Source organism: Eptesicus fuscus, chromosome 4, assembly GCF_027574615.1.
Source record: "Eptesicus fuscus isolate TK198812 chromosome 4, DD_ASM_mEF_20220401, whole genome shotgun sequence".
NCBI lineage: Eukaryota > Metazoa > Chordata > Mammalia > Chiroptera > Vespertilionidae > Eptesicus > Eptesicus fuscus.
The window spans coordinates 8,357,355-8,428,817 of NC_072476.1; the positions used below are offsets into that span (position 1 = coordinate 8,357,355).

At 46.1% G+C, this 71,463-nt stretch overlaps 1 protein-coding gene across 1 annotated transcript; it reads left to right on the forward strand.

Annotated features, from left to right (window-relative positions):
- The first annotated feature begins 1,338 nt into the window (after window positions 1–1,338).
- On the forward strand, window positions 1,339–54,181 carry LOC129148787 (acyl-coenzyme A synthetase ACSM1, mitochondrial-like). The gene is made up of 13 exons (XM_054714521.1): window positions 1,339–1,532; window positions 8,641–8,851; window positions 11,600–11,807; window positions 14,236–14,376; window positions 17,249–17,408; window positions 18,437–18,516; window positions 29,505–29,628; window positions 31,759–31,839; window positions 32,331–32,432; window positions 44,912–45,039; window positions 46,027–46,126; window positions 47,176–47,295; window positions 53,838–54,181. Exons 1-13 carry the CDS (start codon window positions 1,341–1,343, stop codon window positions 53,931–53,933), a joined length of 1,743 nt encoding a protein of 580 aa, XP_054570496.1. The 5' UTR covers window positions 1,339–1,340; the 3' UTR covers window positions 53,934–54,181.
- The last annotated feature ends 17,282 nt before the right edge of the window (window positions 54,182–71,463 follow it).

Genomic DNA, 71,463 nt, shown 5'->3' on the forward strand with positions numbered 1-71,463 from the left:
AGTATAGATATCCCCATGTTTAGCCTTCTTAACATACTAATGCAGGTGATGGACACTGTGGTGTCTGCTCAGCAACGTATCCCTATTCCTTCTCATTAGACGCTAATTCTGTGCTGAGTCTATACTCACATGCTTCACACAGGATGTTATCCACTCACTACTCCAGGGGTTTTAATATTTCCATATTTTAGAGGAAGGTTCAGAAAATTGCCCAAAGCTGTGTAGGTGAGGAGTTCAGGGACTGGGATTTGAACCTGTGCCACTTGGCTCCTAAGGGCACGCTCTCAGCTCCCACAGTCCTCCCAGCTGGGTGCTTGCGGTGCTTGGCCCTCTCCCATGATGAAGATTAAATCAGAATTTCAAACACATTTACAGGATAAGATAATGCCTACGTCAGTTCTTTGTTGTTTGATTAAGAGAGGTGTATTGGATAGCTAGGTCTGCTGTTACAAAGAACCACAGTCTGGGGGGCGTAAACCTCAGGAATTTACTTCTCACAGCTCAGGAGGCAAGAAGTCTGAGATCAAGGTGTCAACAGGGGGGTCTCTTCTTGGGCTTAGCTCTGGGCTTGAAGTTGTCCGTCTTCATGTTCACACCACATTCTCCCTCTATGTGTCTGAGTCCCGATCTCTTCTTATAAGGACGTCAGTTATATTGGATTAGGGTCCACCTAGTGACCTCATTTTAACTTAATTACCTCTTTAAAGATTCTTCCTCCAGCCCTGGCTGGTGTGCTCAGTGGTTCCAGTGTTAGAGTGCCTGTACACCCTTCGGTAACAAGCACACTAACACACATTTGAGAAAGGCATTGTGGGCAGCTCAATCTGGATTAAAAAATCATAAGGAATGATTGCTCAACCCTGGCCCAATGAACTTTGCACAGGGGTTGGGATCATCTTTAAATATAACAGCTCCCATGAGAACGGCACAGTTGGGCTCGGCAGGAAGAGAGGTGTCAGAGCCAGGCTAGCATGGAGAACAGGACTTTCAAATGGTGAGTTTCCCACAAAGGCGCTGGTCCCATGGCTGCCAACCTGAGCTGAACTCCCAGGGGGTGAGAGAGAAGGAGAAGACCCTCAGGAAGGTGTACCGATCTCATCCAGTAGCTATAGTCCCTCTTTGCCTGTGGTTCCTGAGCTGGGAAAAGAAATCCTAAATCCTAAGTCACTAAGTTGTGCCTGCAAATACTGGTCAGCTGAAACCAAACTCCAGCCATGAACCAGAAATGTGCCTCATCTTGTGGAGAAAAGTCCTGCTCCATGACTGACCTATTAGCCATCCCTTCCCAAAGCAGGTGGTGATTGAGAAGTCCATGCCTGCTTCCTGAGGACTGCTCCGCCATGCAGTGGCTGATGAGGCTCCGGGTCCTTTGGGGCACCCACAAATCCTGCCACGCCTTCCAGCCTGCCCCTTGGCACTTGCGCTCCCAGTCTGTATCAGCAACTGGCGCCCCGCGATGGAATGACCATGATACACCTGAGAAATTTAACTTTGCAAGTGATGTCCTGGACTACTGGACTCAAATGGAGAAGGTGAGGAGGCGCCTGTGATGGGGGTGAGGGTAGGCGTGATCTCTCTGGTTTGTCTTGTTCCTCGGAGGCTGAAGGGCACAGACCCAATACAGTGTCTGCCTCAACTTATCAGTGTCATGGGAAAAGCTTAAGTTTTGCAGTTCAATTCTCAGTTCTCATCCTGGCCTCTTCCGCACTTCTCTGAGCCTCGGTGGTTTTATCTGTGAAATGGGGACAATCTCCCTTAAGAAACATGACAGCAGGTAAAAGTATCTGGTACATTCAAATAATTGTGACCAAATGCAAAGTTCTAACTACAAGGTCAGAAACTTGATGTTCATCTGAATTCTGACCTTCCACTAAGGGGACTGTGAGCCTCACTGGAATTCATCTCATCAAACTTGGGCTCAACTTCAGGCTGCACAGAGGGAAGGGACAGGCCCCCTGCTGGTGCCCCTGCGCACCTGACAGGTAGAGCTCAGTCAGCTGTCCTCCTGTGAGGAGAGGAAGGCCAGCTGCAGGCCTCGCTACCAAAGACGACTGGGGTGTGGCATTGGGGTCTGTCCAGAGAAACCAGTCCCTCAGCCTCTAGAGTTTACAGGTCTCTTCAGAAGACACCAAGTGCTTGAAACCGAAAGGGGAGCAGTGATGTGTACCCCAGGGAATGGGGTGGACAATGGGTGGTGTTCCAGCTACTAAGTCCCAGCTGATGATGATCACAGTGTGAAAAGTTACCCAACATTATCTTTGTAGAAAGAGAGAATTCACCAGCAATGCAGTCAGAGAGTTAATGGAATTTTTAAGTTTCCCATGGATTTAACATATGCATTCACTGTTAGTGTTCAAGGCCTATATGCCTTTCATGGGGCTTCTTCCTTCTTTCTTTTTCCTTTCTCTGAGTTTTCATAATAATTCCCAGGAAAATAGAGCCTTGGTTATGAAGAGCATTTTTTATATGCCATGTCAAGAACTTTGCCTTTAATGTTCAAATTAGATGGACACTTTTATGATCTTCATTTCCCAGATGAGAAAACTGAGGTTCCAAGAGTTTTAAATAACCTACGGAAATTAGTTACCTAAGTAGAGGAGCAGAATTTGGGTCCAGGCTTTCTAATTGTAAAATCCATTTTTTAACCTGGTCTCTTGATTAGATGACACCAAAACAGCTCTTGACTTCATGAAGACCTTTTGGACCGTGAGATGGGCTGGAGAGGGAGGAGGTAGAGAGAAGGAATTTAGCCCGGCACTTTATTCTCGCATTTATCTTCATAGAATTCTTATTTATTAGTACATGCAGCCACCCAGGGAGATAACCACCAAGTAAATAGGGTTCCTCCATGAAATACCTGTTCTTGTTGGTTTTTATATCATTTTTATCAGTCACTGCCAAGTCATCCATATCTCCCAATGTCCCCCCAGGACACTCATTGCATTAATTTTCATCCTTACAACACTTCTGATCTGTCTGTCTCCACTTTTCCAATTGCTGTAACCAGGGTTACAGTGTCATTGTAACCAGTGATGTGTGGTGTCTGACACCTAGAAGTTTCTCAACAAACATTTGTGGAGTAAATTAATTTTGAAACCTGCCTTACAATTGTTGTGGAGCAAACGCGAGTGAACGACCACTGGAGTCCAGACCAAATTAAAATTTAGGGAGCCTTTATTAGCCAGCCGGGTGACTGCTCTGCCATTTTCAATGCAGGAAGTCCGGAGAGCAGCCCTGACCCTTTGTGTAGGACCACTTTTAGGCACATTAACAACATCCTGTTTTTGTAGAACAAGTAATCCAAGACAAAACAGTTTTTCCCAAGTAATGTCAGAGTCATGCCATTGATGACCATGTTATTCACAGGGTCATCCTGTTCTTCAGAAAGCTGACAGTGATCTATGAAAGAAGGCCTACGTTTTGGGAAGGGGCCATGAGACCGTATCTCAAGGCCTGGCCTGGTGTCAGCACTGACAACTCTATCTGGGGCGTAGTCCACGGTCTCTCTGGAAGCATGCTCAAAAATTCCCACTCTTCAACACAATCTACAGATCTAGGTGCTGCTCCTATTAAACACTCTACAGAAGCCATGCCACTGGGGTCCACTCTACTCCCTGAACCTCCCTTAAAACAAACCTCGCTTAAGTTAGAAATCCAACACGTTTCTGTGCCCTCTTCTTTTTATTTTAAACTAGAGGCTCAATGCATGAAATTCCTGCAAGAGTAGGCCTTCCTTCTCCTGGCTGCTGGCACCGGCTTTCCTCTGGCACTGGGGACCGGGCTGGCTTCCCTCCAGCCCTAGCTTTGTCTGGAAGCATGTCTGGAAGGAAGTCCAGTCTAATTAGCATATTATCATTTTATTATTATAGATATGTTTTCATGATTTCAGAGAGGAAGGGAGAGATAGAAACATCAATGATGAGGGAGAATCACTGATTATCTGCCTCCTGCACACCCCAGATTGGGGATGAAGCCTGCAACCAGGACATGTGCCCTGACCCGAAATTGAACTGTGACCTCCTGGTTCATAAGTTGATGCTCAATCACTGAGCCACGCCAGCTGAGCAATGTGTGTGTGTGTGTGTGTGTGTGTGTGTGTGTGTGTGTGTGTGTATGTGTGTTTGATTTCTAGGAATCAAATCCAATGAGTGCATACATAAGGGGAACAGCAAAATTGATGTTTCTCTAAACCAATCAATATATAAAAAATTTAAAAATACTGAAGCTAACCTTTTCTACAAGCAATAAACTCACCTGTGTGGAAGTTATGTTTGTTTTATTGGGACTTGGATGCCTTTATTTATTTTTTTATCTTTTATTTTTTGATCTTCACCCAAGGATATTTTTTCCATTGAATTTTTAGAGAAAGGGAGGGGAAGGGTGGAAGAGGTAGGGGAGAGAGAAACATGGATGTGAGAGAGACACTTTGGTTGATGGCCTCCTGCAGGTGCCCTGACAGGGGCCAGCAATAAACCTGCAACCAAGCTACGTGCCCTTGTCTGGGAATCAAACTTGTGACCCTTTGTTCCAAGAGCCAATGCTCTAATCACTGAGCCAAACCAGCCAGATCTTTATTTTTTCAATAATTTTTAAAATTTTCCAATTACAATTGACATACAATGTTATATTCATAAGTTAAATAAATGTCTAAGCATTAGGTTGTACACCTGAAACTGAGCTCTAGACTATTCCTAACACCCCAAAAGCTTTCTTTTGTCCTTTCTCAGCCAATCCCCTCCCACCCCCACCCTGGGCCTCAGGCAACCACTGACCTGCTCTTGCACCCTTTTGTGTCTGGTTTCTTTTACTGAGCTAATGTTTTTGTGGATTAGTTTTTTGTATCTTTTTTTCTTTTTCTTTTTTTGTTAGTCCTCACCAGAGTACATTTTTTCATTGGTATTTTTTTTAAGAGAGAGAGGGGGAGGGGGATGGGAGTGATTTTTTTTAAAGCTATAGAGACATACATGTATATGCATATATATTAATCTTATCTCAGATGAGATACATTCTTTGGTTCCAATTATCTGAGTCAAAGGATCATGTTTGTGCATCTATGGGGGGGGGAAATTGCTGGAAAAATATACACTAAACCATTTTCAGTGCTAACATTCAGGGAGTAAGAATGTGATGAGAAATTTGAAGAAATCCTTTTGTGTATAAGAACCTTTCTGCTCATAAGTTTCTGTATTGCCTGAGTTTCTACTCTGAACATGTTTTCTTTGAGTAAAAAAATATTTTTTAGAAAACCATGTTCATGATAAAACACTTAGGGCAAAGAAGATAGTTGAGTTAAACAAAAAAAATTAAAACATTTATATATGGGCAAATATGTGTGCCTTGTTTACCATGGTATCCTTGTGGTCTAAGAACAGTGCCTAAGAAATAGTAAGATCTAACTAATATTGAATGAATAAGTGAATAATTATTATTAAATTTAAATTAAAATGTAAATATGGTTTTGCTTATAGAAATTGATGTTATATTGTTGGCATTTTATTGTAAAAAAATATGAATTTTTAAATTCATTTTATTATTTCTAGTAGAGACCCAGTGCACGAGATTCATGCACTGGCAGGGGAGAGAGGGGGTTCTCAGCCCAGCCTGCACCCTCTCACAGTCCAGGGCTCTCGCAGTCCTTGACACCTTGCTCCTTACTGCCCACCTGCAGGGGAAGTGGGAGAGGCTCCCGCCACCGCCACTGTGCTGGCCAGCCGTGAGCCCAGCTTATGGCTGAGCAGCGCTCCCTCTGTGGGAGTGCACTGACCACCAGGGATCAGCACTTGCATTAAGCATCTGCCCCCTGGTGGTCAGTGCATGTCATAGCGACCAGCTGTTCCGCCGTGCAGTCAATTTCTGTATTAGCCTTTTATTATATAGGACTGGAGGCCCAGTGCACAAAATCTGTGCATGGGGGGGGATTTCCCTCAGCCCAGACTGCACCCTCTCCTATTGGAGACCCCTTGGGGGGAATGTATGACTGCTGCTTTAGGCCCAACCCCACAGGGATGGGACCTAAAGCAGCAGTTAGACATCCCTCTCACAATTTGGGACCGCTGGCTCCTAACCACTCACCTGCCTGCCTGCCTGCCTGCCTGCCTGCCTGCCTGATCACCCCTAACCTCTCTGCCTGCCTGCCTGCCTGATTTCCCCTAAGTGCCTCTGCCTGCCTGCCTGATTGTCCCTAATCACCTTGGCCTGCCTGCCTGATCACTCCTAACTGCTCTTCCCTGCGGCCTGATCACCCCTAACTGCCTCTGCCTAAGCTCCCACCACCATGACTTTGTCCAGAAGGAAGTTGGATGTCCAGAAGGTGGCTGGTCCACCCAGTCTAATTAGCATATTACCCTTTTATTAGTATAGATAGACTATATAGGATAGGATTGCTTAAAAGGGGGGAGCCTTTTTCAGCAGGAGGAAATGCTCTTGGCAGACCAAAATACATAATTCCTATATCTGGACTGATGGCCAGCCATATGCACTATACTGCCAAACAGTTATTAAAAAATTGAACCACTTTCTTACACCTTATGCCAAACAGCTGTTGCCCTTAAAACCCCTCCTCAGCCCCCACCTTAGGTTCTGCCTTTGCAGGTCATCCAGATTAAGTTCTGATTGGTCAGTTTCTATGCCAGTCACTGTCAAAAGCTCCACCTCCTAGGCAGCCTTTGGCTCCTCGCAGTTCACCCAGATTTGTTGGTTGGTTTCTATGCCAGTCAGTGTCTCCAGGCCTATCTCCAGGCCTCTTGCTAGGCCTGAACCACATCCTCCACGACAGCTGCTGATCAGGCCTTCCTTTCTCTCTCTCTGGGCCTCACCAGCAGCCTCAGTAGCTGCTGATCAGGCCCCACCTCTTTCTCTCCAGGCCTTGCCAGCAGCCGTGGCAGCTGCTGATCAGGCCCTGCCTCTCTATCTGGGCCTCTCTCCAGGCCTGATCTGCAGCGACCATGGCAACGGTGAGGTCGTTAGCCTCTGGTCCAGTGCTGGGCCACAGGCTAATAACCTCGTTGTGCCCACCTCGTCCTACCCCCCCACCCACACTGCCCTGCCTACCTGCTGGCGACCAGCCTTGCTGTGATAGGAGCTTGTGGGCCACAGGGGAAGGAACTAGAGGTGCTCTATGCACTTCCTGTTGACCAGTCACCCATCTTGTCATTTAGGTCATGAAGGCCCCTGGCCTTTTATAATGTAGATAATTTTGTAGACAGCATATAGTTAGATCCTGCCAATCTTTGTCTTTGGGAAATGTAGTTTGATTACATTTAAAGTAATTACTGATAGGGAAGGACTTATTACTGCCATTTTGTTAATTGTTTTCTTGATATCATAGCTTTTATTTTTGTCCTTCATTTCCTCTTTTACAGATTTCTTTTGTGTTTGGTTGGTGTTTGTTATTCTGTGTTTTGTTTTGTTTTTGTATTGATATGTTTTGATTCTCATCTCATTTCCTTCTGTATAGATACTGTGAATTGCATGTATTACAAATATTGTCTTAAAGTTATAATAATCTATTTTAAACTAGTAACAACTTATCTTTAATTGCTTATTAAAAAACCCTATTCCTAGATAAATTTAAGAAATAATAAAGATATATAAAGAAAAGTAAAAAAGAAAAAAAAGGCTTACATCCAAAACATACAAAGGTCTCAAACTCAATAAAAAGGAAACAACCCACTTAGATAATTAGGAAGAGATCTGAACAGTTTACTTGAGAGTCATACAGATAGCAAATAAGTATACAAAAAGATACTCAACATTACTTTTTATTAGGGAATGTATAAATAAATGAATAAATAAATAAATTCCTTTCCAGCTACATCTCACCCCCCACTGAATGTTGCCAACAAGTTTCACTCTTTTCCTTCTGTCCCAGAGAGGGGCTGGGGACCCAGCGACACCTCCTCCCAACCCTGGGACACCACATCAGAGAAGGGGGGTGCAAAAGTGAGCAGAGCATCACACCATGCCCCACCGTTCTGAGTGTGGCGTTAGCTGTGTGGCCATTTGCTGGTTGCTGCAGATCCTTGACTGTTTCAAGAGCCCCAACAAAGCCATTTTAGTCTGCTTATTGATATTTCTCTGAAGGAATAGGGGCCTGGACCTTTGCAGTCTGCTTCTTACAAATTTCACTGTTAGAGGTAACTTAATTTAAAAAATTAATTTCCCCAAATATTCAGAACCTAAATTAGCCTCTTTTAATATGTAGCAATTATGTAAATAGTCATATTTATTGGGCACTTACTGTGCCAGGCATTGTTATGTACACTTTACTCATTAAATAACTCGTTAGGATTTTATGACATGCTAGGTAATATTATTGTCCCCACTTTGTAGATGAGAATGCTGGGGCACAAAGAGGAACCCACTGTCTACATGGAACTAAGACACATGGGGGTGGAGCTTTAAGTCTTCACTTGGAGACATGAAGCTATTCATGGTTTTATGTGACTTGGGAGGAGGTGGCTATAGTAGACCAAAAGAAGTTGGCTGGATCACATTTTCTTGACTCTTTAAATGATTTAAAATAGGACTCGGTTCCTGAGCTATGCTCACACTGGAATGTGCCTATGACAGTGGATTGGGGAAATAAGTGCCCTTTTCCTCTGAAGCAGGAAGTAACACATGGTGTATGATCTTGACCAGGAAGGCAAAAGAGGCCCCAACCCAGCCCTGTGGTGGGTGAACAGCCAAGGAGACGAAGTGAAGTGGAGTTTCAGAGAGCTGACAGACTTCACCTGCCGCGCAGCCAACGTCTTCACGCAGACCTGTGGCCTGCAGCAGGGAGACCGTCTCGCCTTGATTCTGCCTCGAGTGCCTGAGTGGTGGCTGGTGACCATGGGCTGCATCCGAACAGGTCAGTGACTCAGAGAGACCCGTGGAGACCTTAGGGATGTCCTAGAGCCAACTGGTCCAGGAACACCAGGTGCTTTCTCCTCCCCCACATTCTGTCTTCTTCACAGTCTTTCCCTTTCTCAGACTCCCTCACATATTTGTACCCCTTATCCCTCACTCTGTCCCTCACCCTCACATGCACTCAAACGCAATGTCACACACACACACACACACACACACACACTCACACACACACACACACACACACACACACACACACACACACACACACTCACTCACACACACACACACACACACACACACTTTCTCTCTCTTTTTTTTCTTTATTGATTAAGGTATTACATATGTGTCCTTATCCCCTTCTTGCCCCCACCCCAATCATGCACTCACCCCGTGGTGTCTGTGTTTATTTGTTAGGCTTATATGAATGCATACAAGTCCTTTGGTTGATCTCTCCCCCTTACCCGCACCCTCCCCTACCTTCCCTCTGAGGTTTGACGGTCTGATTGATGCTTCTCTGTCTCTAGATCTATTTTTGTTCATCAGTTTATGTTGTTCATTGTATTACACAAATGAGTGAGATCATGTGATATTTATCTTTCTCTGACTGACTCATTTTGCTTAGCATAATGCTCTCCGGGTCCATCCATGCTGTTGCAAATGGTAGGAGTTCCCTCCTTTTTACAGCAGCATAGTATTCCATGGTGTAGATGTACCATCATTTTTAATCCACTCATCAGCTGATGGGCACTTAGGCTGTTTCCAAATCTTAGCCATTATAAATTGTGCTGCTATGAAAATAGGGGTGCATATATCCTTTCTGATGGGTGTTTCTAGTTTCTTAGAATATATTCAAAGAGGAGGGATCACTGGGTCAAATTGCACTTCCATTTTTAATTTTTTGAGGAAACCCAATATCGTTCTCCACAGTGGCTGCACCCGTGTGCATTACCACCAGCAGTGTATGAGGGTTCCTTTTTCTCCACATCCTCCAAAGCACTTGTCCATTGTTGATTTGTTGATGATAGCCATTCTGACAGGTGTGTGATGATACCTTATTGTCATTTTGATTTGCATCTTTCGGATAATTAATGACTTTGAGCATGTTTTCATATGTCTCTTGGCCTTCTGTATGTCCTCTTTCCAAAAGTATCTATTTAGGTCATTTGCCCATTTTTAATTGGATTGTTTATCTTCTTTTTGTTAAGTTGAATGAGTTCCCTCTAAATGTTGGAGATTAAACTCTTATCAGATACAACATTGAGCCCTCTGGGAATAGCATAACGAAAGAGGAGTAGAAGCAGAGAAAGGGAATTCTAAGAACAAGCTTAGCACATGCAATGGCTTAGAGTCAGGAGTTGCCTATGTGAACGGCCATTTTGAAATAGAGAATAGAGGTGTGGGAGAGAAAGGTGGAGCGTGGGCAGCGTCTTCAGTGTCAGAATGGGGAGCACGGTGTTTTTCTGGAGAGAGGACACAGGTGTCAGTGAAGAGAAGTGAAGGTGAACATGGTAGGCAGGCAGGCTAAATGGCCATCTCAGGAGTGATTAAAGACAATTGAGTTTATTTAAGAAAAAGGAGGTGAGGCTGGGATACCCAAAGGGAAGGGCTGCACAGCGCAGAGCCAAGGGGATGATGGTGCGCCCAGGAGCAGGAGTTTCATCCTTCTATGCTGTCACGGTGGGAATCTATTGTCGTCAGTGGGTTTGGGCGCTGAGCTGGTGGGCCTGGAATGGGGATGGAATGCAGGTGTGCCATCGGGTGTCTTCAGGACAGTTTCACTTCCTTATATGGTCTGATTCCTGGTGTCCAGCAAGCATTTCCTGGTCTTTGTTCTCCTGTGGTAGGAAGCTTACAAATGGCTGTCAAGGGTTGCATTGCCTTCTAGTACTAACAACAGGAAATGGGGGAGGGGAGGAGTCGGTGCTCTGTGGAATTTACAGATTATAATATGGAAGTTTCACGGCAAGGCATCTGGTGGAGAGGTTAGAATCCAATAGGTGCACACAAATATTTGAACTAATTGTTGGTGACAGCAGATGGAAGGGAAGGTAGGAAAGTTCAAGGGACAATGTGGTTAATTTGGACGTGAGGAATGAAGGAAAGAAGGGATTCCCAATGACACAGGGATGAGAGAAGGGGGTGTGAGGAGAAAAGTGGGGGCTGGGATGCAGCTATTCCTGATGTCAGAGACTCTGTCCTCCTTGCATCTGTGCTCCCAGGTCCCATGTAAACTCTTGCAAAGTAGGATCCACCTGTCTACTGGCTGCACCCACCTAGAGTAGAAAGGTTTAGGGCAAGCGTTTCAAATGTTAATGTGCGAGAGAATCACTTGGAGGTCCTGTTAAAAGGTGGGTTCTGGCCCTGCTGCCTTGTGTCAGTGGTTGTGCATTGACCTATGAACCAGGAGGTCGTGGTTCAATCCCCAGTTGGGCACATGCCTGGGTTGCAGACTAGGTCTCCAGCGTGGAGGTGTGCAGGAGGCAGCCAATCAATGATTCTCTCTCATCACTGATGTTTCTATCTCTCTCTCCCTCTCCCTTCCTGTCTGAAATCAATAAAAATGTATTTTAGACAAAATTTTAAAATGCAGGCTCTGATTCAGTAGGTTTGGGTGAGGCTTGGTGGTGCTGGCACTGCGGGTCTTTGTGTAGCAAGAGGTTAGAGGATTTCTAGGCAGATTAGCCAGGCCTGAAGGCCATGGTTGTGAAAGAGGAAGTGAAACAAATAATTTCTTTCCCATCCCCAGGGATTATCTTCATGCCAGGGACAACCCAGATGAAGGCCAAAGACATTCTCTACCGACTGAAGGAGTCTAACGCCAAGAGCATCGTGACCACAGATGCCCTTGCCCCGGAGGTGGACTCTGTGGCTTCTAAGTGTCCCGCTCTGAAAACCAAGCTCCTGGTGTCTGACCACAGCCGTGAGGGGTGGCTGGACTTCCGATCTCTGATTAAGTGAGTTTCGGGTGTGATGGAGGTGCTCTCTGAGGAACGGTGGGAGAAGGCCATGCACACCCAAGCGCTGTAGACAGACAGCCGGTGGTAGGAAGCTCACCAGGCCTGGCTCCAGAAACCTCTTCCCAGCTATGTCCCTGACCTGCTGTGTGACCCTGGGCTACTTCCTTCCCCTCTCTCAGCCAAGGTTACTTCATCTGCAATATCAGGACATTGCACTTCTATGCTTCTCTCCCTGAAGTTTGATCACCCCTGAGATGTGAAAGCAGGTGTACCATCAGAGGATGACTGTGTTTCAAGCTTCTTGTAGGTGGGAATCTAAAAGACTATTCACATATAAATATAAATACATATATGGGAATAAGTTGAATGAGAGGTTAAAATGGATCCTTAAGGTGAAAGTTGAGACTAGAAGAAAAAATGAGGCTGTGACTGGCAGAGGGTTTTGGGGGCAAACATCTCCCAGAGTGTGGGTGCCCTTCGAAAGTTAGGGAAATGCCAGGAGGTCAGAGAGACCCTCCACCTCCAATCCTTTAATTCTCTGAGCCTTCAGGTGTTTTTTATACTCTCGACGTAAGAAAATTGGACTCCTGTAGAAAATTTTTATGAGTTTATTTGAGCCAAACTGACAACATGTGCTGGGGAGTAAGACCTCAAATGCTCCGGAGGAAAAGAGTTTTGTAGCTTCTCTCATGCATTTGAAACTCAGGAGGGGACACAAGAAAGACTAAGGTGGGAGAAAGCCAGGTGGGGATGGGATCACAGGATAGTTAAGATTCTCTGCTCTCTTGAGGGGTCACACCCCCTTCAAGGGATATTACTTTCCGTATTTCAAGGGCGTGTTAACCTAGATGCACAAGAGCAATGGACAGGCTTGCTTAAGGCAAAGATAAACCTTTCACCAGAGAAGCTCTGTGTCAGGGGCCTGACTCCCGCCATGCCCTGCCCGGGCAGGGATTTATGATCAGATCATCTGGGAGCTTAGTTCACAGATCCCCTGTTCCACCCGCAGCTCAAACCTTGCTGGGTGTCTTTTCTTTGTCTCTTTTATTTTTCTGAGGTAACACTGGTTTATAAGGTATAAGTTGCACTGGGATTGTTTTCTTGAAGCAACCCTTCTGTTCTTAAAGTAAAATGTTATTCAACCCCAAAAGGCAAACACAGTGACGTCACACCTTGTGGTGGACTCCAAGGTGGAGAGTGGGGGCTCTCGCTCCAGGAAGCACGCCCTCGCCTTCCCCTTGTACTACCTTAGCCTCTCTCTCCTCACGCTAATGGCCCTTCTTCTGCCCGAACTTGTTTCCTGAGCCAATGCAGCCCCTCTGGCTCACCTCTACTACCTCTGTGGCTTCTAGATAAACTTCCTTTTATATTTTGAATAAGCAAATAAAGTTAGAGAGTTGGTAAAAACCTAAATAAATAATACTGTTTAAAGATTGCCCAGGTCACGATGGTAGCATATCTCCACAAGAGCCAGTGTTCCCTCCAGCGTTTGGATGATCTGCAGTTTATCTGAACAACACAGGAAGCTCATATGTCACGTCCAATCATGGCAGGCATCCAATCATGGCAGGCCCAAGAGACTAAGTGTAGAAACTTCCAGGAGTCAAGGCCTTCTGAGGGGACTGCAGTTTTCCTCTGCAGGCTCAAGCTTACACCAGACTACTCATATATTTCTTTCACTCTCCCTCTCCCTCACTTCTCTTCCCCACCCCTTATCACCAAGGTTATGGAGTGAAATTCCTGTAAAGTTAGTTTGTATGAAAGCAAGCTTAGCAGTGTGAGTAAGAGGACAGTCTATGCACCACACAGGGTTTGAACACTGGCTCTGCCAATTGCTGGCTGTATGTCTTCAGGCAAGTTACCTAACCTCTCTGAGCCTCAGTTTCCTCATCCACAAAGGGAGCATGACAAGTTGGGCATAGTCACCTCTTGGGATTGCTCTGAAGATTGAATGAGTTCTTATTTGTAAGTCATTTACTAATAGAGAATTTTCAAAAACAGTAAGTTCTATTTCAATGTTTGTTAAATTATAAAATATTCGGCTGTGTTTTCCCCATTTTTTAAATGAAGAAATGTCAGTGCTCTTACCCAAGTCACCCATAAACTCTGTTTGATGCTTCAGACCTGGAGACCAGCTTTTCCTCCAGTGTTACAAAACCCCAGTTTTCTGCACTGGCTAGGTAGCTCAGTTGGATAGAGTGCCAAGGTTGTGGGTTTGATCCCTGGTCAGGGCACATACAAGAATCAACCAATGAATTCATAAATAAGCAGAACAGCAAATCCACATTTCTCTCTCTCTCTCAAATCTATGCCAGCAAAGAAATCAGGTTTCTGCCTTTGAGCCTCATGTTGTTTCTTTGGCTTACCCTGAGGGTGGGAGCCAGGAGACTTGACTTCTCTCCTTTTCTGTTCAATCCCTTTGTAGATCAGCATCCCCAGATCACACCTGCATTAAGTCAAAGACCACGGACCCAATGGTCATCTTCTTCACCAGTGGCACCACCGGCTTCCCCAAGATGGCAAAACACAGCCATGGACTTGCCTTGCGACACTCCTTCCCTTCATGGTAGGAAAGAGGGCAACAACTGAGAGGCTGGGTCACACTCTGGGGCAAGGGGTGTGTGTGTGTGTGTGTGTGTGTGTGTGTGTGTGTGTGTGTGTGTGTGTTGGGAAATGTGTTCTAAGTAGAACCAAGTCCATCCTGCTTCTCCCTTCTGCTCTCTTTGGTTCAGACCACTGAGGGTCTCAGAGGCGAAGGTCTGGACTTCTAAGTGTGTGTTGACAGAAGCCTCCCAATGACAAGGGGGTCCTGCCTGAGCACCTTCACAGGTGTGGAGGGGACATGGGTGAAGGCAGCAGGCATTCTGCAAGCTGCACAAATGACAAGCCATGTGTCTTTGTCACTGGTTCCAGGTTTGGTGGGAGGAGGACAGAAAGTTCTAGCTATGTGGTCTGTACAGATACGGAGGTTGAGTTTCCCAATCATGAGCCATTAGGGGGAAGTAATACCTGGAACCAAGCAACTGCCTTTAATCTAAAATAAATAACTGTAGAGGCTTAAGACATAGCCTTGGGTTAACCATGTAATCAATTTTAAACCAAACATCTTTTCCCTCCTACTTCCTCCTCCCCAACTAGTAATATTCAGACCAGACCAGACCAAGTTCTGTGGGGAAGTATGGGACTTGGTTGGAAAGTCTTTAAGGAGGATTTTCCAAAAGGTCGGGGGCCTCTGGGGGACCTTGCCAAAGGCAGCAGACCCTACTTTGACTTTTCCAAATAAGTCCGACCCCCTGGATGTTTTGCTGGAATCTATATGTTTAGTCTTTAAGACCTGACCTTGAAGAAGCCTGTGCTTTCTCAAGGATATTTACCCTGCTGACTATATTTAGAGATGAAATTTAGTTCAAGCTGTTGTTACAATAAAACTGAAAGATGAAACAGAGGGCCGGAGAACCTGGATACCAGGACACAGGCTTTATTGGAGGAGATGACCCTGCCGGCTGCCTTCTAGAGGAGAAAGAGAGGGCGTGCCAGGGTGAAAGCGCCTTTTGAGGGGAGGGAAGGAGGGGACGGGGCTTAGGGCACTCAGCACACGCTGATTGGTGGTTTCATGTAAGGCACATGATTAGGGACCTAGGGACTTAGGAATTGGGGGCTTAGGGTATTTGGCAGGTGCTGATTGGTGGTTCAATGTACAGTCCATATAAGGTGTTCAGGAATGTTCGGGCTACAGGTGGAGTTTATGTTATACTCCATCCATCAGTTGGGGGAAGGGAGGATCGATCAAAAACAGGGCAGGCAATCGGAGCAGTTTTGGTTCCTAAAGCCAAACAGGCCCCTTAGCCTTCTTTTTCACAGAAACATGTGTCAAAGTAATCTGTTCATCCCGCTCTCAGGGTCTGCTGTTCAGTTCTGGGAAAGTTCTATGTGTTTTGTACCTTATTAAGCAGACCAAAGGGCAGAGAAGATGTCTTGTGGACACTGGGCATCTGTGCTAATGATATCCCTTGATCAACCAAAACTGGAGGAATGGGGGTGGAAATAAGGGGAGAGTTTATGTGTAGACAGAATAACATAAGCAAAGGCACAAAGATATAAAAGGTAGCATTCATAGCTCAGCTGGCGTGGCTCAGTGATTGAGCATCGACCTATGAACCAGGAGGTCATGACTCAATGTCAGGTCAGGGCACATGCCCAGGTTTTAGGCTCCATCCCTGGTGTGGGGCATGCAGGAGGCAGTCAATCAATGATTCTCTTCACCATTGATGTTTCTGTCTCTCTTTCCCTGTCCCTTCCTCTCTGAAATAAATAAAAATATATTTTAAAAAGTAGCACTCATAGAACTACAGAGATCTGAGAGGAGCTGCTGCTCAGGGTGTCAGGCAGGCACAGATGGGAGGAGCTGAGAAAGTGAATGGGGCCCAGAGCACACAGGGTCATGGGAACTTTGGTGTAGAGATTGAGCTTACTGGGAAAACAGTGGGCGGTAATTGAAAGGTTGTTAACAAGGAGGAGACCTAATCAAATGTGTATTTTGAAAAGATCACTGTGGCTGCAGCATGGAGAATGGCTGGGAAAAAGAATAGATTTAGAAAGACCTGTTAGGGGGTCTTAGAATAATTTAGGTGCAAGATTGTGGTGGTTTGGACAAGGTGCTGGGGACATGAAAGAAGTTAAGGAGTCTGAGATTTTAGGAGATAGAATGGGAAGGTGTGCTGGCAAGATTTGGGAGGTGGGAGGGGCTGGAGAGTCAAGGTGGACTCCCAGGTTTTGAGCTTGGACAGTAATGACATTCACTGGAACACAGAGAGCACTGGAGAAGAATTAGTCCAGGGAGGCAGGAGAGATTAGGATGTTCTGGGTTTGAGATGCCTGAGAGACAACCCAGAAGAGATGCTCAGTGGGAAGTTGGGTCTGAAGCTCAGAACAGAGGTCCCTAGCTTGTGATTTCCTGTGGGTGTGCCACAGCCCTAAGAGATGGGAAGAGGGAGTGTGAATGGCTCTCCAGGCCCCACCCTAATAATAGAAGAGCTCTTCAAAGCCATTTCTCCTCATGGGTGAGTTGAGTATTTTTCCAGGAGTTCTGCACAGAGAGGTCCCTCAGAAACAGTAAGAGGATGTGGAGAAATGCTTCAGACTTGGCTGAGTAGCCACTGGATTCAATTTTTTATCAACCAGATGTTTATGTTATTTTTTTATTTATTTTTGTTAATCCGCACCAGAGGATATTTTCCCCATGGATTTTTTTTTAAGACAGTGCAGGAATCAAAACTGCACTTTTTAAAATTATACTTAATTGCTTTCAGAGAGGAAGGGAGAGGGGGGAAAAGATAGAAACATCAATGATTAGAGATTGTGCCCACAACCCAGGCATGTACCTTGACCGAAAATGCAACTGTGCTTACAAAGCTGAGGCCACTGTATTTTGGAGTCAGCAGGAAATTACTGCAGCTGAAGGCCGCTGATGTCTTCTGGTGCCTGTCAGATCCAGGCTGGATTATGGCTGCCGTGGGGACCCTGTTTGAACCATGGACAGCAGGGTCTACAGTCTTCATCCATCATCTGCCCCAGTTTGACCCTAAGGTCATTGTAGAGGTAAGAGGACTAATGTGTCAGTGTCAACAAACTCCAGGAGAAACACATGTTTCAGGCTCAAAAGCTGGCCCCTGCGGAGAATAGTGTATAGAACAAAGCAGCCCATTAGGGTGATGTAACCTGGGCTCTGGGTGTCTGAAAATGTGAGGCGCTGAATCAGTCAGTGAACCACCCAGAATACACATTTTGAGAAATTAAAGCAACCAGCACAATCTCAGGTCTCCTGGCTCCTCCAGCGCCAGGTGGCTGGTGTGTGTGTGTGTGAACTGATTGAAGTGTTTAAAAACAGAGCCCTTGGAATATGTTGGTTCCAGTTCCTTTTCACACCTTTAACATTTGTTAGTGGTAACCTTGCCTCTCTAAGCTCAGTCTCCTCACCTGTAAGACCGGAGTTTTAATAATTATGACCTCATCAGATTGTTGGGAATATTGAGATGATACAGGCAAAGTGTGTGAAGTGCTTAGCCCTCAGGCCTGCACCTGAAAACACTCAGGAACTGGCAGCAGTTGCTGTTATGGTTACGCGTACATCATGGTGATGATTGAAGTTGCCTCCATAAACCCTTTCAAGTGACTTCCCTGCACCTGAACATGCTGTTTGTGTCTGCACTCACTGCACCCTGGCTTTCCTTCGCAGACCTGCCTCTCCACCTCTCAAGCCCAGGCCCCTCCCTCACCACTGTGGGGCCTGTTCTTCTCCAGGCCCTCCCATTGGAGCCCCTCACTACTCATCTTTAATCCATTTACCCTTTCTTCTATATTATCAGTCTCTCACTTTTCATCACCTCTACTCCCTCAGTCCATAAGGGACTGTTCAATATACAGCTACTGGAAGAATTAAATACAGCTACTGGAAGAATTCATGTTCAATATACAGCTACTGGAAGAATTAAAAAATGAATAAACGGGCTCTTTTAGAAGGGAGATCAGAAAAAAAATGGTAATAATGGCCAGTATTTTGTTGTTGTTTTGGGCCAGTATTTTTCATCTTAATATAAATATGAAATTTTTCTCTGTTCACCTTGTAGACACTCTTTAAATACCCCATCACCCAGTACCTTACTGCAACCTCTGTATTTCGAATGATTCTGCAGGAGAATTTTAGCAGGTATGTAGAAGTGGCTTGTTGTAATCACAATCTTTGGGTAGGATTTTAAAGAGTTTGTTTCACTGTGGTCTTCTTGTTGGTGGGAAACAGGCTGGTCCAGGGGGTTGGGAGGAAAGGATTCACGCACAGGAGATTGCGATGTGGCAATGTGGTTTATTTGTTACGTAACATCAATAGATCTCCTCTGGGCTTCCCAATGCCCATCTCTCGGCCCTGCCCTGGAAAAAGTCCAATCTCGTCTTCAACAGGCCAACGCAGAGGCCAATGCCCGGAGTTTCTGCTTCATGATCCTTCGGGCCTGGAAGTCCCCCCACCCCCAGGCCCAGGTGGCTGTAGACCTGCATGGTCCTTTGCTCCTGGGAGGCAGGTACAGGAAAATATTGGGCCAGTGGGGTCCCAGGCAAGAAAGAGAGCCAGCATTAACCCCTGGGTCTCAACCAGGAGCTTTTTCAAAACAACCAGTTACCTTCCCAAGATTCCAGGGGCATGCATGGGTCCACCCCTAGTCAACGATCTTGTCCCAGGTTAGAGTGACAGCCTCTGTCGTCCATCAACTCCCCCTGTGCCATTTTGACTTTACTGGGCAGTTCCTGATCTCCCCTATGTCCACTCCCACACACAATCCTGAACCAAAAGGGGGAGAGAGGGGTGTTAATTCCCTTGGGGAGACTATGCTGCCATTCCTTGGGTGTGAAACTGGAGCTTCCTGGTGAAGCAAACAGGCCTCTGCTTCCCAGCTGACTGTGCTCAACATTGTCAGCCTCTCCCCTGGCTGTTTCTTTCAATAACCAGCCAAGGATGGTAATGGTCTGTTTTAAATCTGGTTCTCTGAGGGCAGTGAGAGCTAGTGTGTGTGTGTGTGTGTGTGTGTGTGTGTGTGTGTGTGTGTGTGTGTGAAATGTTGGTAACAATAATTATCAGCCAGTCGAATTCGTTTATTAAGCAGGACTCAGATCCAAATGAAACAGTGAGCCTTCTGTCATTGTGAGGTGCGGGGGCCTGATGTGGCGGGGGCCAGACATGGCGGGGATCTCCCTTTTCCGCGTCCCGCGCGGAAAGAGAGATGAACGAACCGGTTCTAAATGGAGGCGGTCAGGGATTGAGAAATATTAGAAATAAAGAAAACAAGATGCAGAAATAGATTCATGAAGCTTGGAGCCTGGGTGGATCTTTCTGTGCCTGGCTGAGGCCACAGAACCGATCCAGACTGCAAAGCTGAAGCTTTATTTATAATCAGGGACAAAGAAGGTAATTGACAATGTTCTTGTAAGTTTCACTTGTTTTGGCATCACTTGCTGCCCCTTCCACAGCCCACTAGCTACCCAGGAAAGATCTAGGGATCAGTTACAGGATCAAGCTTAATTATGCTTAGAGGACTGTGCCCTTCCAAGCTTGGGACTTGTTTGTGACTTTGCCAGCAGGTCAGTCCGAGGCTTAACCCTATAACCACTTCCTACATCTCACCCTTTCTTTTAAATTTAAGCTACTAATAATGGAAATAAAATTTAAACATCAAGAACAAATTTCTGATGTTTCTATTAAAATATTAACAAAGCAATGCTAATGCAAAATCCAGACATGGCTATTAATAAAACAATGCCAATGCAACACAGCAATAAAGAAATCAAATTACAGTAACATTTTCCTACTAAATGAAAGTTTCTTTTGCTGATTTACTCAAGAGTCCTCAGACTTGGCTGTGCAAGAGTTTGCAGAAGACTGTTAGCTAACCAATGCTAGCATGGCCAGAAACATGATTGAAGAAGTAGCTTCAACTTCTTGCTTTTCCACAATCTGCTTTGCTTCAGTCATTTTCTTTAGATGACTCCATGTTGGCACCTCAGTCCCCTGTGTAGCTTAGCTTTCAGTTTTCTTCTTCTGCTTTGCTGTCATGGGGCAGCTCTCAGTCCTTTTGAGTGAAGGGACACAGGAGCTTCTCTGGGTCCATTGTGGTGACGGATATAACGCTCTGGCATCCAAATTGGCTGCATTGCTCCTTCTGGAAAGATATAAAACACAACCTCTTCCCCACATTATTACTGAATCTGATAAAACTCTTATCTGGTTTATGCTTCCACCTACCTGACTCGGTGGAAGCTATTGTACAGGAGGCCTGATGCCTTTCACCTGCTGTACGATCCTTTGCATTATACTTCAAAATTTTTAAAGTATAAAAAGCATGACTGAGCCTCTTTTGAGGTGACACATAACAACTGTCTCCCCCTTTTTGTTTTAATAAATGATTTTAAGAGTACGATTGGCTCTTTCCACTATTGAGTGACATCCATTTTGTCAGATTTGATTAGGTATAAGTCCTTGGGGATTTACCCCTAAAGTTGGCACAGAAAGGTGGATAACAGACTGAGGACATTGCTTCCAATAAAACATGGAAATTGTCTTTCTTTAATAACATTTTAAAGGCTGAAAATTAAATGAAGAGTTCCTCTGAATTGTGTGTCCTATAGTAGCTGTATCAATAATTTTGGCCATACTTACCACAGAAGCACTATTACTATAGGTTGAATGGGCTCCATAGCAAGATCTATTAAGGCATAAATAGGAGCTTGTATTTCTACTGAAATATAAGGGTTTGAAGGACCTTTGCTCTCCTGCTGTAGTAGATCCAGCCTTTCCAGAACTGGATCCATCTGTAAAAATGGTTAATACCTGAGGTATAACATTTCTTTTAATGTGGCAGTTAATACTATTCCCTGTGTTAGAAATAAAGCAAGACCCTCAAGTCAGAGGTCCTGGTAGAACACAAAACATCAAACATTTTGACTTCTATGCAGAAGGGTGTGCACACATGGTCTGGAAGTGCATGCACACCGACCTTCCTTGCTCTTGGTCCTGAGCAACCTGCAGTAATGCACAGGTGCTGAATGCTAGCATGGCAAGGCATCTTCACTATTTTTATTTCTGGATTATTTCTTCTCTGTTCTCGGGGGCCACTACTTATTCTGTGGTTGGAAACAGTCCTATTAGGTCCTCTCTGGGATCCGTTGTTGTTGCAGGAATCCATATGGGCTTTGGAGTTTGCTGGAAATATAAACATATTATTGACCAGAGGTTAATAAAGAACTCTTTTCTATAAATTAGACTTGGGATCCTTTTGATTTTTGTCCAAATGATTTTCCTTTGGCTTATTTTGACACCGTAAGATTTTTCATGGGTGCCTTATCAGCATTATAAATGAAAAATAATTTTTAAAGTAAAATTTTAAAGTAATTAAGGTTTGATGTAATTTACTTACAGGACATTTCTTACAGGATATTATTCTACTATCCTTTTTTTATTATTATGAGGCTATTGTAAAAAAATTTTAATGCAGTCTTGATGACTTTTATTTTTAACTTTTGCAGAAGAATATGACTGCTTTGGATTCATTTGGTGTTAAGCAATTTTACCATAAAATGAACTACCAATAGAAATTTTGGTTAATACTTTAGTAACAGCTTTTTGTACAATTAGATTTTCTTGAATATTCACTTATTTCATTTAGCCAATTTAAATTAATCTGAAAACTTGACTATTTTACTGTCAAAATTTAGTACTCTAACAACAATCTTAGTTTATCCTGTAAATATTAATGGAAAGGGTTATTTTGCATCCTTGAGAAAGCCCTGAGCATTCCTGGATTTAGGCTGGATTTAGACATAGGGCAGCTGCCATCGGCCAACTCTCTGTTGCCTGGGTCCCAATCCAAGCTGGGCCAAATCTCTTTCTGTTATCTGCATCCAGATCTGATCTGGGCCAAGTCTCTGTATGTTGCCTGGGTCCCGATCTGAGCTGGCATGGGAAGCGCGAAGCAGCCATGGAGCAGGAGACCTCCCTCAGAAGGGGCGAGTGTTCAAGCCCCTGTAATGTTGGGGGGGGGTGAGGATCTGTGCCCCACCTCTGTTGATCCCCAAATTCTCTCCTGATGGCCCCTCTGCGACTGTGCCTGTCTTAGGTTGTTCCTCCCCTGAGGAATCTTACCCGTCTTTGACTAACCAGCCATCCTCCGGGGCCAAGCAGGATGATGTGAGGTTCAGTTCTGTCTCCTTGGTAGCCTATGCCCCTATGGCCTCCATGCCCAACACCTGCCTTGGGATCCCCTTGCCTGCTGGTGGGGCCCTGGCATTAATCACATATCTTGAGGAGCCCAGGTTTCTTCTCCAGGGAGGGCCCAGCTCACGCCATTGTGCGAGAGATAGATCCATGGTACCAGCCACCATGAGGCTTCAACCTCAGCAGGAACAGAAAGCTCAGGCAACAGCTGTGGGCAATTGGATTGTGAGAAGAGGGTCCCTCTTGGCAAAAAGGGCAAGAGGGACCAATATAGAATGTTCAAGTGCCTCCCCAAGGGGCCTTCCACACCATGGAAAGGGTTGAATCCTTTCATGTCCTTTTTAAATTGCTGCCAAATATTCAAAGAATTAGTTTGTAAGTTTGTTTGGGATAAATGTACAATATGCTGTTGTAAAATATCAAATACTAGAGGCCCAGTGCATGAATGAATCATGCACGTGTAGGGTGCCCTACACGCTTTCGCTTTCTATCACAGGGGAGCTGGGTGCCTGTCCGCTGGTGCACCAGGTGCCGGAGGCTTCTGAAAGGCCTGGTGCCTGAGCAGAAAGGCATCCAGCTCCAGCTTTTGTTTTTGACCGCGGGGAGCTGAGTGCCTGTCCGCTGGTGCACCAGGCCTTTCAGAAGCCTCTGGCGCAGCGGAGGCTTCTGAAAGGCCTGGTGCCTGAGTGGACAGGCACCCAGCTCCCATGCTTTCGCTTTCGATCGCTGGTGCACCAGGCCTTTCAGAAGCCTCCGGCGTGGCGGAGGCTTCTGAAAGGCCTGGAGCCTGAGTAGACAGGCACCCAGCTCCCACGTTTTTGCTTTTGATCGCTGGTGCACCAGGCCTTTCAGAAGCCTCCAGTGTGGCGGAGGCTTCTGAAAGGCCTGCTGCCTGAGCGGACAGGCACTCAGCTCCCCTGCTTTTGATGGTCCGCGCGGCAGGACATCAGCTCGCTGCCCCAGAGGCCCCTTCTGTGCTGCAGCACAGACATGGCGCAGATGCTGAGCTCGTGCCGCTGCTGGCGATGCAGCTCAGCGTCCCGCTGGCCCAATCAGCTACCCCGGCTACCCCGAGTCCCGCCCCCCCGTGCCTCCTGGCCAATCGTGGGCATAGCGAAGGTACGGTCAATTTGCATATTTGTCTATTATTAGGTAGGATTATAATGAAATTGTAGAATAATATCATGTAAGGATATTCTTTGCTCTAGGCCATGGCAATTCAATTTCAAACTGGCTATCAATTTCTTTTTGTATAGACAAGGTTTTAACCAGTTAATGTCCCCTAATAATTTCTGAAAGTTATTTAATCTTTTCTTATCTCCACCTTCAGAGGCCTAATGCATTGGTTATCAATACAATTTCTACGATATTTGAAGGAAACTTCTCTTTATATCCTTCCAAAATCATTTTCAGGCTATAGAGAGTTTCATTTAAAAATCTTTGCCACATGAAACAATTTCTCTTAAGGTTATGGTGACCACTAGTATGGATTAGATTTAATATTTTAATAACAATCCTCAGTTTATCCTGTAATACCAGTGAAAGAGATTTCAAAATTTTCAAATTTCTCCTTTTTATTAAGCAAGAAATTTATTTTTTAAGAGTATTCCCATTAGCTAATTTGCATATACAGAGGGATCATGGGAAGCCTTCAGTAACTTTCTTAGAAGACTTATTTAAATTGCTTACAAAGACATTGGATTATTTAAAGGAAGGGGGTTGGCCTTTGTTATTTCAAGATGGTGGCCCCAAAGCCATGTGAGTGGTAAGACATGTGGCCATCATGGTGGCTGCTCAATCTGTTCTTTTAAAAGAAAGTAAAAAATCACATTTCAGACAATCACTAGCTGTTTTTGGTCTTTATTAGAATTGTTTATAAAATTATTGGCTTTTCATTAAGCTGAAAACCTTGATTATAATTTAATAAGCTAATTTATTTAAGTAATTAAAGTAGGTATCTTAATTTTTTTTAAAAAAGGCAAAGAAACTTATTCAGTAAACTTGTAGGTTTGCAACTTTATTGGTCTGATCTAAAAGCATAAACAGTGTCCCACCTCCAGCCAATTCAAAAATGCAGGCTGCTTGAGGCTTTTGTCTTTCTTGAAATTCTACTGCTGTTGAAAATTTTGGCTATATTTAAGAAATATATTGTTTTTGCCCTTCTTACAGGCAAAAACTTTCATAACATTTAATATATATGTATATAAGTAAAATATATTAATTAATTTTTATTTGATAAAGCTTTCCATGTGATTCCAGGTATCAATCAGTTTAATTAAAAAATATATATTTGTTTTAAGAGAGAACAGACTTTTGAAACATTTCGGGGCCCGTGAAATGTCTAAAAGCTTCTCTCAAAACCTTGAAATACACTTGGAAAGATCAAATATATATACTTATATATTTATATATATGATTTAAAGATTATATACTTAAATTATCTCAAAGAATATCAATTACATTTAAACTGGATCATAGAATTAATCCTCTTTTTTAAATCAGACCAAGAAGTAACATATTTTGAATTCCTAATTATTTAAGAGAAAACACATTTTGTTTTCTCAAAAACACGTTTTTATATTTTAGGTATTATTACCACATTTATATAATTTCTCCCAATTCAATTTGAACCTTAAACTTTCAGAGCTTGCAAGTCAAATATTAGCAGTTCTTAGATTAACAACACTTTTATATTCTTAAGAATAAATTTTAAAATCTAATAATTAACTTTAAACCATGTTTTTTCTGCCCGGGGAAACTGAGAAGCAAACTTGTAGGTTAAAGGAGCTTTAAAACCTCTTTATGGCAAGAAAAGAGACCTTAAACTTTCAGAGCTTAAAATTTTAGGTAGCAAAATTAAATACTTAGCATTTCTCAAATCAATAACACTTTTACATTTTTAAGGATACATTTCAAATAAAATATATGGCATATTTAATTAATAGATTAACTTCTATCCTCTAGACTTCATGCAATGCATACTCAGATCAACATTTCAGTATTATAACAATTCAATACATTTAGATCATTTAAATTTATCATTTGATTTAGTAAGCTTCCAAATTCTTTTAAATTTCCAGCCAATAGGCCTGGCCCAGCCTCTAAATTTCAAAATGGTCACAATTTTCCTGCTGGGGAAGTCAAGAAGCAAACCCTCAGCCATTCATATGTAAACTTGACTATTTCCTTCCTGCTATTTACTTGCCTCTGGCAGGAAATTTCAAGAGAGCTACTTTAGATGTCTTGGGAAACTAGCCTGTATTTCTTTCTCTGGTTCATCTTCACCATTTTTAAGGCCAAAACAGTCTCGGGTTTTATTCTGTACACAGCAAAGAGTCACGTTCAGCTCAAAACTATGCACACTCGTTGTTAAACTGGCATTTTCCCTTTACATGTGCTCAGAAATCCCGGATGCATTTATGAATTTGTGAAAGCTTTAAGTCATTAGCTGGAAAAAAAAAAGGTAAAGATGGCGAAGATGGGGCGAAGAAGTGGCTTTCTTGGGGAGTGACGTCCATATTGGATCACCACGTGTCTCCCTTCCCCCACCTCCTTGTTTCTTAGGGGGAAGATTCAGTAATGGTCTGACATCTACTGTTTTTATTTTATTTATTTTTTCAAAAATTTTTTTAAGGAAAGAAAAAGATTTTTTTAAGATAAAGAATTATTGGCAGTTGCTGAGAAGTTCCTTTTATTCTTTTCTACTTGGTTACAAGTAGTTTACACGTGGAGGCAGAAGAGGTGCAGATGGTATTCTTAGAGACTTGCACCTTTCCACCGCAGGCTATAAGGCCATGGCTGTATCCCACTTAGACATTCTTAAACTCTCCTGTGCTGAATCAAGGCCATCACCAATTAAAATAGGAATTTTCCTGGACTTTAGCTGAGTATTGGTCACACAACTGCTTTCTAACCTTTTCCCAGGTTTCATCAACAAAACTTAAGAAAGAAATCAAGAATCTGACTACACTTAAAAGAGCATAGTTTAAAGCATTTTTGAGGATTACCCACGTTTTACACCCGGCTATTTCAATTCAGTTCAATACAATACACTCCCCATTACCGTACATTTCTTAAATCTGTGGAGCGCGCAATTCTTGGGAGCAATCCCTTGCCTCTTACCTCTTGTTGCCTCTTTCATGCCACATGTTGGGCGCCAGAATGCGGGGGCCTGATGTGGCGGAGGCCAGACATGGCAGGGATCTCCCTTTTCCACGTCCCACGCGGAAAGAGAGATGAACGAACCGGTTCTAAATGGAGGCGGTCAGGGATTGAGAAATATTAGAAATAAAGAAAACAAGGCGCAGAAATAGATTCATGAAGCTGGGAGCCTGGGTGGATCTTTCTGTGCCTGGCTGAGGCCACAGAACCGATCCAGACTGCAAAGCTGGAGCTTTATTTATAATCAGGGACAAACAAGGCAATGGACAATGTTCTTGTAAGTTTCACTTGTTTTGGCAGCACTTGCTGCCCCTCCCACTGCCCACTAGCTACCCAGGAAAGATCTAGGGAGCAATCACAGATCAAGCTTAATTATGCTTAGAGGACTGTGCCCTCCAAGCTTGGGACTTGTTTGTGACTTTGCCAGCAGGTCAGTCCGAGGCTTAACCCTATAACCGCTTCCTACAGTGGGGATTTTTCCCTTTTTATACTTTTTTATTTTGAAATATCAAACCCACAGAAAAATATATAAGACATAAATTTGTAGATTAAGAAATTGTTGAACATTAAACCAGTATGTAACCACTCATTCAAGTCATAATAAGAGAACATTGCCAGCCCCAGTGACCTACTCAGACCTCTCCAACTCCCCTAAAGGAACTCACTATCTTGACTTTTATGGTGTTCACTCATTTGTGTTTTTCTTCTTTTTTCCCCCTTGTAGTTTCCCTCCTAAGGAATATTCTGAAACCAATCAGTCTATTTTACTTGCTTGTGAACTTTGTAATCATATTATTCTGTAATGTCTGGCTTCTTTTTATAAAATCATATTACTGAGATGTGGCCATGTTGCATTATATTGCTTGTAGCTAACTTTTATTGCCGTATAATATCCCATTTTATGAAAAGTCCATATTTTTCCATCCGTTCTACCACGAATGGACATTTAGGTGGTGTAATTTGAGGGCTATTGATGACTAGCACTGTTCTTGCACATTCACCCTGTGCACATTAGCACTCACTATGTAGGGTCTTTCAGGAGAAATTGCCGAGTCCTACACACATCCTAACCCCTATTTTCCAAAGTATCTAATCGCTGTGTGTGCCTACTAGCAGGGAGGCAGGGTTCCCTTATTCCACATCTTTGGCAACATTTGTTGTCAGAGTCTTTAATTTTTACCAATCTGATGGATTTAATGTTATTTTGCTATAACTTTGTTTTTGTATTTCCCCATGTTTGTAGATTAATTTTGAGCTACTCTTATCTTTGAACCTAATGGGCCCTTATATATATATTAGAGACTCTAAAATGGAAATGGCTGCTTCAAAAATCAGACCTAATAACTTTTAGACACATAGTTAAAATGTAAAGGAGTTGAACAACAACCCTTCCGAAGCTAACTCTGAAATACAACTTGCTTTTATTCATGAAGCCTCCATCCCAGCATGCCCTTGGAGTCTGCCTCTATCTGTATTTCAAAGCTCATATGACAGCCACTTTTTGCAACATTCCTCAGATGATGAACTTGGTCCAAACCCAGTAAAAATCCAATCAGGGCAACACTAATGACTCCACTGGAGACTACTAATTTTATCTACTTTGGGGAAAACTCCAGACAAATGAGGAAGACACCCCTAATGAAACCAGCCCCCTTGTCCACCACTCCTGACTCTGTGTAACAGGAGAGGTGACGGTTGGGGTGCGTGGGAATGGGAGCCAGAGATCTGCCACTACCCTCATCTACAAGAATTGGTTCAGCTCAGGCTGCTGATGATGCTCAGACCTCAGTCACTTCTCATTTCTATTAGGGAGTCCATTATGATTATGTGATTGTTTTTGTATTATTTCTGGGAATTTTCCTGGGGGGAATGGAGGAGAAATAATGTACTGCAAATGGAGTGCCTAGTACAGGATATACCTGCTGCAGGCTCACAGCAGATTATCTGTTCTCTCCAAAATTCCTTCTTTTTTTTTTAATATATTTTATTGATTTATTATAGTGAGGAAGAGAGAGGGATAGAAAGTTAGAAACATCAATGAGAGAGAAACATCGACCAGCTGCCTCTTGCACACCCCCTACTGGGGATGTGCCCGCAACCAAGGTACATGCCCTTGACTGGAATCGAACCTGGGACCTTTCAGTCCGCAGGCCAATGCTCTATCCACTGAGCCAAACCGGTTTTGGCCCAAAATTCCTTCTTAAAGGGCTGCTACCTGTGACCCCTGTCCTGTTTTCCAACACCCAGCCCAATCTTCCTTGATGACCAGAGCAATTCACTGACAACCCCTAACTTGCATTCTCCACTCGGGAACACAAAGCCCTTCAGTTCACATAAACCGTCTCCCCCGAGGCAGGAAGTGCAGTCCGATAACCCCCAGCGTGTCCCCGGAGTCCTAGCCTTCACGCCCTCACGGTTTATAAAACATCGCTCTTTCCACACAGAAGCTTCCCTCAGACGAGGTTCCAATGTCCAAATTTAGTTGGATCCCTAACTGAACCCCTTAGTCTCATCACCACCACCACCCGCCCCAGCCAGAAGGATCCCTAACTGAACCCCTTAGCCTCATCACCACCACCCCATCCCCCCAATGAAGAACAATTTATAGGGAGTGAACCCGGAAGTGAATGAGGTCCAACCGGAAGTGAGTGACCTCCAACCGGAAAACAGGTAAGCAAGTGAGGAAGCAGAAAGGTGGATGGGCTCCTCAATCCTGGGCCTGAGTAGGAGGTCGAGGGCCTGCTCTGAAGCTCTGTGGACACCTTGTCTCCCCCAAGCCTCAGGTTCCCCACTCTGGAGCATTGCACTACCGGCGGGGAGGCCCTGCTGCCCGAGGAGCAAGAGAAGTGGAGAGAACAGACAGGCCTTCTGCTCCACCAAATCTACGGGCAGTCGGAAACGGTAGGTGGACGGGCCCCGCAGGGCCACCCAGCCCAGCAGAGGAGCTGAATCTGCCAGAGCGTGCGCACAGGCCCCACTGTGTGCATAGACCCCACTGTGTGCACAGCCAGCAGAGGGCGGCTCTGGAGTTCCATGCTGATTGGCCCCAAATCAGTTTGCAGAGAGAGAATTCACACACAGTCATCGACTTGTCAAGACCCCAGTGTGCTGACGGCTATTGGACAAAACCTTCCATGGGGGTCTGAGGACAGGGCTACGTCCCTGGGACCAGGGAGCTGGGAGGAGCGATGGCAATGGAGGTGCCTCGGGCCTCACAGAGGCCCTGCCTGCGAATGCTGCCCACATCACCCTCCCTCCCTAGAACAGCAACCACAGGGCCAGGCAGGAGCTGGCCCCGAAGCTCATCTCTGGGTGTGTATGAGGGCAGCACACACGTGTGATTGTGGGGCACAAGCAGGAGGGAGGGACGGAGCAGAAGCATCACACACACACATACACACACACACACACACACACACACACACACAGTGTGACCCCCAAGGGTGTCAGTGAGTACGCAGTGGGCAGGAAGTGCAGCCTGCTGTGCTGTCTGGACCCTCAAGGGCTTCAGTGGTAGGAGGAGGGGTAGACTCTCTCCCGAAGCATCCTCAACCCCCTGATGCTGACACAGCCACTCGCCTGCCTTCCACCATCCCGTCAGCTCACAGAGTCACCCCTCTCAGGACCTGTAGGGCAGGCTCTCTTGGTCCTAATTCACATGTTTGTCTGACCGTGTGTTGTTTTTGAGAAAAAAGTTTTATTTTGGTCAGTGAAGTGGTCTGCTTCCAGGCCTGAGAAGTGTGAGGGCTCTAGGCCTGACGTTGCTTGGCTCACAGTTCACTATTGGATCAGGAGAAGCACCTGCTACACCCATAATCCCGCCCCTTGGCTTCCATTGCTTGAGCCACAGATACTCCTCCTGGCCACACGGAGCCTCAATGCTCAAAGCTCTTGCAACCCGCTCCCTCCCCTGTGGGCGTTGCCGCGTCCTGAAGAGTGAGCAGCAGCTTGGAGAGGCAGACCTTCCTCTGCCAGGAGCTCCGGTCTCAGTTCCTCTCAGCATCGCCAATGGCAGCGTCAAGCCCATAGGCAGACCATGGAACCTGCCAGAAGCTCGACCTCCCTGTCTCCAAAATGGGAATAGAATGCCGACCCTGTGGGAGGCTGTGAGGGGAGTGGAGGGAGTGTGCAAGCCCTGGCAATACCCAGCCTTCATATCCCCCAGGGCAGGCTCGCTGTCCTCACTGATGTGGGGGGTCATATGCCAGGTGTCAGGGGTGCAGAGCCAAAGGGGCCGTTTCTAAGCTCAGACACTTGTTATCTATGGAGGGAAACACCCCCAAAAGTGAATATAATGCCCTGTTGGCAACAACAGAAATGTGGCGGAAATGCCACCTGAGGACCATCGCCCAGGACTTCTCATGGGGCCTGAGTCTGGGCTGGTTACCATAAGGAGCCAGGTGAACTCACTGGTGGGAGCCTGAGCAGCTTCCCGCCCCGCAGGCCCTGAGAGGGGGTGCCCACCCGACCCTTTGACAAAGGAGACCCAGGGCATTAACTCATCTGTGTGACTGTGCAGGCTGAGCTTTAGGACAGATGTGAGCTTCAGAGAACCAGGAAGGAGGCGTAGTTCACCAGGAGGGCAAATGGGGGTGGGAGTGGTGGCAGAGGCACAGCCTAAGTGATTCCAGCGCAGCCCCGAGGGCAGATGAGGCAGGGTTCCTGTCAGGATCAGTGTTGAGTAAGTGTTGGTCAAATGGACACATGCCTGGCATGCAGTGGGCACTCCCCACCCACCACACCCCCACAGCCCGAGCTCAGCCCTGTGCTCCTTTCTTGGCCTCCCCCACGGGACCCTGTGGCCCCAGCAGGTAGCACTGGACCAGTACATGTCCCATGTCGGGCGCAGTGAATGTCTACTGAAGACCTGTCCCATGCCCTGAGCCCAGGACGCAGAGCTTCCAGCTCCCCCACAGGCTCTATGAGCAGCGCCCCATGGCCCTGTGAGCAGGGGTGCCGTGAACCATTCTTGCTGCTCTGTGACCCGCCTGGAGCCTTTGACAACTGGTCTTCTCTTCCTTTTGTGCACAGGGATTGACTTGCGGCACTGCCCGGGGGTCACAGGTCAAGCCTGGTTCCATGGGGAAAGCCATCCCACCCTTCGACATGCAGGTTTGGTCTTAAAGGCGTGGCCAGGGAGCACTGAGGGCTCAGCTGGGATCAACCCGTGTGACACCAGGTGGCAGAAGAGCCGCGCCCCCTGCCCGAGTTGGCCCTCCTCCTCTCCTAGGTCCCCTCTGGTTTCCTGGGAGGGTCAGTATTGTGGGCATCAGTGCAGCTCACCGTGCCCGCCGAGGCCACGCACACAGCCGTGGCACACAGGACCTGGAGGCGTGCCGGCAGCTCTGTCCACCCTCCGGGCTCTTAGCTTGTCCTGACCCTGTTTTCTAGCTTGAAGACACATGCGGTGTCCACACCAGGAAACAAACACGCCCATGACTAGCTGATTTCAAAGACTTGACAGCTTCATTCTGTTTTCTGACAGGGATCTCCCCATGGTCCCCACTGGTGTCACACGCATAAGCCAGGCAGAGCTTGGGGGGGGGGTGGGGGGCAGGAGGGCTGGGAGCCCTGCAGGGGGCCTCACAGACCTCTTGCTCCAGATCATCGACGACAAGGGCAACATCCTGCCGCCCAACACTGAAGGCAACCTTGGCATCAGGATCAAGCCCACCAAGCCCATCGGCCTCTTCATGTTGTATGAGGTGAGGGCACCCCTCCTGCAGCTCCTGGCCTGAGCACCCCTACAGCAATAAGTGAGGGGACTCAACTCTGCATCCTGAGACTCCTCCCATCTCCCGTTAAGTGCTCCAGTTCAGTGAAGCCAGGTCTAGTTCACGCAAAGCTCACAGCCTTTCCTCTCCTGACCCATGTGGCACTGGTGCGGTAGAGAAGCCGGGCTTCGGAATCATCAGACTTGGGGCTGATGATTAAGAATGCAGGCTTCGGCCGAAACCAGTTTGGCTCAGTGGATAGAGCGTCGGTCTTCGGACTGGAAGGTCCCAGGTTCAATTCCAGTCAAGGGCATGTACATTGGTTGCGGGCACATCCCCCATGGGGGGTGTGCAGGAGGCAGCTGGTCGATGTCTCTCTCTCATCCATGTTTCTAGCTCTCTATCCCTCTCCCTTCCTCTCTGTGAAAAGTCAATAAAATATATTAAAAAAAAAAAAAAAAGAATGCAGGCTTCGGCTGGGTTCACATCCTACCTCCAATTTACCAACGCAGTGTGCACAAACCTGGTAACTGTCCTGAGCCTCCTGAGGCCTCCCTACCCCACTCCTCAGAGAAAACCACCTGCAGACCGTAGGGGTCATGTGTTTCCCCGTGTCAAATACATGGCAGAGCTACAGTTCAAACCCATGTCTTTCAGCCCCAGAGCCTAATGGGAAATCCAGGGATCACAGAAACCTGTGATGGGTTCTAAGGAAACCTGCTGAGACTCCCGACCAGATAAAGCCTAGCCCTCCCAGGGTAGTAGAGGCCACTAAGAGGAAATCCTCAGCTTCCAAGGTGGGCCATGGAAGGCTGGGCACACCTGAAATGGATCTCAGATTCCATCTCCTTTCTCCAAAAGAACAGCCATCAGAGGCTCTTTAGGTGTCCCTGTTGTCATCATTGTGGCCTCCAGGGGGCGCTTCTCCTCATGTGATACTATCTACCCACAGTAAAATCTGCTGGCTAAACCATTCATCAATTTTGTTTGTCTTTTCAAAGATCCAGCTCTTGGTTTCATTGATTTTTTTTTTGTATTTTTTTTTAGTCTTTATGTCATTTATTTCTGCTCTAATCTTTATTATTGCCTTCCTTCTACTTACTCTGGGCTTTTCTTCTTGTCCTCTTTCTAGTTCTTTCAGTTGAAGGGTTAAATAGTTTATTGTAAATTTTTCTTTTTTTTTTATTTTATTATTTTTTATTTTAATTTTATTTTATTGCTTAAAGTATTACAAAGAGTAGTATATATGTCTCCTTTTTTCCCCCAATTGACCTTTCCCCGGTCTCCTCTACCCCACTGTTTCTTATGTCCATTGGTTATGCTTATATGCATGCATACAAGTCCTTTATTTGATCTCTTACCTCCCCCCAAACCTTCCTAGTCTTCCTCTGTATTTTGACAGTCTGTTCCATGCTGCTCTGCCTCTGTATCTATTTTTGTTCATCAGTTTATAATGTTCTTTATTACCCATAAATGAGTGAGATCATGTGCTATTTTTCTTTCATTGACTGGCCTATTTCACTTAGCATAATGCTCTCCAGTTCCATCCATGCTGTTGCAAATGGTAAGAATTCCTTCTTTTTTACAGCAGTGTAGTATTCCATTGTGTAGATGTACCACAGTTTTCTAATCCACTCATCTGCTGATGGGCACTTAGGCTGTTTCCAAATCTTTTTTTTTTTTTTTTTTTTTTTTTAATATTTTTTATTGAGGTATTATATGTGTACATATCTTATCATTACCCCCCCACCCCACACCCACACATGCCCTCCCCCCCAGAGTTTTGCGTCCATTGTTTATGCTTATATGCATGCATACAAGTCCTTCGTTTGATTTCATAACTCCCCCACCTCTCCCTAACTTTCCCCCTGTAATTTGAAAGTCTGTTTGATGCTTTACTGTCTCTGTATCTATCTTTTGTTCATCACTTTATACTGATCTTTACTATCCCTAAATGAGTGGGATCATGTGGTATTTTTCTTTCATTGACTGGCTTATTTCACTTAGCATAATGTTCTCCAATTCCATCCAGGTTGCTGCAAATGATGAGAATTCCTTCTTTTTTATGGCAGCATAGTATTCCATTGTGTAGATGTACCACAGTTTTCTGATCCAGTCATCTGCTGACGGGCATCTAGGCTGTTTCCAAATCTTAGCTATGGTGAATTGTGCTGCTATGAACATAGGGGTGCATATATCCTTTCTGATTGGTGTTTCTAGTTTCTTCGGATATATTCCCAGGAGTGGGATTACTGGGTCAAATGGGAGCTCCATTTTCAGTTTTTTGAGGAAGCTCCATACTGTTCTCCACAGTGGCTGCACCAGTCTGCATTCCCACCAGCAGTGCACGAGGGTTCCTTTTTCTCCGCATCCTCGCCAACACTTGTCGTTTGTTGATTTGTTGATGATAGCCATTCTGACAGGTGTGAGATGGTACCGCATTGTTGTTTTGATTTGCATCTCTCGGATAATTAGTGACGTTGAGCATGTTTTCATGTGTCTCTTGGCCTTCCTTCTGTCTTCTTTTGAAAAGCTTCTATTTAGGTCTGTTGCCCATTTCTTTATTGGATCATTTATCTTCCTTTTATTAAGTTGTATAAGCTGCATGTAGATGTTGGAGATCAAACCTTTATCAGTGATGCCATTTGCAAATATGTTCTCCCATGCAGTAGGCCTTCTTGTTGTTTTGTTAATGGTTTCTTTTGCTGTGAAAAAGCTTTTTATTTTGATGTAGTCCCATTTGTTAATTTTCTCTTTAGCTTCCATTGCCCTAGGGGCAGTGTCAGTGAAGAATTTCTTTTGGCATATGTCTGAGATTTTGCTACCTGTGGATTGCTCTAGTATTTTTATGGTTTCCCGTCTTATGTTTAAGTCCTGTATCCATTTTGAGTTTATTTTTGTGTATGGCGTAAGTTGGTGATCAAGCTTCATTTTTTTGCATGTATCTGTCCAATTTTCCCAACACCATTTATTGAAGAGACTGTCTTGACTCCATTGTATGTTCATGCCTCCTTTGTCAAATATTAATTGAGCATAGTGGTTTGGGTCAATATCTGGATTCTCTATTCTGTTCCACTGATCTATATGTCTGTTCTTGTGCCAGTACCAGGCTGTTTTGAGAACAGTGGCTTTGTAATACAGCTTGAAATCTGGTATTGAGATCCCTCCTACTTTATTCTTCTTTCGCAGGATTGCTGTGGCTATTCGGGGTCTTTTTTTATTCCAGATGAATTTTTGGAGAGTTCTTTCAAGGTCGGTGAAATATGCCATTGGTATTTTAATGGGGAGTGCATTGAATCTATAGATTGCTTTGGGTAGTATGGACATTTTAATGATGTTGATTCTACCAATCCATGAACATGGTATGTTCTTCCATCTGTTTACGTCTTCCTCTATCTCTTTTTTCAGTGTCCTGTAGTTTTCCGTGTATAGGTCTTTTACCTCCTTAGTTAAGTTTATTCCTAGGTATCTTAATTTTTTTGGTGCGATGGTAAATGGAATTGCCTTTTTAGTCTCTCTGTCTGTAAGTTCACTATTGGTGTATAGAAAGGCCATAGATTTCTTGGCGTTAATTTTGTATCCTGCTACATTGCCAAATTCATTTATTAAGTCTATTAGTTTTTTGACGGAGTCTTTCGGATTTTTTATGTACAATATCATGTCGTCTGCAAATAAAGACAGCTTTACTTGTTCTTTTCCAATTTGGATGCCTTTTATTTCTTCTTCTTGTCTAATTGCAATGGCTAATACTTCCAGTACTATGTCAAACAGGAGTGGTGAGAGTGGGCATCCCTGTCTTGTTCCTGTTCTTAGGGGAAATGTTTTTAGTTTTTGTCCATTGAGTATGATGTTTGCTGTGGGTTTATCATATATAGCTTTTATTATGTTGAGGTATGAGCCTTCTATTCCCACCTTGTTGAGAGTTTTTATCAAGAAAGGGTGTTGGATTTTGTCAAATGCTTTTTCTGCATCAATTGATATGACTATGTGATTTTTATCTCTCAATTTGTTTATGTGATGTATCACGTTTATTGATTTGCGGATATTATACCATCCTTGCATTCCTGGGATAAATCCTACTTGGTCATGGTGTATGATCTTTCTGATGTACTGCTGGAGCCGATTTGCTAGAATTTTGTTGAGGATTTTGGCATCTATGTTCATGAGGGATATTGGCCTGTAATTCTCTTTCATTGTGTTGTCTTTATCTGGTTTTGGTATTAGGATGATGCTGGCTTCATAGAAGGAGCTTGGAAGTGTTCCTTCCTCTTGAATTTTTTGAAATAGTCTGAGGAGGATAGGTTTTAGTTCTTCCTTGAATGTTTGGTAAAACTCTCCTGTGAAGCCATCAGGCCCCGGGCTTTTGTTTGCCGGAAGCTTCTTGATGACTGCTTCAATTTCGTCCATAGTTATTGGCCTATTGAGCTCTTTAGATTCTTCTTGATTGATTTTAGGAAGGTTATATTTTTCTAGGAATATGTCCATTTCCTCCAGGTTGTCCAGTTTGTTGGAATAGAGTTGTTCGTAGTATTTTGTAACAATCCTTTGTATCTCAGCGGGGTCTGTTGTTATTTCACCTCTTTCATTTCTGATTTTGTTTATTTGGGTCCTCTCTCTTTGCTTCTTGGTGAGCCTGGCTAGAGGTCCATCAATCTTGTTTATCTTTTCAAAGAACCAGCTCTTGGTTTTGTTGATCTTTCGTATTGTTTCTTTGGTCTCTATGTCATTTATCTCCGCTCTGATCTTTGTTATTTCCTTCCTTCTGGTTACAGTGGGCTTTTCTTGCTGCTCTTTTTCTAGCTCTTTGAGTTGTAGGTTTAAGTAATTTATTACCATTGATTCTTGTTTTTTGCAATAGGCTTGTAGAGCTATGAACTTCCCTCTCAAGACTGCTTTCGCTGTGTCCCAAAGATTTTGGATTGTTGTGTTTTCATTGTCATTTGTTGCCATGATGTTTTTTATTTCTTCCTTGATCTCTCTGGTGACCCAGTCATGGTTTAATAGCATGCTGTTTAGTCTCCAAGTGTTTGATTTCTTTGGATTGTATTTATTGTAGTTGATTTCCAGTTTTATGCCACTGTGATCTGAGAAGACGCTTGATATAATTTCTATCTTCTTGAATTTGAAGAGACTTTGCCTGTGACCCAGCATATGGTCTATCTTTGAAAATGACCCATGTGCACTTGAGAAGAATGTATATTCTGTGGCTTTGGGGTGAAATGTTCTAAAGATGTCAATTAATTCCATCTGGTCTAGTGATTCATTTAGGATTGCTGTTTCTTTGCTGATTTTTTGTTTAGAGGATTTGTCCAGTGGTGATAGTGGGGTATTAAAGTCTCCTACTATGATTGTATTACTATTAATCTCTCCCTTGAAATCTTCCAGGAGTTTTTTTATGTATTTGGGTGCTCCTATATTGGGAGCATATATGTTTACCAGAATTATTTCTTCTTGTTGGATTTCTCCCTTTAGTATTATGAAGTGGCCTTCTTTATCTCTTGTTATGGCATTTACTTTGAGGTCTATTTTGTCAGATATAAGTATTGCTACCCCAGCTTTTTTTTCATTTCCATTTGCCTGAAAGATATTTTTCCATCCCTTCACTTTCAATCTGTGTGAGTCTCTTGTTCTGAGGTGGGTCTCTTGTAGACAGCATATATATGGGTCGTGTTTTTTTATCCATTCAGCTACTCGATATCTTTTGATTGGAGCATTTAGTCCATTTACATTTAAAGATATTACTGAAAGGTATTTGTTTGTGGTCATATCTATTTTTGTGTCTATATTCCTTCTTACCTGTTTATTTCTTCTTTTTACAGTATTCCCTTTAGCAATTCTTGCATTGCTGGTTTGGTGGTAATAAACTCCTTAAGCCTTTTTTTATCTGCAAAGCTCCTGATTTCCCCTTCAATTTTGATTGATAGTCTTGCTGGATATAGTATTCTTGGATTCAGTCCTTTGCTTTGCAACACTTTGTATACCTCCGTCCATTCACTTCTAGCTTGTTGTGTTTCTGTTGAGTAATCATTTGACAATCTGATGGGTGTTCCTTTGTAGGTAACTCTCTGTCTCTCTCTTGCCGCCTTTAAGATTCTCTCTTTATCATTTATATTTGCCATTGAAATTATGACATGTCTTGGTGTGTGTCTTTTGGGGTTGATCCTGCTTGGGACTCTCTGTACTTGCGTAACTTTTATCTTTCCCATATCCGGGAAGTTTTCTGTCATTATTTCTTCAAATAGATTTTCTAATCCCTGCTGCTCTTCTTGTCCTTCTGGCAGCCCTATTATACGCATGTTACTTCGTTTCATGTTGTCCCGAAGCTCCCTTAGGCTTTCCTCTTGCTTTTTAATTTTTTTCTCCAATTGCTGTTGAGATTGAGCTTGTTTCTGTACCTGATCTTCTAACTCACTAATTCGGTCCTCTGCTTCTTGTAGTCTACTGTTGAAACTTTCCATGGTGTTTTTGATTGTAGCTATATCACTTTTCATTTCTTCCTGATTCTTGCATAAGTTGTTGATTTTCTCATCCATCCGATGTATAAATTCCACGACCATTACTCTAAACTCCTTTTCGGTCATGTTGCAAGCTTCAGCTTCACTGATTTCCTTTCTTGGCGACTCCACATTTTCTTTCCTCTGTGAGTTATTTCGTTTCCCCATTCTGGCTATCACCAGAAAGCTCAAGCTTCCGTTTGCGTGGACCTGGGCCGTGTGCTGTGGGGACTTCGCTCCACCCGAGTTTCACTGAAGTGCTCTGACACTAGGATGTGTGGCTGCCTTTGGTTGGTGGGAACCAGACTTGCCCAGGGTCAGTGTCCCCAGTGTTCCGTGTGGTCTCGTGTGCACACTTAGATTCAGGGGCCCTGTCTGCACCACACTGTTGGTATGTGCCGAAAATGAGATCCTTAGCAAGTGCCAGGAGTCAGAGTTTCCCTGTGTCTGCACCAAGACTAGAGTGTCAGAGTCTCTGTTGCCTTGTGCGGTTTCTCGTTGAGACTCAGGGTCCCTATGTGTGCATGCACCAACAATTGGGGTCGCTGGCTCTTAGTGTGAATGCGCTGTGAGTCAGGGATCCCAGGCAGCTGTGTCCGGCGTGCCAAATTCCCTGAAGTGGAGCTGCGACCTGTGTGTGCTCTCTCTACTGAGCCAAACCGGCTAGGGCGCACACTCTTAATTTCCTGAAGGTGAGCTGGCTCCGTGCACTCTACAGGAGTCCCGGAAGGGGGGCGGAGTCTGTCCTGCGGCCAAATTCCCCAAAAGGGAAGCCCCTCTGTGCAAGCACCAAGATTCCCCGAAGGGGGAGCTGCGACCCGCAAGCCAAATTCCCCCAAATTCTCCGAAGGGGAGCCCTCTGTGCGCACTGACAGATTTCCCCAACAGGGAGCTGATTCTCTCCTGTGCGCTCGCGCGAGCGCCAAATTCCCTGAGGGGGAGCGAGTCCCTGCGCAAAGCTCTGTGGCTTGGGCGAGAGGCGGATCTATCAGTTAAAATGGCGCTGTCTGCGTGCCTGCGGGGAGGGGGTAGGCTCTTTGACTCACGGAATTCTGCCGGGACGTCTGGATTCTTGTTGTTTGTTGGTCTGAAGCTGTGATAGCAGTTCTCTGTCCCCAGTGGCTGCAGGGTCCTGGTTTGTGTCAGAAGCCAGGATCCGAGTCTCAGGCAGCTCTGTTTCTCAAGATGGCGTGGTCTCCGCGTCCGCAACAGCCGCGGAGATGTGTCCGCTTTGTGCGCGGGGCTCCGCTGTCTAGGACTGCCCGGTTAGGCAGCCCCTTGGAAGACGTGCAGAATCTAACTGACCCTAGCTCTTACACACACACACCACACACGTCTACACTCTTCTCTATGGGTTCCTCACTCACACTCTCTCTCTCCCTACCTTCCTGCCGGTCGCCATCCCAAACCTGTTTCCAAATCTTGACTATGATAAATTGTGGTTCTATGAACATAGGGATACATATATCCTTTCTGAATGGTGTTTCTGGTTTCTTGGGATATAGTCCTAGAAGTGGGATTACTGGTTCAAATGGGAGTTCCATTTTTAATTTTTTGAGGAAACTCCATACTGTCTTCCACAGCGGCTGCACCACTCTGCATTCCCACCAGCACTGAAGGAGGCTTCCTTTTTCTCCACATCCTCTCCAGCACTTGTCATTTGTTGATTTGTTGATGATAGCCGTTCTGACAGGTGTGAGGTGGTACCTCATTGTTGTTTTGATTTGCATCTCTCAGATGATTAGTGACTTTGAGCATGTTTTCATATGCCTCTTGGCTTTCTGAATGTCCTCTTTCAAAAAGTGTCTATTTAGGTCCTCTGCCAATTTTTTGATTGAATTGTTTATCTTCCTTTTGTTAAGCTGTATGAATTCCCTGTAAATGTTGGAGATTAAACCTTTATCAGAGAAAACATTGGCAAATATGTCCTCCCATGTAGTGGGCTTTCTTGTTGTTTTGTTGATGGTTTCTTTTGCTGTGCAGAAGCTTTTTATTTTGATGTAGTCCCATTTGTTTATTTTCTCTTTAGTTTCCATTGCCCTAGGAGCTCTATTGGTAAAGATATTGCTATGACATGTCTGCTATTTTGCTGCCTATGGCTTCTTCTAAGATTTTTATGGTTTCCCGGCTTACATTTAAGTCCTTTATCCATTTTGAGTTTATTTCTGTGTATGGTGTAAGTTGGTGGTCTAGTTTCATTTTTTTTGCAAGCATCTGTCCAGTTTTTCCAACACCATTTATTGAAGAGACTATCTTGACTCCATTGATGCTCATGCCTCTTTTGTCAAATATTAATTGTGCATACTGGCTTGTATTGATTTCTGGGTTCTCTGTTCTGTTCCATTGGTCTATGTGTCTGTTCTGGTGCCAGTATGAGGCAGTTTTGAGAACAGTGGCTTTGTAGTATAGCTTGATATCTGATATTGTGATCCCTCCAACATTGTTCTTCTTTCTCAAGATTGCTGCAGCTATTCTAGTCTTTTTTTATTCCAGATGAATTTTTGGAGAGTTTGTTCTAGGTCTTTGAAATATGCCATTGGTTTTTAAATGAGGATTGCGTTGAATTCATAGATTGCTTTGGGTAGTATGGACATTTTAATGATTTTGATTCTACCAATCTGTGAACATGGTATATTCTTCCATTTGTTCATGTCTTCCTCTATCTCTTTTATAATGTCCTATAGTTTTCAGAGTACAGGTCTTTTATGTCCTTAGTTATGTTTATTCTTAGGTATCTCAATTTTTTTGGTGCAATGGTAAATGGGGTTGTTTTTTTCGCTTCTCTTTCTGTGAGTTCATTACTAGTGTATAAAAAGGCCATAGATTTTTGGGTGTTAATTTTGTATCCTGCTACTTTGCCAAATTCACTTATTAGGTCCAGTAGTTTTTGATGGGGTCCTGGGAGTTTTCTACGGATTGTATCATGTCATCTGCGAATAAGGACAGTTTTACTTCTTCTTTTCCAAGTTGGATGTCTTTATTTCTTCTTCTTGTCTGATCGATATGGCTAGCACTTCCAGTACTATATTGAACAGGAGTGGTGAAAGTGGGCATCCCTGTCTTGTTCCCGTTCTTAGGGGAAATAAGTTCAGTTTTTGCCCATTGAGTATGATGTTTGCTGTAGGTTTGTCATATAAGGCTTTTATTATGTTGCAGTATGATCCCTCGATTCCCACTTTGCTGAGAGTTTTTATCAAGAAAAGGTGTTGGATTTTGTCAGATGCTTTTTCAGCATTGATTGATATGATTATGTGATTTTTGTCTCTCAGTTTGTTTATTTGATGTATCACATTTATTGATTTGCGGATATTGTACCATCCTTGTATCCCCAGAATAAATCCCACTTGGTTGTGGTGTATGATCTTTCTAATGTAATGCTGAATTATATTTACAGAATTTTGTTGAGGATTTTGGCATCTATGTGTATTAAGGATATTGGCCTGTAGTTCTCTTTTTTAGTTGTGTCTTTATCTGATTTTGGAATTAGGGGAATGCTGGCTTCATAGAAAGAGCTTAGAAGTGTGCCTTCCTCTTGAATTCTTTGATAGTCTGAGGAGAACAGGTTTTAGTTCTTCTTTGAGTGCTTGGTAGAACTCCCCTGTAAAGCCATCTGGACCAGAGCTTTTGTTTGCTGGAAGATTTTTTTTATTGCTCCTTCAATTTCTTCATTAGTTATAGGCCTATTCAGGGTTTTTTTATTCTTCTTGATTGAGTTTTGGTAGCTTGTATTTTCTAAGAATATGTTCATTTTATCTAGGTTGTCCATTTTGTTGGAATAGAGTTGTTCATAGTATTTTTTATAACCATTTGTATTTCTGTGGAATCAGTTGTTACATGGCCTTTTTCATGTCTGATTTTGTTTATTTAGGTCCTCTCTCTTTGCTTCTTGGTGAGCCTGGCTAGAGGTTCATCAATCTTGTTTATCCTTTCAAAGAACCAGCTCTTGCTTTTGTTGATCTTTTGTATTGGTTTTTTGGTCTCTATGTCATTTGTCTCCACATTGATCTTTATTATTTCCTTCCTTCTGCTTATCCTGGGCTTTTCTTGTTGCTCTCTTTCTAACTCTTGAGTTGTAGGGTTAGATAATTTATTACCATCTTTTTTTGTTTTTTGAGATAGGTCTGCAGAGCTATGAACTTCCCTCTCAAGACTGCTTTCTCTGTATCCCTTAGATTTTGGATTGTTGTGTTTTCATTTGTTGCCATGATGTTTTTTGTTTCTTCTTTGATCTCTTTGGTAGACCAATCATTGTTTAATAACATGCTACTTAGCGTCCATGTGTTTGAATGTTTGGGGGTGTTTTTACTGTAGTTAATTTCTAATTTAATTCCACTGTGATGTGAGAAATTGCTTGATATGATTTTGATCTTTGTGAACTTGTAGAGATTTGTTTTGTGTCCTAACATGTGGTCTATCTTTGTGCATGATCCATGGGCACTTGAGAAAAATGTACTATATTCTTCTACTTTAGGGTGAAATGTTCTATAAATGTCAATTACATCCATCTGACCCAGTGTGTCCTTTAGAGTCACTGTCTCTTTGACATGTTTTTGTCTGGAATATCTATCCAGTGAAATCAGCAGGGTGATAAAGTGCCCTACTATGACTGTGTTCTTGTCAATCTCTCCCCTAGAAGTTAAAGTCTACCAGTTTTTTAAATATATTTAGGTGCTCCTATATTGGGTGTATATATGTTTACCAAGGTTCTATCCTATTGTTGGATACAACCCCTTTTGTATGATGTACTAAAGTGATCGTTATTATCTTTTGTGATGGCCTTCACTGTGAAGTCTATTTTGTCGGATATGAGTATTGCTACTCCAGCTTTTCTTTTTCCTTTCCATTTGCATGGAAAACTTTTTTTCCATTCCTTCACTCTCATCATGTGCATGTCTTTTGTTCTGAGGTGGGTCTCTTACAGAGAGCATATAGTTGGCTAATGTTTTTGTATCCATTCAGCTATCCTGTGCCTTTTGATTGGACCATTAATTTCATTTACACTTAGGGTTATTATTGATAGGTACTTATTTATTACCATTTTAATTCTGTATGTGTAGGTTTCTCTCTCTGTTTCTCCTTCTCATTACAGCAGTCCCTATAGCATTTCTTGTAATGCTGGCTTGGTGGTGATGTACTCCTTTGGCCTTTTTTTCTTGTCTGGGAAGCTCCTTATTTGACTGTCTATTTTGAATGATAGCCTTGCTGGATACAGTGATCTTGGTCTTAGATCCTTGCTTTCCATTACCTTGAGTACTTCATGCTTTTCCATTCTGGCCTATAGAGTTTCTGATGAGAAATCAGGTGTCAGCCTTATGGGAGCTCTTTTGTAGGTAACAATTTGCTTTCCTCTTGTTGCCTTTAAGATTCTCTCTTAATCTTTAATTTTTGGCATTTTAATGATGATGTGTTGGGGCATGGACCTGTTTGGGTTCTTCTTGCTTGGAGCTCTCTGTGCCTTCTTAACTTGTGTGACTTTTTCCTCCACCAGGTTAGAGAAGTTTTCTGCCATTATTTTGTCAAACATTGACCAGCTGGCTCCTGCACTCCCCCGACTGGGGATTGAGCCCGCAACCTGGGCATGTGCCCTGACCAGGAAGTGAACTGGCCACCTTTTGATACATGGGATGACACTCAACCAAATGAGCCACACTTGCCAGGGCCATAAGCTTTCTATGAGGATGAGATGAGATGGTACTTGGGGAGGAAAATTCATTTAGCAAATGTTTATTGACACCTTCCAACTGTTCAGCCACTGTGTTATATTAATATCAATTGTCAGTGTATTTTGTACATTAATTGACCGGTAGCATGCATTGAGTGTTTGCATGTAAAGCAAATAGACTCAGAGAGATTAAAAAAGTTGCACAGGTGCCTGGTGGAGTGAGAAGCAGGATTCAAACCCAGATCTGAGCCCCAGGTTGCAGGTCACCATCTCTAATCTCACTGCCTTCAACAAGAGTGCTGTTCTCTCTGCAGAATGACCCAGTGAAGACAGCCAAAGTGGAGTGCGGGGACTTTTACAACACTGGGGACAAAGCAACTATTGACGAAGAGGGCTACATCTGGTTCCTGGGGAGGGACGATGACATCATCAAAGCCTCTGGGTAGGTGTGGCTGACCTGGGCCTGGCAGGCTCTAGCTTGCTGCACCATTCCTCCGTGCATTGGAGATGGGACCCGCAGCCTGTTCCTGAATGCAGCCATGTTACAGGGCCCTGGACTGGGGTATCTGTGCATCTCCCCCAACATCAAAATAAAGTTCAAGAAGGCCTGGAAGTGCAAACACAGTAGACATCACGCAATTTAAAGAGGGGATATAGGATTGGGAAGGGAGACCTTGTTTGCGCCCCCATTTGTCCCCATTGGTTGGGGGAAATTATTCTCTGTGTTCCTCTAATGGGACACATGTCACAGAACAACAGCAATAGCAGCTAAGCTCATGGATACTTGCTGTGTGAAAGGACACTCCTCTGTGCTTTGCTTCACCCAGTAGATGCCATTATTGTGCCCATTTACAGATGGGAACACTGAGTCGCTGACCAGTGAACTAAGTTGCTGAAAGTTTCCAAGATAGTGCAGGGAGAGGCCCAGATTTGAACCGAGGCAGTGTGGCTCCCGATCTGCTGTTCCTACCACTTAGGTGATGTAGGGAGAAAAAGTGACACAAGTAACAACTTCCCTTGGATGCATCAGGGAAATTAGGTTTGTTTTACTTTTTAAATTTCTACATGAGATGCTGATGTAGTGAGACAGAATTTCCCTAAAGGTTTAAGACAAAGTTTGAGGCTCCCAAGACTACAGTAAGAGTCCTGCTGGGAAGATCCTTGTGCCACGCCCACAGCCCTGGAGGACAGCCTCCCACCCCCACCGCCTACCAGAGGCAGTGAGGGGAGGCCCTGGGAGCATCTGAGCTTGCAATGCCCAGGTCTCCACATCCTGGTCCACACAGAGCCTTTTCACAGTCCTCTGGCTCCCGTGAAGGTTGCCCTCTGTGCCCAGGGAAGTGTGACTCCCAAACATAGATTGGAGGGCCTGGGTCACTCCAGCCCTGGCACCTGCTCAGAAGCAGAGCAGGAACCATTGGTCCCGCAGGTACCGCATTGGGCCGGCAGAGGTGGAGAACGCCCTGGCGGAGCATCCTGCGGTGGCTGAGTCAGCTGTGGTGAGCAGCCCGGACCCGATCCGAGGGCAGGTGAGGAGAAGGACAGGAGGTCATTGGGTCTGCCTGTGGGCACTGGAAATCTGATGCAGGGGAAACTTCCAGAGCAGTGGGTATGTTCGACGCACTTACACTGTGTGGGCAGCAGGAGGCACTGTGACAATCCTGACTAGATACTGGGTGTGCTGGCTCATTTAACCCTCACAACAACCTAATGAGTTAGAGACTCTTACTTATTATACCCTTTTAATAGACAGAGAAACAGCATAAAGAAGTTAAATAATTTGCCCAGATTACACTGTGGTGGAGCCAGGATGGAAATCTGAGCACTCCGTTTCCAATGCATTTACTGGATTTATTGAGCACCTACTAGGTACAAGGCCTGTTCAATTAAACGGGGACATAAATAACAATATAAAAACAATATGTTCAGCCCAGCCAATCTGACTCATTGGTTGAGTGTCGACCCAAAAACCAGGGTTGATTCCCAGTCAGGGCACATGCCAGGTTGTGGGCTAAATCCCCAGTAGGGGGCCTGCAGGAGGCAGCAGAGTGATGATTCTGTCTCATCATTGATGTTTCTATCTCTCCCACTCCTTTCCTCTCTGAAATCAATAAAAACATATTCAAAGAAAAAAATCAACAACTATTTAAAATATAAAAACAATAAGGTCAGTAAGTTACCAACAATTATTAAATGGCCACAGATTCCAGGCACAGAACTGTACATATATTAGTGGTAAAAATGGTGATGAAAATAATGATGCTGGGGATAATAATAAAGTTAAACTAGGTGCACGTTTTATGTGTACTAGCTCATGGGATCTGAACATAAGGCCACCATTTTCTGCTCCATGGGATGAACCTGTACTCTGCACATGTCACAGAGAAGGAATTTGAGTTTAAGTGATTTTGCAAGGGAAAGAGTAAAAATTAAAGTATTTGGATTTGAACCTGGTCTTGTCCGTTTCCAACGGCTCGGTGTCAGCTTGGTTTGCCATTCATTGCATAAACACTTACTTTTTAAACCAGGCAACTGGGTGGCACTGACCCTGCGCCCCCGCTCTGGTTCTGCGTTGCAGGTGGTGAAGGCCTTCATTGTCCTGACCCCACAGTTTCTGTCCCATGACCAGGACCAGCTCACCCAGGAGCTGCAGGAGCACGTGAAGTCGGTGACCGCCCCGTACAAGTACCCGAGGAAGGTGAGTGGGGCCCATGCTCGTGCCCTTCTGAGCTCCGCTGCCCCAAGTCTGGTCGGGTGGCCGGGAGAGGCTGGAACCGAACATAGAACGAGCATTTTCTCTGCAGAAGAAGCAATTGGGCTTAGGGGTGGATGCCGCCAACTGAATGTGATGGAACCTCTGTTCTGGGTCAGAATCCCCAAAACGTGCTGCACATTACTATGAGGGCAAAAAAAAATCAGACCAGTGCCTAAAGCTACCCAAGGAGGGTATTTAACATCTTTCAAAATTTGAAAAAGACATCCAAGTCAGCCACTTTTTAACTGATCTTATTCGTGATTCATACTAAGAAATATATTTGATATTGCCACTCAATACCTATGTACACAACAAACGAATGTTAACAAAATTATATATATCCTTAAAACATGCAGTTCATTCTTTTTTAGATACAAAATAATTAGCCCTTTACAAGCAATAACATTAATATTTCAAGGAAAACTATTTTAAATATAATAATGTTACAAGCAATAAACAATATTTCAAGAAGAATTATTTTAGAGAAACCAAGATGGCGGCATAGGTTAAACACCTAACCTACAGCCGGGCACAACAATTTCAAAAATACAACTAAAAGTCAAAACGGACATCATCCAGAACCACAGGAAAGCTGGCGGACTGAAATGCCCACAACTAGAAGGAAAGAGAAAACCACAAGGATAATCAGAGGAGCTGTAAAAGCCTGAGGTGCGGAGACACGAGCACGCGCAAGTGCGGGGAGGAAGGAGCCGGAGAGGAAGGGGCGGCTGACGGCCTGGCCGGCGTTCACTAGCAGGAAGGAGATAAAAGCTCCAGATTGCGCTGAACCCCAGCTCCGACTGCACTGAACCCCAGTTCCGGGCGAAACCCTGGGAAGCCAGGCACATGCTGGGGGAATGAATCTGGGCTGTGGGGTGCAAGCACAGAGGAGCTGCGAAACGCAGAGCTCCAGAGGCGCGCACGGGAAGGTGCGCAGAGGAGGGACGGTTGCCTGTGCCGCTGAATTGCCCTGGTGGGAAGGAGACAAAAGCGCCAGACTGCACTGAGACCCAGTTCCAACTACACTGAAACCCAGTTCCAGGCGAGAATCTGGGAATCCAGATTCATTAGGGGAGAGACTAGACGGTTTGGCAGCGGGCGAAACGCCAGGGCGCATTTCTCTCAGAGGTGTTTGCAGGGAGTACAGAGGGACACTGAGACCCAGGAACCTCATAGGGCGGGGCTGACAGGAAGCCAAGGTTGTAGGCTCCACCCTGTAACTCCACCCCATCCAAGCTGAGCACAGAGGCTTTTCCCTGCTGAGTGACTCAGGCAGTAGCTGACCTACACTACATTGGAGACCCAGAAACGAGGGCATCTAGTGGTCGGTGTGAGATGACACCAGATTTCAACCACTCGCATAAGGGATACATTCAAGAGGCAGACTCAGTGAGAGCCAAAGCATTGCTGCACCAAGACCCGGCCCATAAACATGTCTCCTGCACAGAAACTCTTCCTTTATAGACAAAGAGGGTCCTCATGGCCAATTGGCCTGGAGGACAATTCCTCCCAGTGACACCAACAACAATCAAGTCTTAACTATACAAAGGAGGACCAAGATGGAGGCATAGGGCAGAAGCCTGATCGTTGCCTACCACAACAATTTTGAGACTACGACGGGAGAGCAGAGCAGACACCATCCAGAACCACCGGAGGGCTGGCTGAGCAGATGCTCTACAACTAGAATAAAAGAGAGGGGTACGTGGGATGATGCTGATGCCGGTGACCCAATGACCACACTTTAAGAACTACGGCTCAGGCGACACAATGGCGGCCTGGAACGTGCTTGGCGCAGTTCCCCCGGTGGTCTCCGGCTGAGGGGACGGCTCCACTCGCTGCCAAGCACGGACAGACGAGCCCCTGGGAGACATGGGGTGGGAGACTCCGCGCTTGCTGACCTCTGAGTCCTTCAAGAATCTCAACACCCCGGAAGCGGCCAGGTGCGCACGCTCGGCGACCGGCCACCGCTGCAGACCCAAGGGCCGACACAGCGACACCGGACCAGCCCGCCGCCGTGCACCGGGCACACTGGAGCTTCGCCGAGCCCGCCACCCAACGAGTTCTGCGGAAGCCGCCCTGGAGCTCTGAGAAAATGGCCGAAGGAATTGCTGAGAGGGAATTGACCAACAGGAATTGGGATCAAGAAGACAAAACCCTGCTGGGACCCTTGGCCGGGTGAGACTGCGAGCCTCTGGGCTCGGGTGTGGTCACACGCCCTTGGGTCTAGGTGAGGCCTCACGCCCCTTGGTCTGGGTGAGGCCACGCGCCCCTGGGTCTGGGAGATGCCACGCACCCCTTGGTCCGGGTGAGGCCAAGCGCCCCTGGGTCTGGGAGAGGCCACGCACCCCTGGGTCCAGGGGAGGCCACGCGCCTCTGGGTCCGGGTGAAGCCAGATCCCGGGTCCGGGTGAGGCCGTGTGCCCCTGGATCTGGGTGAGGCTGGGTCCCGGGCCCGGGTGAGGCCACGCGTCCCTGGGTCCGGGTGAGGCCGTGTGCCCCTGGATCCGGGTGAGGCCACACGCCCCTGGGTCCGGGTGAGGCCACGTTCCTCTGGGTCCGGGTGAAGCCGGATCCTGTGTCCGGGTGAGGCTGTGTGCCCCTGGATATGGGTGAGGCTGGGTCCCGGGCCCGGGTGAGGCCGTGCACCCCTGGGTCTGGGAGAGGCCATGAGCCCCTGGGTCCGGGTGAGGCCTCGCGCCCCTGGGTACGGGTGAAGCCGGATCCCGGGTCCATGTGAGGCCGTGTGCCCCTGGATCCGGGTGAGGCTGGGTTCCAGGCCCGGGTGAGGCCACACGCCCCTGGGTCTGGGTGAGACCATGTGCCCCTGGATCCGGGTAAGGCTTGGTCCCGGGTCCGGGTGAGGCCTCGCGCACCTAGGTCCGGGTGAGGCCACGCGCCCCTGGGTCTGGGAGAGGTCACGTGCCCCTGGGTCTAGGGGAGGCCACATGCCCCTGGGTCCGGGTGAGGCCGTGTGCCCCTGGATCCGGGTGAGGCCATACGCCCCTGGGTCCGGGTGAGGCCACGTGCCTCTGGGTCCGGGTGAAGCCGGATCTAGGGTCCGGGTGAGGCCATGTGCCCCTGGATCCGGGTGAGGCTGGGTCCCGGGCCCGGGTGAGGCCACACGCCCCTGGGTCCGCGTGAGGCCACGTGCCCCTGAGTCCGGGTGAAGCCGTGCCCCTGAGTCCGGCCGAGACCAAACCAGAGGGAGTTGGACCTCTGTTACCACCATTTGTCCACCATCCAGAGCTGAGGGGTCAGTGCCGACATGTACACATAAGGAACTGGTGGACATTGAAATTGGGTCTCAAAAGAACTATTGGTCCAGAAAGAAACTCACTACAGACTGATTCATTTGCTTGTCAGCATAACTATTATTGCTCGTCTCACATTCAGTTCTTATAAGTATATCTCTAGTGACACATGATCTCGCTCATCTAGGGGAAATGATGAACAACATAGACTGAGGAACAAGAACAGAACCAGAAACAAGGAGGCATCGATCGGACTATCAGGCCTCAGAGGGAGGATAGGGGAGGTTGGGGGGAGGGGGGAGAGATCAACCAAAGGACTTGTGTGCATGCATATGAGCCTAACCAATGGTTAAGTTCAACAGGGGGTTGGGGCATCTGTGGGGAGGGGTGTGGGATGGGAATGGGGGGATGAGGACAAATATGTGACACCTTAATCAATAAAGAAATTTTTAAAAAAAGAATTATTTTAAATATAATAATATTACAAAAACTGTACTAACATAGCATAATATCACAAAAGTTGTAGGAAATATTAAAAATTTGCCAATAACAGGATTACTTCTATTCTAAAATTTTTTTCCTTTGGCTCTATTTTTATTCATCAGTTTATGTTGTTCATTATATTCCAAAAATGAGTGAGATCATGTGATATTTATCCTTCTCTGCCTGGCTCATTTCCCTTAGCATAATACTCTCCAGGTCCATCCATGCCGTTGCAAATGGTAAGAGTTCCTTATTTTTTATAGCAGGGTAGTATTCCATTGTGTAGATGTACCACCATTTTTTTAATCCACTCATCTGCTGATGGGCACTTAGGCTGTTTCCAAATCTTAGCTATTGTATATTGTGCTGCTATGAACATAGGGGTGCATACATCCTTTCTGATTGGTGTTTCTGATTTCTTGGGATATATTTCTAGATGTGGGATTAATGGGTCAAATGGGAGTTCCATTTTTAATTTTTTGAGGAAACTTCATAGTGTTTTCCACAGTGGCTGCACCAGTCTGCATTCCCATCAGCAGTGTACAAGGTTTCCTCTTTCTCCATATCCTAGCCAGCATTTGTCATTTGTTGATTTGCTGATGATAGCCATTCTGACAGGTTTGAGATTGTACTTCATTGTCCTTTTGATTTGCATCTCTCAGATGATTACTGACTTTTAGCATGTTTTCATATATCTCTTGGCCTTCTGTATGTCCCCTTTTGAAAAGTGTCTATTTTGGTTTTTCTGGGGTAAAAGTGTCTATTTTTTATCTTTCTTTTGAAGTTGTATCAGTTGGAGATTAAACCCTTGTCTGAGATAGCATTGTCAAATGTGTTCTCCCATGCAGTGGGATTTCTTGTTGTTTTGTTGATGTTTTCTTTTGCTATGCAAAGCTTTTTATTTTGATGTAGTCCCATTTGTTTATTTTCTCCTTAGTTTCCACAGTCCTAGAAGCTGTATGGGTAAAGATATTGCTACAGCATAGGTCTGATATTTTGCTGCTTATGGATTCTTCTATGATTTTTATGGTTTCCTGTCTTACATTTAAATCCTTTATCCATTTTGAGTTTATTTTTGTGTATGGTGCAAGTCCATGGTTGGAAAACTGCGGCTCGCGAGCCATATGCGGCTCTTTGGCCCCTTGAGTGTGGTTCTTAGGCCAGCTTAGGAGTACCCTAATTAAGTTGATAACAATGTACCTACCTATATAGTTTAAGTTTTAAAAATTTGGCTCTCAAAAGAAATTTCAATCATTGTACTGTTGATATTTGGCTCTGTTGACTAATGAGTTTGCCAACCACTGGTGTAAGTTGATGATCTAGTTTCATTTTTTTTTTTTTTTGCATAAATTGTTCCAATTATTCCAACACCATTTATTGAAGGGACTATCTTGACTCTTTTGTATGCTTTTGCCTCCTTTGGCAATTATTAATTGAGCATACTGGTTTGAGTTGATTTCTGGGTTCTCTGTTCAGTTCCATTGGACTATATGTCTGTTCTTGTGCCAGTACCAGGCAGTTTTCAGAACAGTGGCTTTGTAATATAGCTTGATATTTGGTATTGTGATCCCTCCAACTTTGTTCTTCTTTCTCAGGATTGCTGAGGCTATTCAGGGTCTTTTTTAAAATTCCATACGAATTTTTGGAGAGTTTGTTCAATGCCTGTGAAATATTCCGTTGGTATCTTAATGGGGATTGCATTGAATCTATAGATTGCTTTGGGTACTATGGACATTTTAATGATGTTGATTCTACCAATCCATGAACATGGTATATTCTTCCATTTTTTTATGTCTTCCTCTATCTCTTTTTTAAACATCCTGTAGTTTTCTGAGTACAGGTCTTTTACCTAGTTAGTTAAGTTTATGTCTCGGTATCTTAATTTTTTTATTGCAATGGTAAATGGGATTCTTTTTTTTTTTTTACTATTGAAATTATTTATTTTGTTGTTTTTTTAATATTTTTTTTATTGAATAAGGTATTACATATGTGTCCATATCGGGATTGTTTTTTTAATTTATCTTTCTGAGAGTTCATTATCTATACTAATAAAAGGGTAATATGCTAATTAGACCAGGTTGACTGGACATCAGACTTCCTTCTGGACAGTTAGGGGGTGACCAGGCCAGCAGCTGAGTAGTTAGCAGGAGAACAGGCTGGCAGGGGGTAGTTAAGAGGCAACCAGGCAGGCAGGGGGCAGTTAGGGGGCAACCTGGATGGCAGGGGGGCAGATAGGGGGTGACAAGGCTGGCAGGGGGGCAGTTAGTGGATGACCAGGCCATCAGGAGGGTACTTAGACTGGACAAAAATCATACACCTATGGATGAGGACAGTGAGGGGGAGGTAAGGACAGAGGGTGGGGTGGGAACCGGGTGGAGGGGAGCTATTAGGAGAGAAAGGAGAAACAGTTGTAATAATCTGAACAATAAAGATTTATTGAATTTAAAAAAAGAGAGAAGCAGCCACCTGCCAGGTGCTATCAGAGATGGACAGAGAGGGTGGCCAGGCTCAGAGGTTCCGACTCTCCTGTGAGAGGTGCCATGCTTCCCTCCACCACATTTCATTGGTCAGAACACATCACAGGGCTGCAGCAGCTTCAAGGGGTCAGGAGGAGAACCTGACATACTTGGCCCCCACCATTGAGGCCACCACCTGCTGCAACCTGTTTGGGGACGTGCAGGGTGAAGATAGGAGTGGGGACGGGTAGGAAGTGACAGCAGGACTCAGGATGGTTCGCTTTCTCCTCACCCAGGTGGAGTTTGTCCCTGAGCTGCCCAAAACCGTCACTGGCAAGATCAAACGGAGTGAACTTCGGGAAAAGGAGTTTGGTCAGATGCAACCACAGTAAATTCAGCATCCTTCTGAGTGTGACCTTGGGCACACGCCTGGCTGCCGTGGTGCCCCCACATGTCCGGGCGAGGTGGGGGTGCTGAGGGCTGATTGGGAAAGGCCCAGGACTGCCAGCATTCCCACATTTCTGTTCTTTTAAGTTAACATCAGTCACTACCCTGCCTCCAAGGCTCTTGTTCCTTTGGATTGCCCAGGCGGGCACTCAAATTGGGGCTGAAGATAATAAAGTGCTGACATCGACATCAAGAGTGATGCATTGTGCATTCATCATGTACATGAAGCTGTGGTAAATGCGGTCACTCCTTGCCCTTTCCCCTCCCCATAGAGAGAGCACAGGGCCTGGTTTCACTCATGTTGCCTCCCGAACACACCCCAGTGTTCCCATGTGGCCCTGCATGTCCAGTGAGGTCCAGGACCCAAAGATCCAGGAGTGATGCTCCGAGCAGCCCAGGCACCTGCCTCAGCTAGGTCCCAGCCTAGGCCCGATGTGGGCAAGTGAGTGACCTGCTCTCCAGGGACCAGAGTTCCACAGGACTCTCCCAGGCTTCTCCAGAGATGCCCAGTTCCTCATTCCCAGGAGGGGCCAGGGGCCTAGGAGTCTTACCCCTCAGCTTTCCCCCATTTGCACCCAACCACGCATTCCTTCCCAGGGATCCAGGGTCTTCCTGCCCTTCTCCCGGGCCCAGAGTTCTCCCTAAAAACTCCCCCTCCACACTCTTTAAGTTCTTTCTGCCATCAGAGTCTTCTCCAACCCCTCCCCCAACCTGGGCATGGGGTTCTATGAACTGACCCTTCACTTCATCCATTCTTGGGATGAGACCCCCAGTGACACAGGCTGCGAGGAGCAGGGGCAGAAGGGGCTCAGCTTGGGGGTGAGGAAGAAGCACATATTGTCTCCTTCTCCCTCACCACAGGGAGTCACTCTTAGGGAGATTGCCTCTTAAGCCATTTGCCAAGGGGCACAGACACACAAACACACTGGGAAATGTACAGATACTGTTTGGGGGTGAAGTACGCCTTTAGCCTGTTTTTATGTTTTTTGTGGGGGGGGGTTTTGTTTGTTTTTGGTTTTTGGTTTTGGTTTTTTGTTTTTTGTTTTTGTTTTTGTTTTTAATTTATTTTTTTTTCTTTTTTTCTTTTTATTTTTTTTTTTTAATTTCTTTATTGATTAAGGTGTCACATATTTGTCCTCATCCCCCCATTCCCATCCCACCCCTCTTCCCACGCATGCCCCAACCCCCTGTTGAACTTAACCGTTGGATAGGCTCATATGCATGCATACAGGTCCTTTGGTTGAACTCTCCCCCTCCCCCCACCCTCCCCCTACCCTTCCCCTATCCTCCCTCTGAGGCCCGATAGTCCGATCGATGCCTCCTTGCTTCTGGTTCTGTTCTTGTTCCTCAGTCTATGTTGTTCATCATTTCCCCTAGATGAGCGAGATCATATGTCACTAGATATATACTAATAAGAACTGAATGTGAGACGAGCAATAATAGTTATGCTGACAGGCAAATGAATCAATCTGTAGCGAGCTTCCCCCTGGACCAACAGTTCTTTTGAGACCCAATTTCAATGTCCAGTAGTTCCTTATGTGTACATGTCAGCACTGACCCCTCAGCTCTGGATGGTGGACAAATGGTGGTAATGGAGGTCCGACTCCCTCTGGTTTGGTCTCGGCCGAACCCAGGGGCACGGCGTCACCCGGACTAAGGGGCACGTGGCCTCACCCATACCCAAGGGGCGCGTGGTCTCACCCGGGCCTGGGACCCAGCCTCACCCGGATGGATCCAGGGGCGCACGGCCTCACCCGGACCCAGGATCTGGCTTCACCCGTACCCAGGGACGCTTGGCCTCTCCCAGACCCAGGGGCACGTGGCCTCACCCGGGCCTAGGTGCACGAGGCCTCATCCGGATCCAGGGACACATGGTCGCACCCGGACCCAGGGACACTTGGCCTCTCTCTGGGAAGTTTTTAATTTAACCGTCTATTTTGAATGAAAGCCTTGCTGGATATAGTAATCTTGGTTTCAGATCCTTGCTTTCCATTACCTTGAGTACTTCATGCCATTCTTGTCTGGCCTGTGCAGTTTCTGATCAGAAATCAGGTGTCAGCTTTATGGGAGCTCCTTTGTAGGTAACAGTTTTCTTTTCTCTTGCTGCCTTTAATATTCTCTTTTGGTCTTTAATTTTTAGCATTTTAATTATGATGTGCCTTGTCATGGGCCTATTTGTGTTCTTGCTTGGGGTTCTCTGTGACTTTTTTATTTACCAGGTTAGGGAAGTTTTCTGCCATTATTTCTTCAAACATATTCTCTGTCCCTCCCTTCCTTTCTGCCTCTTGCGGCACACCTACTATGTGAAAATGGTTGAGAGATTCACGAGTCAGGAAACAAAAGACAGAGAGTCAGGCTGGTTAAAAGGGGGAGGTTTTAAGCTTGCGCTAGCAGGCTAAATTCGCTGGTCCAAGGGTGGGCCAGGGAAGTTCATGCCAAAAGGGTGTGTCGGTACTTCCTTTATACAGCTGTTTAATGGAGGGATGGGGGGGTGAGGGCAGAGGGCATGAGCAGTGTAATTTCCGCCTGGGGACAGGGGTCTAGGAAGGTGCCAGTTATCTGCCTCACCATCTACGTTGCGGCTGCATGCATTGGCTCTGGACTTCCCCACCAGTGGGGCCAGTCTATGTCCGTGCCTCAACCTAACATCCCGGCCTTTTGGTGATAGGGGGCACCAAAATCGTCTTAGCTACTTCCTGCTGACCAGGGGCGAAGAGGGTGGGGGATGTTAAAGGTCAGGGTCAGGCAGAGGCGAGTCAGAGGGCAGCCAAGTGTAGGGGTGGAGCAGGAGCTGGTTTACAGTCACCCATGACATTTCCGAGATCCGGGAGCAGATGAATTTGAGGAGGCAGGGAGCTAGGGAAAAAAGACACAGATGAGAATTAGGGGCCCTATCAGGGGTAGGATCCAGGTAGCTAAAGGATTTTGGAGCCTACTGAAAAGAGAGTTGTCCCAGGAGCGGCTTGCATGTAATTCTTCTCTCAGCTCAGTCAGGGTCTGCACGTTCTGTTCCACCACTCCGGACTCATTGATGCAGTAGCAGCATTCTTCTTGAAGGAACATGCAGGTTCCCCCTTTTTCTGCAGTAAGAAGGTCTAGGGCCCGTTGGTTCTGCAGGGCTATTTGGGCTACTGATGTTACTTGCCGCTGCAGGGAGGCTAAGGAGGTGGTAGTAGACTCCAGGGCTATCTGGAGTCTGTCATTGAAATCCTGAGCAGAGATTATGCTGTTCCCAAGGGCCCTCCCCCACCTCACCCTGGCGAGGCCTACTGAGGCAGCGATACTTACCCCTAACATGACAGGGAGGAAGGCAACCTGGCGGGCCCGGTGGTGGGATGAAGGGAGCAACCAGGCAAGCTCCGACTCTCCATACAAGGTTAGCTGGGGAACTACTGTGACCCTGAAGCAAGACCCGGGATCAGAGGAGTTTATGCAGTTGCTTAAGGTGCCGTTGCACCAAAAGAAGGTACCTGGGCTGGCCTTGGTGGGACTGGCTGCAGTGTGGTTTTGGGTACAGTTCCAAGTGACCCGTCCCACTGTTACCGGGTTGCTGGTCGGGTAGCATATCTGCGGGGGCAAGGTGGGTTCTGGAGTTTCAGGTTCCCAGAGGGGAATGCCAGCCAGGGGAGGCTGATATTCACCTTGTCCCTGGGTTCCTGGAGGAGTCATGAGCTGGACGGCAGCCAGCAAAGGTCTTTGGAGAGAGACGCATAGAAAGCAGTGTGAGACATTGGGCAGGGTGCGGGTCTCATTAAGGAATAGTAGAGTGTGTTGGATAAGTTGGAGCCAAGAAGACAGGACTTCTACCCAGGGAGAATCAGGCAGCTTCCCTTTAAGGGACTGTTTGGCTTGTAGGATGCTGTTGGAGACCTGGATTTGGGCCTCCTGGGCCATGATATATTCCCGGGAGATGTAGATGGTCCCTGAGGGGTTGAGCTCCAACCTACTCCCATATAGTTTTCCCATAACGCCCGCAACCCATCACTGGTTCCAGGGGTCCCGGACCCTGGTGTTGAAGGTCCCGTCCTTCCAGAAAAAGGGGCCAGACCTGACCTCATTGTAGACATCATGGATGACACAGCCTGACCAGCGGCAACCCCCATAGGTGTTGGTGTCTTGATTACACCTGTCTGGGATCCACTGGTTGTAAGCAAAACAAACATATGGTCGGCCACCGTTGGACACTGACTGGAGGTCGACAGCAATCAGGATCTCCGCCTGGCATCCGACCAGAGGGCAGTCCTGAGATCCTACCTGCTGGGTGACTTGTGTGCTGTCCTGGTCGTAGGTTTCACACACCTTGAACCTCCACACATAAGCAGGTGAGGGTGGTTGTAGGTTGCCCAGGGCCGGGAGGAGAAGGAGGAACGGGAGGGTAGCTAAGGCGGAACTTAGTGGGGCCCAACACCTCACATTTATAGAAGTCATGCTGCTCCGGGGTCCTCTTGAGTCTGGAGAGGTGGTGCCACGATGGATCGCCAAGTAGTTTGGCCGCGGTGGGGGTTGTGAGGATTACAGTGTGAGGTCCCATCCACCTGGGCTCCAAGGCCTTGGGATGTAGATTCTTAGGGAGGACTGAGTCCCCCGGCTGGAGGGCTGGTCCTCAGGAGCCTTGGTCAGCTGGTTCTGGCCTGGGCAGAAACCTGTTAGTGTGTCCCCGGAGTAGGTGACTGAGTAAAGACAGATATGGAAGATAAGTAGCCAGGGGAGGAGGGTCAGTAGGGAGATGATGGTTGAGCAAGAAGGGTCTCCCATATAGGAGTTCAAAAGGGCTTAAGAAGGTGGAGCTCCTCGGTGTAGCCCGGATTCTGGTCAGGGCCATGGGCAGGAGGTCCGGCCAGGAGCTGCGAATTTCTAGAGAGAGTTTAGTTAGATGGTCTTTAAGGAGGCCATTGACCCTCTCGACCTTACCCGATGATTGTGAGCGGTAGGGTATGTGCAGTTTCCAGGAGATGCCAAGACCCTTGATATAAAAGCTGGGCTGCTGAACGACCCTTGATATAAAAGCTGGGCCGCTGTCTGATTGTATGGAGGTAGGGAGGCCGAACCTTGGGATTATGTGTGTTATTAGGGTCTCAGCCACTATGTCAGCAGTTTCCTTGCGGGTAGGCAAGGCCTCTACCCACCCTGTCAGGGTGTCTACCATGGTAAGCAGATATTTGGTCTTCTTGTGGGGAGGCATATGGGTGAAGTCTACCTGCCAGTCCTGCCCTGGGAGGTGTCCCCTCATTTGATGGGTAGGAAAGTTGGGGTGCATTCCTCCCTGGGGTGAGACAGCTGCACACATGGAGCAGGAGGAGCAGGCACTCATGACTGCCTCTCGCAGTGTGGGTGAGGTGAAGAGGGGTTCGAGGAACCTCCAAAGTGTCAGTGGTCCAATGTGCAATGACTGGTGGACCCGTTGGGCAATGGGAAGGGCAATTTTGTTATTTATGAAGATCCATCCCTCAGGACCAGAAGAGCCTCCCCATTATAGGAGTTTATTTTCTTCTTCTTCTGTATACTGAGGGGTAATGGAGGAAAGGGAAAGGAATAGGACCAGGGCTGGGGACCCTTCACCCTGAGTTAAGCCTCTGGCCACCGCGTCTGCTTGGGCGTTTCCCCGCGTAACCATCGAGGAGTCAGTCTGATGGCCGCAGCAGTGCATAATGGCTACCTGGGAGGGAAGCTGTAAGGCATCAAGTAAGTGTGTTATGAGTCTAGTGTTGATAATAGGTGAGCATTTAGTGGAGAGAAAGCCCCTCTCCCTCCAAATAACCACGTGGCAATGGGCTATCAGAAATGAATATTTGGAGTCTGTATATATGTTTACCCTCCTCCCTTTGGCCAGATGTAGGGTGCGGGTCAGCACAATGAGCTCGGCCTTTTGAGAGGTGGTACCCTCTGGGAGCCGGGCCGCCTCCAGGGTCCGCTCGGGTGTTACTAACGCATAGGAGGCTTTCTGACATCCCTGGGGGTCTAGGCACGAGCTTCCATCCACAAACAGTTAAGTCAGGATCAGAGAAAGGAAGATCTGAGAGTCCCGCCCGAGGTTGAGTGAGGGCCTCGATGACCTCGGGGCAGGAGTGCTTTGCTGCAGGTTGGGTGGAGGCAACGGGAAGGAGAGTGGCTGGGTTCAGGGCTGGGGACTGGGTCAGGGAGATGTCAGGATCCTCGAGGAATAGGAGATGGAGTTCCTGCATGCAAGAGGGGGCAAGGAGAGATGAGGATCGTTGTGACAGAAGATCCTGTAGTCTGTGGGTGGAGAAGACCTGTAAGGGTTGCTGGAGGCAGATCTTCTGGGCCTCCTTGGTGAGAGCAGCGGCTGCAGCCAGAGCCCAGCGGCAGGGCTGCCATCCCCGAACCATGGGATCAAGCTGTCTGGACAGGTAGGCTATGGGGGTGAAGGCTGGCCCTAGGGGCTGGGTGAGGACCCCCATAGCTATTCCCTGTTTCTCATCAGTAAATAGTTGGAAAGGCTTAGAGATGTCCGGGAGCGGAGCGGGGGGGTTGGGGGGGCAATGCAAGAAGGGCATCCCGGAGCTTAGAAAAAGCCTGGCGAATGAGGAAGAGTGAGGAGAGGGGGCTACTGGTGTTTCTTTAGCGGCCTGGTATAGGGCTTAGCTAGGAGAGCAAAATTTGGGACCCAATGGCAGAAGAATCCTACCAGCCCTCTAAAGGACAAGATCTGTTCCGCAGAAGTGGGAGGCTGTAGGTCTCATATTGCATGTGCTCGGTCAACTGTCAGTCCTCGGGAATTGGGCATCAGACAGATCCCCAAGTAAGTGACGGTGGGGGCCGACAGTTGCACCTTGCCAGGGGACACACGGTATCCTTTGTCCCCTAGAAAGTTGAGGAGGCCAGTTGTCTGCCTCCGAGAAATGTCTAAAGAGGGGCTGCAGAGGAGATCATCTACATACTGGAGAAGAGTGCTGGGTTCTAATGAGCATTCTTGGAGGTCTCTGGCTAAGGCCTGGCCAAACAGATGAGGACTATCTCTGAACCCCTGGGGCAGGACCGTCCAGGTGAGTTGGCGGGATACCTGCTCGTCTGGGTCCTCGCAAGTAAATGCAAACAGATGGTAAGAGTCTGGATCCAGAGGGATGGTAAAGAAGGCGTCCTTGAGGTCGAGGACAGAAAAGTGGGTGGTACCAGATGGGATGCGGGTAAGTAGAGTGTAAGGATTGGGGACCACCGGGTGGATGGGGACCACTGCTTCATTGATTAGTCGGAGGTGCTGCACCAGCAGGTAGGTCCCATCTGCCTTCCTAACAGGGAGGATGGGTGTGTTGCAGGGAGAGTTGATAGGTATGAGGAGACCCTGCCCAGAAGCTGAGTAATGAGGGGTTTGAGCCTTCGGCAATGAGTTAGGGAGATAGGAAACTGGGGACGGTAGGGAAATGAGGTGGGGTCCTTAAGTCTGATCCTGACTGGGGTATGATGTCTAGTAACCACCGGGGTAGAGGTATCCCATACTATTGGGTCAACAAGGGAAGCAGGCAGTGGGGGATCAGCGTTCCCATGAAAGGAGGGGTCAGGAGCAGAAGAAGCAGGAAGGCTGAAGGGCTCTGAGTGAGCTTCAGAGTGGCCCCTAGTTTGGTGAGGATATCTCATCCTAAAAGGGGCACGGGGCACAAAAGCATGACTAGGAATGAGTGGGTTATAGAACTATCATCGAGAAGACAGGGAAGGGGCCCAGTGGCCAGTGGGCAGGTGGATTTGCCATCAATACTCATGACAGAGATCATGGAAGGGAAAAGTTGCCCTGAAAAGGAAGGCAGGACAGAGAAGGTAGCCCCCGTATTGACCAGGAAGGAGTTCGGCTTACCTGCTACCTTGAGCGTTACCCTGGGCTTGGCGAAGGTGATAGGGGACATCGAGTCTGGGCATCTTCAATCTTCAGCCAGTCCCAGCATGGCCAGCAGCAGGTCATGATCTGGAAGGGCGGCCCCTTTACGATGAGACACAGAAGGCCCGTCACTTTTCCAGGGGCAGTCACTTTTCCAGTGGCCATTTTAACCGCACACCAGGCAGTGATTGGTTGGAGCCCGGGGCCGGGGGCACTGCTTTGCCCAGTGACCTTCATTTCCACACTTGAAGCATTCCCCAGTTCTCGTTGCACCCCCACCAAGCACAGTCCCATTGGGACCATGCGTGGCTTCCGTCAGCCTCAGAGCTGCAACCAAGGCTTGGGTTTGCAGGTTCACCTTTTGTCGAAGGCGGGCCTCCCGATCCGACTCTGCTTGCTCCTCATGAGCATTAAAAACCTTAAAGGCCGTATTCAATAGATCCCAGACTGAAATCTGAGGGCCATCCTCTGCCTTTTTTTCACTTTTTTCGAATATCTGGGACCAACTGTGAAATGAAGTGGGTGGCTAAAATTGTTGCTCTGGCCGGGGACTCAGAGTCCAGATGAGTATATAAGGTCAGAGCCTCAGTAAGCCTGTTAAGGAAGACTGCGGGGTTCTCATCTGGTCCCTGAGTAACTTCCCTCAGCTTGTCAAAATTAACTACCTTGTGGGAGACGGCCTGTAGGCCAGCTATCAGACATTGGAGCATCTGGTCGTGACGTCGGCGCCCGTTTCACCCTTCAGGGGTATCTATTTGGTACTCCCTGCCTGGTTCCTGATGAGGAACGGCCTGGGCCCCTACCAGCATAGAGGCTTCTTTAAGGTGGATCTGAGCTGCTCCTAAGACTCTTTCCCTTTCATCTGATGTTAGGGTGGAAGAGAGAATGACATGGATGTCATGCCAGGTGAGGTCATAGGCCTAAGAAAGGTAGCAGAATTCCTTGATGAACACGGTGGGGTTGGCGGAAAAGGACCCCAGCCGCTCCTCAATCTGGGAGAGATCTGACAGAGAGAAGGGAACATGGACCCTGACCACTCCCTCAGGCCCTGCAACTTCCCTGAGGGAGCAGAGGAGAGGAGGAGCCCTGGAGCAGGTGCGCCTGCTGACTGGAGAAGTAGGCGAGGGTGGGGGAAGGGGAAGGTCAGCAGGTAAGAGAGAAGGTGCTGGGGGAGGGATGACGAAGGGAGGTCGGGGAGTGAAGATGGGGAAAGGGAGGGAATGGATGGCAGGGCAGAAGGAGTGGTGGGGTATGGAGGTGGACAAGTCGGAGGGGAGGAAAGATTCTCAGGGGGCTCAGATAAGGTGGAAAGTGGAGGGGTGTCAGTAGGCAGAGGGGGTTTCTTGCAAGCTAGGAGAACCTGGGCTGTGGAACAGAAGGAGCAGAGGGAGGGACGGGAGCACAGATAGAAAAAGACCTGGACATATGGGACCTTGGGCCACTTTCCGGCTCGCCAGCAAAAGTTACTGAGGTCAGTGAGGATGTTGAAATCAAAAGTCCCATTCTCAGGCCATTTTGATCTATGGTCCAATTCATACTGAGGCCATGCCACATTGCAGAAGTAAATGAGGCGTTTAGGACTCAGATCCTGGAAAGGCCTAACTTAGCCAGATTGGTGAGGAGACACCCTAGAGGTGTGCTAGGATCCGGTTTAGATTTTTGATTACCCATACTGAAAACCTGAGGTCAGTAGCCGAGGCTAAGGACCAGCGTCCCAGTCGTTGAGCCAAGGCTACGGACAGGGAACCCGAGGGGCGGCAGGGGACGTCTCCCCTACCTCCTGGTGTCTTGACGGAGGCCAAAAGGACAGAGAACCGAGGGGTGGCAGGAACATCTCTGCTGCCTCCCAAGGTTCAGAAACCCTCCTGGAGGGGCCTGGAGGGCTATGCCCGGGAGGCAATCTCTGACCCGGGCCGTGGTTTACAGACAGACGCTAGGGAACAACCACCAGGGATCAGCATGGGCCAGAACTTACCACAGATACTGCCCATCCTAGGGAGAGGCCTGAGGGTCCTGAGCCACGAGGAGAGAAGAGGGGGGTACCCTGGACCGTGAACGGTAAGATGGAATGCTCACCCCTCCCAGGTTTCATGGCACCAAAGGAGAGATTCGCAACGCAGGAAACAAAAGACAGAGGGTCCAGCGGTTAAAAGGGGGAGGTTTTAATCTTGCGCTGCTGGGTGAAATTCACTGGTCTGAGGGTGGGCCAGGGAAGTTTGCACCAAAAGGGAGTGTTGGTACTTCCTTTATACAGCTGTTTAGTGGTGGGGAGGGCGGAGGGCATGAGTGGTGTGGAATTTCCGCCTCGGGCTTGGGGTCCAAAAGGCACCAGTTATCTGCATCACCATCTACCTTGCAGCTGCATGCATTGGCTCTGGACGTCCCCTCCTGTGGGGCCAGTCTATGTCCATGCCTCGACCTAACAATTGTTACGGTTTCATGTTGTCCCACTGTTCCCTTAAGCAGTCCTGTTTTTTAATGGTTTTTCTTTTTGGTTCTCTGATTGAGTGATTTTTTCAACTCCGTCTTCTAATCACTGATTCCATCCTCAGCTTCCCCTATTTGGCTGTGTATTCCTTCCAATGCGTTATTTATTTGTGCTATGTCATTCTTTATTTCTGTTTTCAGAGTCAGAGTTACTATATCTCTTTTTTTCATGTGTTGAGCATCTTTACCATCATTACCCTGAACCCTGTTTCACATAAATTTCTTATCTGTGCTTCATTTATCTTTTCTTTTGAAGAATTCTCTTGGTTTTTCATTAGGGAGTTGTTTCTTTGTCTCCTCATTTTGGCTGTGTGTTTGGATTTGTGACTGTGTATTAAGTAGATCTGCTACACCTCTCAATCTCTAGTGCACAACAGCGTCAAACACTATTTCTGACTAATTAGAACAGGCAAAGACTTTAAGCCTCCAGGGACCGCTTCTGCCTGCAAACTGAAAGGATTCTGACTTGAATTGCCCTCAGGCAATCATTCTCAGGTGTGGCGAGAGGATGTTGTGTGTGTGTGTGTGTGTGTGTGTGTGTGTGTGTGTGTGTGTGTGTGTTTTCAACAGCATGGGGTAGTTGCTTCTACCTGAAGGCTAACTATTATTTTTAGTCTCTTTAGTGGCCTCAGGAACTCAGCACTGTGGGGCAAGGTGATTCCCAATAGGGTGGGTCAACTGTCTTCCCCCTGGTAAAGCGTGCTGCATAGCAAATGTCTGTGTGGGAAAGATGTCCTCTGCTGAATAGGGGACTGACTCAGCACAGGAAACCATGGTGTCTGCCTTCCGAGCTCTAACCCCAGAGCCCCTGATCCTGGCTTCTGCTCCCATAACTTCAGTCCACTCTGCCCTCCCTCTGCCTGAGCACAAAGTGGGTGGCTCCACGGGGAATTTTGTGTGTTGGCCCTTTGAGAGGGTGCCTGAATTTCCAGCATCTCTCCCAGGCACACAGCAACCCCAATGCTCTTCACCCAGATGTTATGTGGGTACCCTTATCAGTTCTGGTACTCTTTACTCAGGGGATTGTCAGCTTGGGGATTAGACCCCAGAGTTCTCAGCGGCAAACCCCACAGCTGAGATATCTCTCCAGAACTTCAGTTGCTCTCTGTGGATACCCTGCCTGCCCTTTCCCCACTCCACCCTTGCTACCAGTCTCTATGTAGTCTCCACTTTTGGTCCTCCATTATCAGGTTTCTCTCTAGCGAGTCTTCCATTGATTATTAAGGCAGTTTTTCCATATTTTATTTCTACTAGGTGTACCATTTAATAATGGCAAATTTTGTAATCAAAGAAAACACAATAATTTCAAAAGAAACATCCAAAGTATTTTATGCAAAGTAATGTCCATTGCTAGCTACACAATTCCCCATCTTTCAGGTAATTTGTGGATACCATCCCAAGAGAACTTTTCTCTCTTTTTTTTTAAGATTTAATTTATTTTACTTATTTTTTAATTTTTATTTTATTGTTTAAAGTATTACACATAGTAGCACATATATCTCCTTTTTTCCCCCAGTGATCTTCCCCCACCCTCCCCTACCCGCTATCGCATGCCCTCAATCCACCCACCCCCATTGTCTTGTGTCCATTGGTTGTGCTTATATGCATGCATACAAGTCCTTCTGCTGATCTCGTTCCCTCCCTCCCCGACACTCCCCAGCCTTCACGCTGTAATTTGATAGTCTGTTCGATGCTTTACTGCCTCTGTATCTATCTTTTTGTTCATCAGGTTATAATGTTCTTTATTTTCCATAAATGAGTGAGATCATGTGGTATTTTTCTTTCATAGCCTGGCTTATTTCACTTAGCATAATGCTCTCCAGTTCCATCCATGATGCTGCAAATGGTAAGAGTTCCTTCTTTTTTATACCAGTGTAGAATTCCATTGTGTAGATGTACCATAGTTTTCTAATCCACTCATCTGCTGATGGGCATTTAGGTTTTTTCCAAATCTAAGCTATGGTGAATTGTGCTGCTATGAACATAGGGGTGCATATATTCTTTCTGATTGCTGATTCCAGTTTCTTGAGATATATTCCTAGAAGTGGGATTACTGCGTCAAATGGGAGTTCCATTTTTTAGTTTTTTAAGGAAACTCCATACTGTTCTCCACAGTGGCTTCACCAGTCTGCATTCCCACCAGCAGTGCACAAGGGTTCCTTTTTCTCTGCATCCTCCCCAGCACTTGTCATTTGTTGATTTGTTGATGATTGCCATTCTGACAGGTGTGAGATGATATCCAATTGTCGTTTTGATTTGCATCTCTCAGATAATTAGTGACATTGAGCATATTTTCATATGTCTCTTGGCCTTCCTTCTGCCTTCTTTCAAAAAGTATCTATTTATGTATGTTACCCACTTTTTTATTGGATTATTTATCTTCCTTTTATTAAGTTGTATGAGTTCCCTGTAAATGTTGGAGATTAAACCTTTATCAGTGATAACATTTGCAAATATGTTCTCCCATACAGTGGTCTTTCTTGTTGTTTTGTTGATAGTTTCTTTTGCTGTGGAAAAGCTTTTTATTTTGATGTAGTCCCATTTGTTTATTTTCTGTTTAGCTTCCATTGCCCTAGGAGCTGTATCGGTGAAGAAATTGCTTCAGCATATGTCTGAGATTTCTCTGCCTGTGGATTCCTCTAGTATTTTTATGATTTCCTGTCTTATGTTTAAGTATTTTATCCATTTTGTGTTTATTTTTGTGTATGGTGTAAGTTGGTGGTCTAGTTTCATTTTTTTTGCATGTATCTGTCCAATTTTCCCAACACCATTTACTGAAGTGACTTTCTTATGTGAGTACCCTCCTCAGTTTTGGTTCTTTCTGCTGGGGAGCCCAGCTTGGGAATTAGAACCCAGAGTTCTCAGTGGGGCCCCCCAACCCCCCCCACCCCAGCTGAGATGTCTCTCTGGGACTTTAGTTGCTGTCCTTGGGGACCCAGCCAGCCCTTTTCGCGCCTCCGCCCTTTCTACAAGTCTCTATACGGTCTCCACTTTCGGTCTTCAGACATCAGGGTTCTCTTTTGCAAGTTTTCCTTTGATTATTCAGGAAGTTTTTCTGTATTTTAATTGTAATACCAGTTTGTTCCTGGGAGCATATCTGTGCAGCATCCACTTACTCTGCCACCATTTTAAATCTCATCTGTGGCTGTTTATTCTTATTCTTTATATTCTACTGCATTTGTTTTCGGTTTACCTCTTTATTTATTGTCAATCCTCACCTGAGGATATTTTTCCATTTATTTTTAAAGAGGGTGAAAGGAAGTGAGGGAGGGAGGGAGGGAGGGAGAAATAGAGAGAGAGAAAGAGAGAGAGAGAGAGAGAGAGAGAGAGAGAGAGAGAGAGAACATTGATGTAGAGAGACACATCAATTGGCTGCCTCCTGTACGCACCCCAACTGGGGCCTGGGATGGAAACTGCAATCCAGGTACGTGCCCTTGATCTAGAATCAAACCCGCAACCCTTCGCTGTGTGGGCCCACGCTCCAACCACTGAGCCAGGCCATCCAGGGTTGCATTTGTTTTAAATATTGGGTGAAAATAACAAAAATGTCCAATAGAGAAATTATTAAATGATGTGTTAAATAAAATATTCTCCTGTAATTGAATATGTTATAGATTTTTTTATTTTTAACATAAAAGTACCACAATATATTATTAAGACCAAAAAAGCAGGCTATGAGAGAATATACATAATATTATTGTATTTGTTTATAAACCAAGTTTGAAAGCACACAGATGCCAACAAGTGAACATTTCCTACATTGTCTGAATGTTTATAGTCAGTACATGTTGTAAAGCTGTGTAGCTAACAGTTACTGAATATTTATGTCACGTGCCAGGCCCTGGATTCGATGCTTCATGTGCATTCTTATTTCATTTTAATCCTCTCCGCAGCCTGAGAGGGTCTAACCATGTATTTTACAGAGTTGAAATTGAGGCTCAGAGAATAGAGTTAATCCAGGCAGAGCTGGACCTCAACCCACGTGTCTCTAACAGCAGCAGCGTTTGTGCTTTAATGTTAGGCTCTGCTGCCTCCTGGAGAGTAGAATAGGGGATGCATACCAGTTGGGACGGGCTAGATCAGTGGTTCCCAACCATTTCTTGGCCATGCCCCATCTAAGCATCTTGAAAATCCTGAGGCTCCCCTTTTGACATATAATTCTTATTATTCAAAAGTGAACTCCTGTTCATGTGGAGGAAGCCTAAAAGACCATTAACTTGGTCTAAACAAGCTTCCAAAGAACATGGCATCCATGACAGAGAAAAATAAAAGAACAAAGGACAGTTGAAGCACTGAGGAAAAAAATCACTAAGAAATTGTTTTTAAAAAAAGAATGTGAAGTGATATGAAAAAATAGCAAATAAAGTTTCAAAATATATAATGGAGAACTGAAATGCATAAATATGTCACAATATATATTTATATATTGTATATGAGGCCCCTAGAACCATAAGAAATGGGAATAATTCACTGTTGATAACTCATTCTCAAATTGCTCCCCTTGAAAATCAAATTGACGTCCTGCGGGGCATGTGCCCCACGTTGGAAACAACTTGGCTAGATGTTATTGTAACAAACAGCCCCAAAGCAGTGTGGCTTATTGTAAGAAAGGCTCATGCCACATGTACACTCTGGTCTCCTGGGACCAGGCTAGAGAAGCAGCCACCATGTAGGTACCTGCCAGGTGCTGTCAGAGATGGACAGAGAGGGTGGCCAGGCTCAGAGGTTCTGACTCTCCTGTGAGAGGTGCCATGCTTCCCTCCACCACATTTCATTGGTCAGAACACGTCACAGGCTGCAGCAGCTTCAGGGGGTCAGGAGGAGGACCTGACGTACTTGGCCCCCACCATTGAGGCCACTACCTGCTGCAGCCTGTTTGGGAGACGTGCAGGGTGAAGAGAGGAGTGGGGCGGGTAGGAAGTGACAGCAGGACTAAGGATGGTTCGCTTTCTCCTCACCCAGGTGGAGTTTGTTCCTGAGCTGCCCAAAACCGTCACTGGCAAGATCAAACGGAGTGAACTTCGGGAAAAGGAGTTCGGTCAGATGCAACCACAGTAAATTCAGCATCCCTTCTGAGTGTGACCTTGGGCACACACCTGGCTGCCTCAGTGCCCCCACATGGCGGCACCAATCAGGGCCCAGGACTGCCAACATTCCCACATTTCTGTTCTTTTAAGTTCACATCCGTCACTACCCTGCCTCCAAGGCTCTTGTTCCTCTGGAATGCCCAGGTGGGCACTCAAATTGGGGCTGAAGATAAAAAGTGCTGACATCGACATCAAGAGTGATGTGTTGTGCCCTAACTGGTTTGGCTCAGTGGATAGAGGGTCCGCCTGCAGACTGAAGGGTCCCAGGTTCCATTCTGGTCAAGGGCATGTACCTTGGTTGTGGGCACATTCCCAGTAGGGGGTGTGCAGGAGGCAGCTGATCGATGTTTCTCTCTCATTGATGTTTTTAACTATCTATCCCTCTTCCTTCCTCTCTGTAAAAATCAATAAAACAAAATAAAGAGTGATGCGTTGTGCATTCATCATGTACATGAACCTGTGTAAATAGCGTCCCTCCTTGCCCTCCCCTCACCCCTTGGAGAGAGCACAGGGCTTGATTCTCACTCCTGTTGGCTCCTGCACACACCTCAGTGGTCCCATATGGCCCGGCACATCCAGTAGAGGTCCAGGACCCAGAGTTCAGGGAGTGATGATCTAAACAGCCCAGACACCTGCCTCAGCTAGGTCCCAGCTTAGGCCCGGTGTGGGCAAGTGAGTGACCTGCTCTCCAGGGACCAGAGTTCCACAGGACTCTCCCAGACTTCTCTAGAGGTGGCCAGTTCCTCATTCGTAGGAGGGGTCAGAGGCCTAGGAGTCATACCCCTCAGCTTCCTCCCATTTGCACCCACCCATGCATCCCTTCCCAGGGATCCAGGATCTTCCTCTCTTCTCCCAGGGCCCAGAGTTCTCCCTAAAAACTCCCCCTCCACACTCTAAGTTCTTTCTGCCATCAGAGTCTTCTCCAACCCCTCCCCCAACCTGGGCATGGGATTCTATGAACTGACCCTTCATTTCATCCATCCTTTGGATGGGACCCCCAGGGGCACAGGCTGCGAGGAGCAGGGGCAGAAGAGGCTCAGCCTGGGGGTGGGGAAGAAGCACATATTGTCTCCTTTTCCCTCACCACAGGGAGTCACTCTTAGGGAGACTGTCTCTAAAGCCATTTGTCAGGGGGCACAGTCACACAAACTCACTGGGAAATATACAGATACCTCTTGGGGGTGATGTACTCCTTTAGCCTTTTCTTTTTTTCTGGAAAGCTCTTTATTTAACTGTCTATGGTGTATGATAGTCTTGCTGGATATAGTAATCTTGGTCTCAGTTCCCTGCTTTCCATTACCTTGAGCACTTCATGCCATTCCCATCTGGCCTGTGCAGTTTCTGATGAGAAATCAGGTGTCAGCTTTATGGGAGCTCCTTTGTAGGTAACAGTTTTCTTTTCTCTTGCTGCCTTTATGATTCTTTCTTGGTCTTTAATTTTTGGCATTTTAATTATGATATCTGGCCATGGGCCTGTTTGGGTTCTTGTTTGGGGTTCTCTGTGACTCCTGGACTTGTGTGACTTTTTTATTTACCAGGTTAGGGAAGTTTTCTGCCATTATTTCTTCGAACATGTTCTCTGTCCCTCCCTTCCTTTCTGCCTCTTCTGGCACACCTACTATTTGAATATTGTTATGTTTCATGTTGTCTCACTGTTCCCTTAAGCTGTTCTCCTATTGTAATGGTTTTTCTTTTTGGTTCTCTGATTGAGTGATTTTTTTCAACTCCATCTTCTAATCACTGATTCCATCCTCAGCTTTCCCTAATCTGCTCTGTATTTCTACCAATGTGTTATTATTTGTGCTATGTCATTCTTTATTTCTGTTTTCAGAGTCAGAGTTACTATATCTTTTTTTTTCATGCTGTTGAGCAGTTTTACCATCATTACCCTGGACCCTGTTTCACATAAATTTCTTATCTGTGCTTCATTTATCGCTTCTTTTGAAGAATTCTCTTGGTTTTTCATTTGGGGTTGTTTCTTTGTCTCTTTGTTTTGGCTGTGTGTTTGGATTTGTGACTGTGTATTAAGTAGATCTGCTACACCTCTCAATCTCTAGTGCAGAATAGCATCAA

Coding starts and splice junctions, on each gene's coding strand:
- LOC129148787 (XM_054714521.1), top strand. CDS start 1,341: ATGCAGTGGCTGATGAGGCTCCGGGTCCTTTGGGGCACCCACAAATCC. Junction 18,517..29,504: donor CTGCAGGAGAATTTTAGCAG/GTATGTAGAAGT, acceptor GTCTCCCCCAAG/CCTCAGGTTCCCCACTCTGG. Junction 31,840..32,330: donor TCCCACCCTTCGACATGCAG/GTTTGGTCTTAA, acceptor CTCTTGCTCCAG/ATCATCGACGACAAGGGCAA.